Here is a 72,089-nt window from a genome sequence, read left to right on the forward strand (position 1 = left end):
TTATTAAATTCGACCTAATAATTCTATACAACCTAACTAGGAAGATGGTTGTTTAAAAAGATTAAGTCTGCTATAAATTGGGTGTGAAAACCGTCCAGCAATGCGGAGAATGACCCAAATTCGGAAAAGGCATTTGAGCATCCTAAAATAAGCTTTTGGAAGATTTATTTAGAGGTCATTGTAGTTGGGAAAGAATAAGAAATCAACTCCCAATTAATACCCAAGAAACTATTCAACCCCTTGTATGATTCATGCATGAAATCAAGCAACCATCAACTTTCTTTTTCACATTTCAAGGCCGATCAAGCAAAAGAGAGAACCAAGGGATCTTTCAAGCTATTTTTAGCAAACTTCTATAATATCAACCCTCACTTTTCATTTCAATGATCCCTCATCCCTCATCACTAACTAATTCATCAATCTACATTCCTCTCATTTTTCGTCCATCCCTTCCACGCATAAGCCTTCCAATTTCTCCTGTTCCCTTTAGCTACCATTTTCCTTTGAGGAAAACCTCTCTAAGCCAGCCATCTTAAGGAGCATTTTGTAATCACAAGAATTGGATGAAGCCACCATGATCGGTCTTCGGAGAGCTGCAAAAACCATTAAGAGTTTCTTATTCTTTAACCTTATTTTGTTTATTCAATATGTTTGCAATTTGTTTTGATGTTTTCCTATTGACAATGATGACTTAATTTTGTTCAGCTACAATGATTACATTAATTTCATAAAATTCATTTTGCTTCATGCTTATGATGTCTTGTGCCTCAATCGTTCAGGCTTCCAATTAATATCATATATGTATTTCATGCATTAAAATATGTTTGAATGTATTAAAATTAGTTGATTGATCCTGATCAAATGACAATTAATGAATGCAATAATTGGAAGGAGAGCTCTATTGCCTTGCATAATTTTTGTGTGATTAAATTGTTTCAAACTTGATCCGTCCCTATTACTTCACATAAATTCTAAGGAATCTTTAGTTAAATTATGACATTGGTTTATGCATATATTTTCTAAGTATAAGATTTGGTTGAACTTATATGAGATTCCCAATTAATGAAAGATCAAGTTGCCATAGAATATTTTTTGAACATTGTTAAGCATGATGAAAAATGAATTAAGTCGAATGTTGTAATTATTCTAGCTTATCCATGTTATTGTTATTAAACATGTGAAAATCACTGCTAAATCATCACCTTACATATTTCATCTCATTTGCATTTAGTTAATTAATTTAATTTTAACATCTATCCCCCCAAATTAATGTGTTTTTCGTAACCAATTTGTGATTCATAATTTTTACAAGTATCAAATTAAATACAGTCCCTGTAGAGATAATAACTCTTATACTTACTTATTACTTGATAACGACTGTATATAATTGCACAAACCTACGCGTTACAAACTTTTTGGTAATAGCACAAACCTACTTGTTACAACTTTTTGGTGTCATTGCCAAGGATTTTTAATCTAATCATTATTTGATAAATTATTTCTTACGATTTGGTTCATTTATTTTTATTTTATTTAATTAATTTTTTTAATTCTTTATTTTTTGTGATTTATTTTCAAGTGTTTATGAGCATAGAACGAATAATCGATTTACTCCCTATAAACCCTAATATCTAATAGACATTTAGACAAAGAAGACTAGAAATATTACCCAGAGACAAGCGGTAGAGATGGACCTTGAAAATCAAAATGATGTTCAAGGGAATGGAGCCGCAAATGTTCATAATCCAATCCTTATTGCTGGTGATAAGGATCGAGCTATAAGGCAATATGTCATTCCTCTTTTTAATGAGTTAAATCCAAGAATTAGGAGACCGCAGATCGGGGCACTACAATTTCAACTGAAACTTGTGATATTTTAGATGCTTCAAGTAATGGGCCAGTTTAGTGGAATACCCACAGAAGATCCACACATTCACCTTCGACTATTCATGGAGGTGAGAGATTTCTTTAAGGTAGTCAGTGTAACTGAAGACACATTGAGGTTGAAGTTGTTTCCATACTCGTTGTGAGATCGAGCACGACTTAATTCATTGCCACCCCATTCAATATCTACTTGGTAAGAATTTACTGAAAGCTTTCTGTTAAAGTATTTACCACCTAGCAAAAATGCTAAGTTGCGAAATGAGATCACCACTTTTCAACACATGGGTGATGAATCCTTATACGAAGCATGGGAAAGATTCAATGAGTTACTTTGTATATGTCCTCACCACAAGATTCCATATTGCATCTAGTTGGAGACATTTTATAATGGTCTCAACAAATATATTAGATTGGTGGTAGATACAACTGTGCATGGTGCTCTCTCATCGAAGTCTTATAATGAGGCTTATAAGATTATCGAGAGAATAGCCAGTAACAATTACTAGTGGCCGACAAATCGAGCAGCTTTAGGAAGATGAGTATCTAGAGTGCACGAAGAAGACGCCCTCAATTTACTATTAGCTTAGGCATCTTTTATTGTTTCAATGTTGAAACAGTTTACTACTAACGGTTTAAATCATGTTGCGGCTCAGTCATCAAGTCACTTTGATGTTATTTCTTGTGTATACTGTGGGGATAGTCATTCTTTCAAGAATTTTCCATCAAATCTCGAGTCGGTTTATTATGTAGGGAATAAACACCAAAATAAAATTAGATAAGGACCACACTCTAACTTTTATAATCCTTCATGGCGAAACCATCCAAACTTCTTTTGGAGCAACCAAGGAGTTCCACCAAACAACATCTGCATACATCATAAAGCAAATCAACCTCAAGGGTTCAATCAACAAATTCATAAGCTATTGCAAGCTGAATCATCTAATAGTTTGAAGAATTTGTTGAAGGCATACATGGCGAAGAATGATGCCACAATCCAAAGTCATTCAGCAACACTACAAAATTTGAAGAACAAAATAGGTCAGTTAGCTACTAAACTTCGTAATAGACCACAAGCAACCTTACTGAGTGGCATGAAAAATCTAAGAAATTTGGGTAAGGAACACTGGAAGGTAGTTGCTTTACGAAGTGGTAAGACTTTGGATCCCAAGGTAGTTGAGATTGAAGAAAAATATATCAAGGAAAAAGAAAATCGACCGACAGTTGAGATTTTAGCACTAGAAGAGCCAGATGCTAAAAAGTCTAAAAGAGGTAAAATTTAAACTAGTGAATTATGATAAACGTTCCTTCTTTAGTTACAAATACAATACCTTAGAAGAGTTTTCCAATTCAAGCTAAGGATCTAGCACCTCTGTATCCACAAAAAATCAAGCAATAGAAACAAGAGGTGCAATTTAAGAAGTTTTTGGATGTTCTAAAGCAGTTTCATATCAATATACCATTGGTAGAAGCTTTAGAAAAAATGTCCAATTATGTCAAGTTCATGATGGATATTTTGTCTAAGAAGAAGAGGCTAGTGAGTTCGAGACTATAGCATTAACAAAGGAGTGCAGTGCATTCCTATAGAACAAACTACCTTTGAAAATGAAGGACCTTGGAAGCTTTACTATACCCTGTAATATTGGAGAATCTTACTATGGTCAAGCTTTATGTGATCTTTGAACGAGCACCAATTCGATGCCAAAATCTATTTTCAAAATGTTGGGAAGAGGTGAAGTAAGACCTATAACTATGACACTCCAATTAGGGATCGATCTTTAACATACCCAAGAGGAAAGATCTCTGGTACATGTAGATAAGTTCATTTTTCCTATTGATATTGTCGAAACCCTTTTTTATTTTGAAAAAAATAGAGATCGACTTTTTAAAACAAAAATGTGGAGTCGCCACCAATCTCTTGATTTAGGTGTGATTGGACCACCTACTAAAACATTTTATTCCATTAAAAATAAATTTGATTCACGTAAAATAAAAAAAATGGGTTCGGGAGTCGGTTACGCATGAGGAAGGGTTAGCACCCTCATTACGCCCAAAAATTGGTACCAAATTGATTTGATGTTATTCTTATACCAAAAGGTTTTTTAAAGAAAAGATTTTTCAAAGTATGATTCTTTTTAAAATGTTTGAATAATTAAAATTAGCGGTCAAAATTCTCTCGTTTCAAAGATATGCAGTATCATACCCAGCACGATTGGATATGATCCTTTATACCTTTAAAAATACGATTGATTTTTGACTTTTGAAAACTTGTACACTAAAATTATAAAAGGTTATCCAAATATTTAGTTCACCGAAAAACTCATACCCAGTACGATTGAGCACGATTTTTCGAATTCCCAAATATTGGATATTGCCTTATTTCAGATTTTTTGAATAATAAAGAAAATTGGAAATTCGCTCAAAGCACGTTTATTTGTTTTAAAAATAGATGGAATACTTAATGCATTGTAACAAAACATTTGTATAAAAAAGGGTTAATGAGCATGAAATAATATACAAGCATATAGTACAATAAACCTCAATTAATAAATCCAACAATTATGTACCACTATTCTAAGTACAATGTGACCAAAAATTCTTTAAGCATGGATGGTGAATAATTAATACAAAATAATATACCCAATAATTAACATGGCACAATATAAAATGATTCACAAAAATATGTACAAAATAAAATGAATTAGAAATCAATATAGTATAAGACATTTCCAAAATAATGATGAATTAATGAATACATAATATAAGTTGACGAGCTTGTACAAAAACTAAGGATATATAATTATTTGAAATAGATATTGTAGAATAACATTTGAATCGAATAATATGCAAAATATTTAAAACACAACTTTATTTAAAAATTGACAATGTGCATGATAGCTAAAATAATACATAAAATATAAAAGAATAGTAAAACACATGATAAAATATAATGTACATAATGGATTCATAAAAATAAATTTAGGAATAATTATTTGTAAAAAAATAGCATGAAATTAATAATGTATGAAAAAATTAAGTAAATATATAAATTATACATGTAACAAATTTTAGAAAATATAATCATATACACAAAAGGTAAAAACTATATTTACAAAATACATAAATTTAGTGATGTATATTTAAAAACTATATTTATAAAGGAATTTTAAAACAAATAATATATAACATAATTTTACAAGTAATAAATTGAGTTTGGATTGATGGCACATATAAATAATTCATATATAAGGATAATAAAATATGAGAGTGTATACAATGAATAAATGGTATGATTTAAAATATAGTTCTTGAAAGAAACGCATTATACATATGAATAATTTTAAAGGAGAAAAATATATACATACAAGAAATATTAATATGAAATCAATACTATAGACTATAGTAAAATAATTTAATATGGAATACGATAATAGTAATTAAGAAAAAAACACAAAATTTATAGGATTTTTCTTTAAACAACATAGATATATAATAAGATATAGGAATAAATTTAAAAGAAATTATGTGTATAAAATAATATAAGATTAATAATATACATGGAATAATTATATATATATATATATAATAATGCACAAAACATTCATATAAAATATTATCACAGTGTAAAAATGATATGATAAAATAAATTTACAAGATCGACTTTAAAACAAAACACAATCATCAAAGGAGCTCCAAATATAATAAAAAAACCTAAAAGGAAAAATGAATGTGAAACTAATTTTAAAAATAACAAAAAACCAATTGAAATAAAATTATAAAATAAATGGATAATTTATAAATAAAACAAACTACTACTATTAAAATAAGGACCCCCCATGCAATGCGTTCAAACGTATATGGGTTAAAGCTAGAAATATTCCAAATCTCCAAAAACATTCTGTTGAAGCATGGATCCAATTACAAATGCACAAATTATCAAGCCAAATTAAAAAAGAAATAATCAAATAGCTTGTAATTGAATAGTAGCGCGAAAGAAGAAGGATCAATTGCGCAATTATCCCTCTCCACGAAAATACGCGGATCCCAGGGGTAAAGAAATCGGATCGGGTTGGACAAGCTTAAACGGCACCGTTTCAAGGCTACAAATCCATGCCTTAAACCTCGTCATCTCACGGTGCCAATTAAAAGAAAAAAAATAGCTTCTACGAGCTTATTTTGGCAGAGCAGATTGAAAAAGGGGGAAAAAAAACCTAAGGGTTTGCTCACATTCGGCTGCCGCTTTCAACATCACAATTGATGGATGGCACCGTTTGATTCCCCATTTAACACCAACGCTGATCTTCCCTTAAAAACAGCAACCGACAAATGTGGCCTTTTGATGATAATTTTCGGCCTTAAGACATCTTTTTCCACTTCAAGTCTGACGAAGCAAAGAGATCAATGGCCGATCCATAAGGTGAGATTTCTTCTCTCTTTCTTTCTATCATTTTTTTAATGCAATAATGAAAGATAAAAATGAAGTCATTCAGCCGAAATTTAAAAGCAACTATTAAACAGAAAATCACCTCTAAAAAAATGCTTGTGAAATGCTCTTTTTTTTTTTTATATCTGGTGTGCATAATATATTCGTCATCCCTTTTGCAGGTACAATCATCGACTTTTATAGCCAAATTTACAGAGTAAAATAAATAAAAAAATAAAAAAATATTTTTATTGCTGTCATTTGTTGTATTCTGTTAGTTGGCCTCTTCTCGTTTAGTCTAATGCAGGGATGGTCGTACGGAGGAGTAAGGAGATGCGCGAAGGAGGCCATACGGGGAGCCTCTCATGGGAGCCCAACTCTCTGACATTCCAGAAGCTTCTGGTTCTCTCAACTGTTGTGTTTCCTTTTAGGTGTATTGGGCCTCGGGTTTGGGCTATTCGAACTAAGGATTGGGTTAAGTCTATATTAAAGGATTTTGGGTTTAAGTTATTTTTGGCCCAAATATTTGTAACCGGACATTGGACTTCTGAATTTGGATTCTTTATTTGTGTGTGTTCAATTTACCAGGACTTATTTGTTTGGCCTATTTTAAAACTTTAAAAGGGCCCGGGCAAAATTGGTTGACTATAGATTTTATTGTCTTAAATTTTGAAGTAGATAAGGAAGTGTCGATCATTCTAAGGAGACCTTTCCTAGACACGGAAAGAACATTAATAGACGTAAAAAAAGGCAAACTTACGATGAGAGTTTAAAACGATTAGGTAACATTTAATGTTCTTAAAGCGATGAAATTTTATGATCCGACAGAGGAATGTTTAGTGATGGAGGAGCTAGAAACCATAGTTTCTATGGAATGGGAGAATAATTTTGTAGAGAACCTATTGGAAAACACTTTAGGGTCTAAGTCATTAGAAGATGAAAAAGGTAATGAAAGTATGGCTTTGATGAAAGCTAATCCAAGGGACTATGTTCAACCAGCATAGTTTGAACCTTTAGAGTTAGAAGCTCAGGAATATGCGCAGCTGAACTTGTCAATCGAGGAACCACCCAAACTTGAACTTAAGATACTTCCTTCCCATTTGAAATACGTTTATTTGGGTAACGGTTCTACTTTGGTTGTGATTGTGTCAGCATAACTAATAGAATGCCAAGAGGAGCAGCTAATTAAATTTTGAAAGAAATTTAAAAAGGCGATCAGTTTGACCATAGTTGATAATTGAGGAATAAGCCAGTCCTTTTGTATGCACAAGATTATCTTAGAGGAGGGAGAAAGAGCTAGAATAGTTGGGCAAAGAAGGTTTAATCCAATAATGAAAGAGTTAGTTCGAAAGGAAGTTATCAAATGGTTAGATGCAGAAATTATCTTCCCCAACACAAATAATTCGTGGGTAAGTTCGATACAATGTGTACCAAAGAAAAGTGGAATCATGATTGTAAAAAATGAACAAAATGAGTTAATCCCGATAAGAACGGTCACATGTAGAAGAATCTGTATAGGCTACCGAAAATTAAACAAAGCCACTAGTAAGGATCATTTTCCACTACCTTTTATGGATAAAAATTTGGACCGAATAGCAGGTGACGAATATTACTGTTTCTTATATAGACATTTGGGATATAACCAAATAGCATAAGACCAACATAAAATGACTTTTACTTGTCCGTACGGTATATTTGGTTTTAGGCGAATGCCTTTCAGTTTATGTAATGCACCTGCCACATTTCAAGGGTGCATGATGGCAATATTTATTGATACGGTTAAAAATTTTGTTAAGGTATTCATGGATGATTTTTCTGTTTTTGGTAACACTTTTGATGTTTGTTTGAGTAATTTAACTAAGATACTAAAGAGATGTGAGGAGACAAATCTTGTCATTAACTGAGAGAAATGTCATTTTATGGTTAATGAGGGAATTGTCTTAGGCCACAAAATATCCAGAAACAGGATCGAAGTCAAAAAAGTAAAGGTGGATGTGATTGAAAAATTGCCGCCACCAATCACTATTAAAGGAGTTTGACGTTTCTTAAGCCATGCCTGTTTTTACCGAAGATTTATTGAAGATTTTTCAAAAAAATTTAAGCATTTATGAATGCTAATAGAAAAAGGCATAACTTTTGAGTTTAACAAAGCATGCTTGAAAGCTTTTGAAGAGTTGAAAAATCGGTTAATCTTAGCCTAATAATCATTACACCTTATTGGAGCTCTCCTTTTGAGTTGATATGTGATGCAAGTGATTTTGCTGTGGGAGCTATGATGGAGTAAATAAGAAACAAAGTGTTTCATCCTATCTACTATGCAAACAAAACTTTGACAAGAGCCCAACTTAACTACACGGTAATTGAAAAAGAACTTTTTGCTATAGTTTTTACTTTTGATAAGTTTTGTTCTTATCTTATAGGTACAAAAGTCATAGTGTTTACTGGTCAAGCGACTATTAAATAATTACTCTAAAAGAAAGATGCTAAACAGAGGTTAAATCGATGGATACTTTTACTTCAAGAATTTGACCCTGAGATCCAAGACAAAAAAGGATTTGAAAATCAAGTAGTTGATCATCTGTCAAGGTTGGAACAAAATGAGGTAACTCATTCACTTGTTCTCATCAATGAAAATTTTTCAGATGAGCATATGTTCGAGGTAAATCAATTCCTGAAACTCCTTAGTTTGTCGATTTTGCAAATTACTTAGCATGTGGAATAATGCCTCTTGGAATGACATACCAAAAAAGGAAGAAATTTCTTCATGATACTCAATATTATATTTTAGAGGAGCTATTTTTATTTAAACAATGTGCAGATAGTATAATCAGGATGTGTGTAGCTAGAAGTGAGATTGACTAGATTCTATACCACTGCCATTTATCTCTAAGTGAGGGACATTTTGGTAGTTCCCGCACTACAGCAAAGATCTTATAAGCTGGATTGTTCTGGCCTATGGTGTTTAAGAATGCATACGCATATGTGAAAATTGAGATAGATGCCAGAGGACTGGAAACATATTAAGAAGGTATGAGATCCCCTCGACAAACATCTTAGAGGTAGAATTATTTTACGTATGGGGCATTGATTTTTTAGGTTTGTTTCCTTCTTATTATGGTAACAGGTACATCTTAGTGGTTGTTGACTATGTATCCAAGAGGGTAGAAGTAGAGGCATACCCAATGAATGATGATAAGGTTGTCATAAGATTCTTATATAAGCATGTATTTACAAGGTTTGGGACTCCGATAGCTATAATTAGCGATGAAGGATCTTACTTTGTAAACAAAAAGCTTAAATGATTTCTTAACAAGTATGATGTAAAACACAAAATTTTTACTGCCTATCATCCATAGTCAAATGAGCAAGTTAAACGAGTAAACTGTGATCCGAAGGCTCGATGATGCTCTATAGGCTTATTGAATAGCTTTCAAGTCACCGTTAGGAATGACTCCTTATAAGTTAGTCTTTGGAAAGGCATGTGATTTGCCACTTGAGTTGGAAAATAAAGCTCATGGGCCTTGAAACAATTAAATCTGGATTTAAAGCAAGTCTGTGAGAGAAGAATGTTACTTCTTGATGAACTTGAGGTATTAAGGTTGTTTTCATACGAAAATGTCCAGATGTATAAAGAAAAGACTAAGATTATTTCCTAGAAAGTCAAATCCAGATGGAAAGGACCGTACACCTTCATAAAGTCTATCCGTATGGAGTGGTGAAATTACAAGATAAAAAGGGAGGTGCATTTAAAGTTAACGGTTATCATCTCAAACACTTTTAGAATAATAATGTTGAGCAAGTTGAGACCGCGTTCGACTTAATGGACCCTTAATTTTTATTTTTATTTTTAATAAATGCCATGACTAGAAATTTTTTTCTTGAATTAATACATTAAATTGATTCTGTCTAAGTAGATTGGAACTTAAACGAGACTATTATTGACCCTTTCAACCTTTCCTGATAATTTAATTTGATGTAATTTTTTTAGAAGAAATTTTCTAAGTAGCCCAAAAGGAAAATTTAAATTTTAAATTAATTTTTTAAGTTCAATAAGAGGGTCAAATTGGCCCAAGTACTGATCAGATTATTTTCTAGTTCAGTTTATTTTCAGTACAGGAAATAACTATAGTTTGGGCCGAGGCCTAAAACAATGAAGAGGACAAAAGGCCACCTAATTGTCGTCTATAACACCCTCAAAACCTTAAATTTGCCACCACTCTTACTTCCCTCCATACATTGCCGCCCAAGTATCCCTTGTAACAAAATTTTAGCTAAAAGTTTTCCCTAGTTTATCATTATATAAACCCTTCTCACCATCATATTTCTACACCACTCAAGCAATTAACCTCAACCCTAACCACCATCTTCTTTCTCCTTCCCGTCGGCCTCAAGTCCCAAAAGTTTCTCCATAATTTTCCCTTATTATTGCAAAACCTATATTGTTTCGCAACTTTTTTGCCGTAGCAACCCTTCTTGCCGAGCAATTATCATTACCTACTTTGTTTGCCACGACAATCCTATCACCCCCGCAAATCCTTCACCATTGTAATCTATTTACTGTAGCAACCTTTTGCCTTAAAAAGCTGAAATTTTTCTTTTCTTTCAGGGAAAGTTATCATGTCTCAAAAGAGAACTATATCTTTAAACACTTCTGCAAAAAATCCAATAGTGATTTAAGATGAGGAAGCAAGGGAAAGATTTGATTCTATATTCAAAAATCAACCCATGATGCTGGAAAAAGGTTTCAATTTGGAGAATAATGACAAGATGATTATGCCTTTGCCAATTCAAAAGACAACTGATGCCTTAAATTGGAATCAATTTTGTGATGCACGATCAATGCATAAAGAGGAATTAGTAAAAGAGTTCTATGCCAATTTGACAGCGCCAAATGCTATTGAGGTTCTTGTTCGTAAAAAGAAGGTACCCTTACTTTTAAGTCTATTAATGATTTGTTTAACTTACCCAATGTTAAAGAAAATGAGTACTTTGTCATGATGATAAATATCAATTGGGATTTTCTTCAACAAGTACTTAACGTCGTTACAAATCTGAGATCCCAAAGGATTAAAGTATGACAGTCATTCCTGCCAAAAGGAATATCTAAAACCAATGGCTAAGGTATGGTTCTACTTTGTTCGACACAGCTTCATGCTTATCTCACATAGTTTCATCATCTCAATGGAACGAATGCTTTTGTTGTATGCAATTATGTCGGAAATGTCTATCAATGTTGGGGAAATTATTCTCAAAGAAATTGAAGATTGTGCTAGGAAAAAGGTAAGAAGTTTCAACTTTTCATTATTGATTACTTCAGTTTGCTTGAGGACCCAAGTTAAATCAAAAGTGAACCTGAAAGGCTGTTATGTTCAAGGTTGCATCACAAGACATGATCTTGAGAGGTAAGTGGAGAATGTTGAATAGTTGAATCGAATTGAGCCAAATGAATCAAACTAACTAGAATTCGATGAGTCATCAACCAAATCTGAACCAGAAGCTAACTCAGTAAATGAAACAGAAGAAGCAAAATCTGAAAGTGAACCAAACAGCCTTGAACCGAGGGGAGAACCAATTGTTGTTGAAACAATGAAGCTTAATGTTAATCCTGAGTCGATCGTTCCAATGCCCACTTCTTCAAACACTATAAGGAAATCATAATTTTTAACTATGATATATGTGTGGAAATTTATGTATAATCAACAACAGGCTTATTGGAAATATGAAAAAATTAGAGATGATTCCATAAGGAATAATTCTAAAAATATCTTTAACAATTTCATTCATGAGTTCTCATATCATATCTTCGAGTCATGGAAAGAAGATGATGTGAATTCAAACGAGAATAAAGCAGCAAAAGAGCAAGACAACGAGATGATTCAAACGAATAAAATGGGGAGAATTTCTTCTTCTTTAGAATTATTTTTAAGACTTTTTTTAGGAATATTTTATTTTATGCATAATAAAGTTGAATAATTTGCAAATTAGGAATAAACTAAGCCAATGTTCTTCCATTAATTTTTTTCTCTAGTAAAAAAAACATAGTAGTGTGGAAATGTGAATTTACATGTCTAAGGATTGAATTTTTCGAAAAAGACTTGGTACTTAAGCAGTCTCCATGACTTACTCTCTTTTTTGAGTCCTACCTATTGTATAGTTTTCATTCACTATTTTGTTATTTTGCAATGATGTCATTGTTTCTTTTTAAAGAGTGGGTGAGTTCAATCTTGTATGATTTTTTTTTCAATTATCACATAGGTATGTTGTAATAAAAATGATGCTTAGAAACAATTTTTGATAATAAGTAAGCCTATATGCAAGTATAATTTCTGATTTTATTTAAGTTTTTGTATTATGTTAGCTTGGTTATAATATGTTTGTATTTTCATTAGTTTTATATAGTATTTGCCATGAAAACTTACTTTCCTTAAAAATATATATGCATGAAGGTTTAAGTCTTTAGAATTGTCTTAGTAGTGTTCTTGAGGCGAAATCCTAAAAGGCATAAGAATCTAAATATGATTTAGGCACACTTTCTTAGGATCGTTTGAGCCTTTTAGGCTTACCATATGAATTTATCCCTTAAAACCTTAGTTTGAACCATTAAGCCTATTTTATTTCTATTCACCTGCATCATAAGCCATATTATCATCTTTTTAATTCTACTCTATATTGCACCAATCTTAACTATACTTGTCTTGATGGTACAAAATTCGGGGGGGAATTTAGAAAGATGTACATATGATTCATGATTTTTTTAAAAAAGAGAAAAATCTCTATTCAAATATCAAGATATATTGTTGAGCAAAAAGAGTAAAATAAATACTCAAGTATGAGATGTATTGTTGGGCATAAGCTTCAAATTAAGTTTGTGAGTGTTAAAACCCATCAATAGGAAGGTTATACCCCCAAAACAAAATCCAAGACAAAGTTAGGGTTAAGAAGATTCAGCCTAAAAGTCACTTATCTTTATCCCTACCTTAAGCCTAGCCATGTTACAACTTATAAAAAACCTATTAATTTTGATAATTATGCTGACTACATTAGTGGAGAGAAACTATTAAGTGCAACATATGAATACCAATAATTAAACCTTAGGATTGTTTTATCTAATTAGATAAGGAAAATTTTTGAGTGGTGAATTTTATATATGACTTTGGAATACATGAAAAGTATGAATTATGATAGCATCTTCTTGTACTTAACATAAAATTCTGAAGTAATATATGTATGTGATCAATTTATTAGCTAAAAGATATTGTGAGCATAAATTTATTATTGCATGATTATGTGAAAAGTTGATTCTACGAATATCTTGTACAAGATTACCCTAATTTCATTTTGCTTTGCATGAAACATTACTCGGGACGAGCAATGATTTAAGTTTGGGGGTGTGTAAACTCTAAATTATATAGCTTTTTTATAGTTGTGTATATCACCTTTTACTTAGAACTTCTGTTAATTTAGATTATTTGATATCTAATTGGGTGATTTTCATTCATACTAAGACATTAGACATAAATTAAGTGAAGTTTTCAATTTTATACAAATAAGTGTTAATTTTGCATAATTTTATTATTTTATGTTGGATGTTAATTGATACTCAAAATGTTGCATATGGATCGCTGAATTAATAAATAATGGGAGCTGAATAATATCATACATGAGCACAAGTTAAATTGTACATCATGTGGATGACAAGCTCATTAAATTGGACCTAAGAATTCCATGCAACCCAACTTGGAAGATAGTTGTTTAAAAGGATTAAGTCTACTATGAATTGGGAGTCAGAATGGCCCAAATTCAGCAAAAGCATATGATCAGGCCAAAATTTGCTTTTGGAAGATTTATTTAGAGGTCCTTGCACTTGGACAAGAATCAGAAACTAGCTCCCAATTAATACCCAAGAAACCATCCAACCCTTTGCGGGACTCATGCATAAAATCAAGCATGAATCAAGCAACAATCAACTTTCTTTTTCACACTTCAAGGCTAACCAAGCAAAGAAGAGAACCAAGGGATCCTTCAAGCTATTTTGGGAAACTCCTATATCAACCCTCTACTATACCTTCACTTCCTATTTCAATGATTCCTCATCCCTCATTACTCACTAATCTATCAACACACATTCCTCTCATCTTTTGTCCATCCCGTCCACGTATAAGCCTTCCAATTTTCCCTCTTCCCTTTAGCTAGCATTTTCTCTTGAGGAAAACCTCTCTAGGTTAGCCACCTTAAGGAGCATTTTGCAATCACAAAAATTAGAGGAAACCACCACGATCGGTCTTCGGAGAACTACAGAAATCATCAAGAGTTTCTTCTTCCTTAACATTATTTTGTTTATTCAATATGTTTGCAATTTGTTTTTATGTTTTCCCATTTAAAATGATGACTTAATTTTATTTAGTTAGAATGATTACATTAATTTGATAAAATTCATTTTGATTCATGCTTGTGATGTCTTGTGCCTCAATCGTTCATGCTTCCAATTAAAAATTATATATGTATTTCATGCATTAAAATATGTTTGAATGCAGTAGAATTAATTGATCAATCTTGACCAAATGAACAAGTAATGAACGCAATAATTGGAAGGTGCATGTTTAATTTAGATCCTAATTTGATTAAATTTAAGGTTCGTAATAACTCGAGGGAGCTCTATTACCTTGCATAAATCTAGGTTGTGTGATTAAATTGTTCCCAACCTAATCTGTCCCTATTACGTAACATAAATTCTAAGGAACCCTTAGTTAAATTATGACATTGGTTTATGCATATTTTTTCTAAGTATAAGATTCAGTTGGACTTATATGAGATTCCCAGCTAATAAAAGATCGAGTTGCCATGAAATATTTTCTGAACATTGTTAAACATGATGGAAAATGAATTAAGTCAAATGTTGTCATTATTCTAGCTTATACATGTTATTGTTGTTAAACTTGTGAAAATCGCTGTTAAACCATCACATTGCATATTTCATCTCATTTGCATTTAAATTAATTTGCATTTAGTTAATTAATTTAATCTTAACATCTATCACCCCAAATTATTGTTTTTTTTATTAACCAATTTGTAATTCATAATTTTTACGAGTATCGATTTAAATACAGTCCCTGTGGAGACAATAACTATTATACTTACTTATTACTTGTTAGCGACTGTGTATACTTATACAAACCTACGCGTTAGAAAAACCCGAGGGATAAATAAATGAGGATCCTGTAAAAATATTGTAATAGGCCCATTTCGCCCGGGCCCGTTAACAGAGAATAAACCAAAAATAAATTAAAATAAAAATAAAAGTCCAAACTTTAACAGTCCATTTACAGCCCAAATTTCAAAAACTCATTAACCCCAAATTATAATAGCCTAGTACAAAACCTAACACCCAATAAAAGACCAAAAATAAACCTTTGGCCCAAACAAAATTAACCTAAAAAGGCCCAATGTCTAAATTCTTTCAGAAACCCTAAGGGTTTCTGCAGTCTCCATGAGCCGCAAGCACCATAGCAGCCCCAAACAGTGAAACTTCTGGAAGCCTTCGCGTCACACCTCACAAGCAGCCTCGCCATGTCAGCAGCACCGCGCCATACACACCTGCAACAGATTAACAACTACAACAATTGATAGCAAGGATAACAGAAAATCCAAGGCCATTGTATTTTCTTTTATTTTTATTTATTCCTCTTTATTCGGCTATAAAAAGCCAGAGGAATGATGTAAAAGGGATCTTCTTCTTTTTCCATAAATACACATGCATACCAAAATAAAAAAAGGGTTACCGAAATTAAAAGGTGATTGAAAGTTCTTGAGATTCTTGATTTTCTTTTTGATTTATTCTTTTTTTTTTAGTTTATTTTTCGCATTCAAAACCGAAAGAAAGAAATGGAAGAAGAAAAGACTTACCATGTGAAGAGGCCATGGCTTTCCTCTCTTTGTTTTGTTGAAATCAAATCAAAGGAGATGCCAAGGCTGAAAGGCTCTTCCAAAATGGAGAGCATTATGTGAAGATGAAACGGCAGATAGAAGAGGGAATAAGTCTTTGAGGTTTTTCTTTTTTTTTATATTTTAATTGGCATTTAAATGGCTGCATATTGGATTTTAGTTTTTTAGAATTGATTGTATGCAGAATTCAAAACGGTGCGATGAGCTAGATCCACACTTTGGCGCTTCAGATGGTTAATTTGCGCATATAGTCCTTTTCTTTCGCACTGACTTTTTGATTAGTCCTTATTCACATTTTATTTGTTTTAAATTTCTCCTTAGAATTTGCGCGGCATTTCAGTTTAGCCCGGATTTAAACATTGTGCTTTGAGACTCGGTATATTTCCAGTTTCGATCCCTGCACATTCTCGCACATTGTGTTTTAGTTTTTTTTTTATTTCAATAGTTTAATTTATTAATTATCCTTTTCATTTTAACTTTATTTTAATTGAGTTTCTTTATTTCTGTGTAATTCATCATTATTTTTTTAAAAAAAAACCCGCTTAGTATTCATTTTTTAATTCTTATTTATTTATTTTTGAGCTACTTTGATAAAAAATTTTAAATCATTATTGTAAAGTTTTATATCAAATTATTTTAACATTTGTACAATATTTCTTTATGTATTTGTACATGTATTATTTTTATTGAGATTTTAATTTATAATGCTTATTATTTAAAATTCATTTATTTTTTATTTTGATCTATGTTAATTTTTTTTTACTTTTTCGTGTTTTATTTGTAATTCTACTTGTAGTTTTTATATCATAGATTTTAATACTTTGCATAGCATTTAACTTAAATCTTTTTCTATACTTGTACCTATATTATTTTAAATTGAATCTTCTATTCATTATGAATTTTGAAAATCCATTTAGTTATTTTTTATGTGTGTCAAATTATTTTAATACCTTATTTTATAAAATCATTATCTTGAGATTTGTATTTATATCATATTATTTTAACTATTATGTAATGTCTCATTTAAATATTTTTACATATATTATTTTAATGGTTAAATCATTATTTTAAAAATCATTTTTTTGTTCATAAAATTATTGTTTGGAAATTCTTTATATTATATTATTTTAATATATTAGTTAGTATTTCATTTTAATGTTTCTTTATATATATATGTACATATATAGCAAAATCAATTTAATCTTGTAGGCATCTCCATGTTATTTTTATAAATAATTATTTCTAAATTTGTATATAATTTATAAGATAATCTAATTTTATATGTATTATTAATTTTATATTTTGTTTATATAAATAATTATTCCTATATCATATGTGCATGTCTCAAAAAATCTATTATGTAAACTATCGTCATCATGTATTTTCCTTCTTTTGTATTTAATACATTATTTAAAGTTATCATGTGAATTATCAAGTTTTGAATGAATTTGTGTTTTAAATATTTCATGTATAATTTGATTTGAACTTTGTATTTTTATCATAATTATTTTCAATAAACATGTTTAAGCAAATTTCTAAATTTCTATTATTCAAAAATTCTGGAATAAGGCGATATCTAATATTTAGGGAATTCGGAAAATCATGCTCAATCGTACTGGGTATGACTTTTCCGGAGAACCAAATATTTGGATAACCTTTTATAATTTTAATGTATGTTTTTTTTCAAAAGTCGAAAATCAATCGTGTTTTAAAGGTATAAGGGATCGCATCCAATCGTACTGGGTATAAAACTGCAAATCTTTGAAACGAAGGATTTTTTACCACTAATTTAAACTATTCGAACATGTTAAAAAGAATCACACTTTGAGAAAATCTTTTCTTTTAAAACTTTTGATATAAGGACAGCATCAAATCAATTTGGCACCAATTTTTGGGCGTAATGAGGGTGCTAACCCTTCCTCATGCGTAACCGACTCCCAAACCCACTTTTTGATTTTTCATGAATAGAGCATTTTAGTAGGTGGCCCAATCACACCTAAATCAAGAGATTGGTGGCGACTCCACATTCGGTTTTAAAAAAAAGTCGATTCCTATTGCTTTCAAAATAAAAAGGGTTTCGACAAATATTACTTAACCAGACAATTCAATTGGCTCCTAACCAGATCACATTACAAAACCCAACTAGCAAAATGCTCAGGCAACTGGGCGTTATATACATATGGTGGAAACTATTACCAAATTTATTCTTTGCTTGTCATAATCTTTCTTAAATAGATTACTACTACTGTAACGCCCTGATTTATTTAACTTTGTTTTTGTGAAATTTGTCATAAATTATTGTTTGCTTCAGTGGTTAAGTGATTTGAGAGTGTGATTGAGGTTTTGGGTTCAAATCCCACTTTTGGAAAATATGCTATTTTTTATCCTAGCCTTATCCTTGGCAGTTTGGCTTATATTTTATTTCTAGTCAAATTATATTAGAATGAGCCTGCTGGTTTGAGTGGTAAGGTGTTAGCTTTCTCTAAGGTTTCATGTTCAAATTCCTGTGTAAGTGTGGATGATCATTTTTGCTTCGGTTGTCTGATAGAGGTTCGGTGGAGTTGAAATTCTGAGGTAGTTGGATGTGGATTGAGGCGTTGGATTTGGTGGGATTGTGTGGTTAGTGGGGGTGTTAGTAGGGATTTTAGTTTTTCTTTTAGATTTTAATTAATTAATTTTGTTTTATCATGATTTTGTTTCCAAAAAGTCCCTTTTTGATTTTACACTAGTTTCTGTTCTTATTTCCTTTTTCTACACAATTTTTTTTTCTTTCTCTCTTTTTCCTCTTCTCTTGTGTTTCAAACCAAAAATCGGGGGATACCCTTTTGTCATTCGGCATCATCTTTTGTGCAAATCTCTATTTCGTTCGTTTCGGTAAGTTGGGTAGGTGTGGTTTTAACTTTTTTTTTAGTTATTGTGTAATGGGGATTGTAGCACCCCAAACCCGGCCCAGACGTTAAAAGATAATTTCATTATAGGTTAAAGTGAATGGAAGCTGTGCACCAGGTAGGAAACCGGAAAAGAGGTGGTGAGTCCATCTGATCGCTTAAGTACCAAGCTCCCTTCGTATCCAATCCTAGACATGCATACCGCCATTGCCACACCTTAACGTCATGGATATTTCTAGGAAACCGATTTGATTAAGTCATTTTTAGGAAAAGTGATTAATTTTGGAAAATACTTTTATTGCGGAAGCTTTGCTTGTTGTCGTGTTATTTTGAAATCAACTGTTGTTTTTTAAAACGCGCCCTAAAGCTATCCAATTTCAACAGTTAAAATAAGTAATACCTATCTTAGTAATACATATTAAAACCATCAAAAATAATTAAGCGGCCTTATTACATTTAAAAACCCAAAACTTCAAATGTAAATAAAAGGATGTCCAGTTCACCAGAAGAAAATCAAACTTTCAGAACGTGTGGCCCCTCCGAATTCCCTCACAGCTCCAAGCCCACTATGGTTGGGGATTTCTGCGTGGATGAAAATAAAAGGGTGAGTTTGGGAAACTCAGTGTGTAAGGAAAACCCATTCAAAGCCCAAGTTAGCTCAAGCCTATTGGGCCTAAGCCCATTTAGGTAACAGTGGTACGGGGCGAGCCCTTTTCAGACATATAAACGGGCCTTAGCCCTTATTCAGATAATGATGATGGCCCATAGGCCCATTTCAAAATACATGCAACATCAAGAAACATATGCAAGCCCATTTGGGAGACTACTCAACCCACCAACCACTACACTCCACCGTATCAGCCATACACTCCATGTGGAGAATAGCTCAACCCACCCAAATTTCAACACTCCACAGCTTGCTTGCCTTTGTCGCTCATTATCAAAGAATTGAGGCAAAGCCTCCAAGACGTGAGACAAGCTACTTTCAGTACTTCCTCCGTCAATATCCCAATCCCATGCATCGATAATAGCAACATGGCATGCAAGAAATAACAACATCAAACATGCATTTAAGTCAATTTAACCTAGGGGTATTTTGGTAATTTATCTCCTAGGGGTAAACTGTAAATTTTCCACTTTTAAAGGTATTTCAGTAATTTATCTATTTTAGGGTTTTTCATGCATATTCCTACCTTTCACGTACCAATGAATCACTACCGAGGGTTCTTACCGAATTGGGCAGATTGGCCCATCATTCTAATTTTGGCCCATTAAGCCCAAAAATATCGAGGGCACGTAAATCATGCACTTTGCAGTCCAAACATTGCAGCTTCGAAAACATTAATCGATTTACCTCACGAGCATTCGCACACTCGCAAATCTACAAAATACCGCTTTTCGGCATTTGCTTTTCGGCTTTTGCCGATCTAGACTAAGAAAGAGGGTGTTAGTTACACACACGAACCGCCTACAATTGGATTACTAACACGTTAATCTAACCATTCAAATACAAAATACGTATTAACCCCTTACAATATTCGCCAACCACCCTACAGATCATAGTAAGCTTATAAGAAATCAATAAGCAACTCATTAACAAATTTTGTCAATGTTTACCACATAATCATAATTTCACCGCAAGATGTCTTCCCGAGCAACAAATCACTAAATTATTTATAACTGGAGCTACAAAACTCCAAATCAAGTTCCGTTAATTTTCCCTGAAAATAGACTCATATATTTTTATCCATAAAATTTTCAAAATTTTTGGTTTAGCCAATCAATACCAGATTTTTCTCAAACTTTCCCATGTTTCACTGTTTGACTAATCTGACCACTCTTCATTACGAATCAAATTTCTCATTGTACAGAATTCAAAATATGTTCTCGTTTATTCCATTTGAAACTAGACTCATTAAGCTTTAATTACATAATTTATGCAGCTTCTAACTCATCTCCCACAATTTATGGTGATTTTCCAAAGTCACGTTACTGCTGCTGTCCCAAGCAGATTTATTACCAAATCACTCTTTCACACATAACTTGCATGCATGTTATTTAAACATGTATATCACCAATCAATCATCACATATCTATGAGTTACTTAAGTACAGTCTCCATTTCATAATTTTAAAGTACAACATGTTAGCCGATTTTTCCCCTTAGCATCTAAGGCACATGCATGCTCATTTGTTTGGCTCAACTTCACCTATCTTCCATTTTTCATCAAAAGAACATGAAACAACAACCATTCCCTTCATTTTAATTCATGACCAAATGCACACAACACAACCAAAAACCAAAATATGCTTCAAGAGTTAAGGTAGAATCAAGAAGAACTCATGAACCTCAAAATAGAAACAAGGTACCAAGAAATTACCTTTAATTTTCCTCCTCCTAATGACCGAATACTCAAGAGCTTTCTCCTCTCCTTTCTCTTCTCTAACTTTTAGCTATGATGAGCAAAGATGGACAAAACTTTGTTCTTTTCACCCCTTTTTCTTTTAATAAAACTTCATATTTCATCCATTTAATTCTTTAATACAAAAGACATAAAATTTTTATCATGAAACATTTACCTAACCCATTATCATGAAACATTTACCTGACCCATTATCATGGAATATTTACCTAACCTATTATCATGGAACATTTACCTAACCTATTATCAATTTGTATCAATTTGTACCATAAATTATGGATATCAAGTGCACATTTTGTCTACAACAACATGATGGCTGGCCACTTCATGTAAAATGGGAGGTTTGTCATGCAAATCCTCCTATTTTGCACTCCTATTTATTTGGTCACTTCAATTTAGCCTATAGCATTTTCAAACATTTTCACATAGGTCCTATTTCATAATTTCACTCCCTTTTTCTTATGGAACAAAAATTAACTAAAATTACCGGGTTCACATAATTAAACCTATGCCAACATTCACAGGATTCCCGAAAATTGGGCGTTACAACTCCACCCTCCTTAAAGAAATTTCGTCCTCGAAATTTACCTAATCCAAACAGATGAGGGTATTGTTTGTTGCATCGCCTCTTCCGCTCCCAAACTCTAAAGTTTCCTTCCTTAACTTGTTGAAAACGAGCGACCAAAGACTCATCGTTCAACTGTTTTTCCTTAATCTGATCCACCTGTGTTGGCCTCACTTGCAACTCACCAATGACTTCCATCATCATCTGACTCTCAGACGAGCAAACATTGCTCTCGGATCGACATCTGACTCTACGACTTAGAGCATCGGCTACCATATTAGCCTTGCTTGGGTGATACTCGATCGAACAGTCATAATCCTTAAGCAACTCAATCCATCTCCTTTGCCTAAGGTTCAGCTCCTTCTGAGTCAACAAATACTTAAGACTCTTATGGTCAGTGTATATAATACACCTTTGTCCGTACAAGCAATGTCTCCAAATCTTAAGTGCAAATATCACTGCTGCCAACTCTAAATCATAAGTCAAATAGTTTCCCTCATGAGGCTTAAGTTTTCGTGATGCATATGCAACCACCTTACCTTCTTGTATTAACACGCAGCCCAAACCCACGTGTGATGCGTCACTGTATACACTAAAATCCTTCCCAGACTCCGGCTGAATCAACACAGGTGCTTCAGTCAGAACTTTTTTCAACTTCTTAAAAGTTTCCTGCTCCTTCTCAGTCCATACAAACGGTACTTCTTTCCTTATGAGTTTTGTCAGAGGTGCTGCCATCATAGAAAAACCTTCTACAAACCTTCTGTAGTATCCTGCCAGTCCTAGGAAACTCCATATTTCCGACACTGACCTAGACGGCTTCCATTCCAAAATCGCTTCAATTTTTCGAGGGTCCACTTTAATCCCCTCAGCAGAGACCACATGTCCTAAGAAAGTTACCTCCCTCAACCAAAATTCACACTTGCTGAACTTCACAAAGAGTTCCTTCTCCCTTAATACTTACAGCACTATACGGAGATGCTCATCATGTTTCATTTTAGTTTCAGAATATACCAGGATATCGTCAATAAAGACGACTATGAATTGATCTAAAAATGGTTGGAACACATGATTCATCAGATCCATAAATGCTGCAAGAGCGTTCATTAGTCCAAATGGTATAACCAGAAACTCGTAATGACCATACCGAGTCCTGAATGTCGTCTTTTGGATATCTACCTCCTTGACCCTTAACTGATGATATCCAGATCGAAGGTCGATCTTGGAAAATACAGAAGCTCCTCTAAGCTGGTCGAATAGATCGTCAATCCTTGGCAGTGGATACTTATTCTTAATCGTCAGTTTGTTCAACTGGCGATAATCAATGCACATCCGCATCGTACCATCTTTCTTTTTCACGAATAGCACCGGTGCTCCCCATGAAGACACGTTTGGCCTAATGAAGTCCCTATCCAACAACTCTTGAATTTGAGCCTTTAACTCCACTAACTCCTTCGGTGCCATCCTATACGGTGCGATGGACACGGGCGCCGTTCCAGGCAACAAGTCTATTCCAAACTCAACTTCTAGATTCGGAGGCAATCTTGGAAGCTCCTCCGGAAAAACATCTTAGAACTCCTTTACGGTCCTAACCTTATCCACTGTCAGTCCCTCCTTTTCTGACTGACTTACAAATGCCAAATAGGCCTCACAACCTTTCCGAATCCACTTTTTGGCTCTTAAAGCCGACACCACATTGGACAAATAATCCCTTCACTCACCTATCACTATAATCTCCTCATTCTTTGTGGTCCTTAACACCATTCATTTAGCAGCACAATCCAGGGTCGCCTTATGCTTAATAAGCCAGTCCATTCCCAAAATGAGATCAAACTCTCTGAACGGTAACTCCATCAAATCTCCAGGGAAAATCCTACTTTGAGTTTCTAAGGGTACATCCCTATACAGTTTGTCTACCCTAACCGAGTGACCCAAAGGACTTAGTACAGATACCACACTCACAATCTCCTCAGAGCAGTCCAAGTTGTCCATAATTCGTTCTGTGGCCTCCAACCAACATTCCGCCACATTCGGGGCTATACCAGACACGCCCCTAAAGATCTCCGCTCCGTTAGCCCGAAGTCGTTCAGAAATAGATCCCCGAACTCCATTTCCTGTACTTGCCTCGGTAACCCTTTCCAGAACACGAAGCATTGCCTGTGACAGGGCATCATCCCCGGCACCGCGGTCATGAGACTCTACCTCTGTTGCCGGTGGTACCGGTGCATCCACCATGGGCATATGTCTCGAAGACGAAGATCTCGCTCGAACACTTCCTCGGCTCCGTCCACGGCCTCTTGTACTCATATCGTATTATGTTGATTACGAATTTTTATGCATCAATTAATATTCCAGTGTTTATTACAGATGTTTTATGAATCAGACAATAGTTCAGAGTTTGTTTTCGCAGAATCGAAGTCTAGCTATAATTTCAGTCTCTTATCAGATTTCCCTATGGTTTCAGTATCATCCTATCTAGAGTATCCTAGCAGGATTTCAGTACAGACAGATAAGTCAGAAAAATATTCAGAAGAGTTTAGAGTAATACTTACAGACTTGAGCCGGAGATTCGGAATGCCACCTTCAAAAGATCTAAATTTTGAAAATCGAGTTTTTCGCATTCTTTATAAAATTTTCATTTTCAAAAATCTTTGTTTTTGTAAACCCATTCCACAGCCGAGTTGTTGCAACCTAGGCTCTGGTACCACTAAATTTAGCTCCTCAAACCCGGCCCAGACGTTATGACCGGATCCGACATGCTACATCAAAGCGTTCAAAATATTTTCTATTGTTGATCCAGAAAAACTTACTTAGTGTTTTAAAAGATAATTTCATTATAGGTTAAAGTGATTGGAAGCTGTGCACCAGGTAGGAAACCGAAAAAGAGGTGGTGAGTCTATCGGACTGCTTAAGTACCAAGCTCCCTTCGGATCCAATCCTAGACATGCATACCGCCATTGCCACACCTTAACGTCATGGATATTTCTAGGAAACTGATTTGATTAAGTCATTTTTAGGAAAAGTGATTAATTTTGGAAAATACTTTCATTGCGGAAGCTTTGCTTGTTGTCGTGTTATTTTGAAATCAACTGTTGTTTTTGAAAACGCGCCCTAAAGCTATCCAATTTCAACAGTTAAAATAAGTAATACCTATCTTAGTAATACATATTAAAACCATCAAAAATAATTAAGCGGCCTTATTACATTTAAAAACCCAAAACTTCAAATATAAATAAAAGGATGTCCAGTTCACCAGAAGAAAGTCAAACTTTCAGAACGTGTGGCCCCTCCGAATTCCCTCACAGCTCCAAGCCCACTATGGTTGGGGATTTCCTACGTGGATGAAAATAAAAGGGGTGAGTTTGGGGAAACTCAGTGTGTAAGGAAAACCCATTCAAAGCCCAAGTCAGCTCAAGCCTATTGGGCCTAAACCCATTCAGTATACAGTGGTCTTGGGCCGAGCCCTTTTCAGATTACAATAAAGCGGGCCTTAGCCCTTATTCAGATAATGTATGGCCCATAGGCCCATTTCAAAATACATGCAACATCAAGAAACATATGCAAGCCCATTTGGGAGATTACTCAACCCACGAACCACTACACTCCATCCGTACCACCATACACTCCATGTGGGAATAGCTCAACCCACCCAAATTTCAACACTTTCGACAATTGCGGCCTTGCTTTGCGCCGTTAATAGTAAATTGAGGCAACGCCTCCAGATCGTGGACAAGCCACTTTCAGTACTTCTTCCGTCAATATCCCAATCCCATGCATCGATAATAACAACAATCAAACATGCATTTAAGTCAATTTAACCCTAGGGGTATTTGGTAATTTATCTCCTGTGGTAAAAGCGTAAATTTTTCACTTTTAAAGGTATGTCAAGAATTTATCTATTTTAGGGTTTTTCATGCATATTCCTACCTTTCACGTACTAATGTAATCACTACCGAGGGTTCTTACGAATTGGGCCTGTTGGCCCATCATTCCAATTTTGGCCCATTAAGCCCAAAAATATCGAGGGCACGTAAATCATGCACTTTGCAGTCCAAACATTGCAGCTTACCAAAAACATTGATCGATTTACCTCACGAGCATTCGCACACTTGCAAATCTACAAAATACCGGTTTTCGGCATTTCGGCTTTTCGGCTTTTGCCGATCTAGACTAAGAAAGAGGGTGTTAGTTACACACACGAATCGCCTACAATTGGATTACTAACACGTTAATCTAACTATTCAAATACAAACTACGTATTAACCCCTTACAATATTCGACCAACCACCCCTACAGATCATAGTAAGCTTATAAGAAATCAATAAGCAACTCATTAACAAATTTTTGTCAATGTTTACCACATAATCATAATTTCACTGCAAGTTGTCTTCCTAAGCAACATTCACTAAATTATTTATAACTGGAGCTACGAAACTCCAAATTAAGTTCCATTAATTTTCCCTGAAAATAGACTCATATATCCTCTATCCATAAAATTTTCAGAATTTTTGCTTTAGCCAATCAATACCAGATTTTTCTCAAACTTTCCCATGTTTTATTGTTTGACTAATCTGACCACTCTTCATTACGAATCAAATTTCTCATTGTACAGAATTCAAAATATGTTCTTGTTTATTCCATTTGAAACTAGACTCATTAAGATTTAATTACATAATTTATGCAGCTTCTAACTCATCTTCCACAATTTATGGTGATTTTCCAAAGTCACGTTACTGCTGCTGTCCCAAGCAGATTTATTACCAAATCACTCTTTCACACATAACTTGCATGCATGTTATTTAAACATGTATATCACCAATCAATCATCACATATCTATGAGTTTACTTAAGTACAGTCTCCATTTCATCATTTTAAAGCACAACATGTTAGCCGATTTTTCCCCTTAGCATCTAAGGCACATGCATGCTCATTTGTTTGGCTCAACTTCACCTATCTTCCATTTTTCATCAAAAGAACATGAAACAACAACCATTCCCTTCATTTTAATTCATGACCAAATGCTCACAACACAACCAAAAACCAAAATATGCTTCAAGAGTTAAGGTAGAATCAAGAAGAACTCATGAACCTCAAAATAGAAACAAGGTACCAAGAAATTACCTTCAATTTTCCTCCTCCTAATGACCGAATACTCAAGAGCTTTCTCCTCTCCTTTCTCTTCTCTAACTTTCAGCTATGATGAACAAAGATGGACAAAACTTTGTTCTTTTCACCCCTTTTTCTTTTAATAAAACTTCATATTTCATCCATTTAATTCTTTAATACAAAAGACATAAAATTTTTATCATGAAACATTTACCTAACCCATTATCATGAAACATTTACCTAACCCATTATCATGGAACATTTACCTAACCTATTATCAATTTGTATCAATTTGTACCATAAATTATGGATATCAAGTGCACATTTTGTCTATAACAACATGATGGCTGGCCACTTCATGTAAAATGGGAGGTTTGTCATGCAAATCCTCCTATTTTGCACTCCTATTTATTTGGTCACTTCAATTTAGCCTATAGCATGTTCAAACATTTTCACATAGGTCCTATTTAATAATTTCACTCCCTTTTTCTTATGGAACAAAAATTAACTAAAATTACCGGGTTCTATCTTAAGCTTGGGCCTTCTAGAGGCCCACTAACATAATTAAACCTATGCCAACATTCACAGGATTCCTGAAAATTAGAGCGTTACAGGGATTCTCGTTAATTCTCGTCAATTTTTGTTTAAGGGAAAGGCAAGGCGCAATTGGTGCTTCTCTAGTGAATTGAGTGCGAGGTGTTTCTGGTTCATTGTCGGTAAGTGTGCAAATGCATTTGGCGGTTTTGTAAGACTATGTTTTGGGATGGATTTGTGTAAGTTCCATGAATTTTTACTAAAATTGGGACGTTGAGCTATTTTTAGGTTTTGAATGTGTCGGGATTGCTTTCACATAAAAAACGAACCAAGTGTGTAACGAAAACGCTAGAAAACAACGTTAGGTGAAAGCTAAAAAACTGGCCTACAATGCCACACGGCCATGTGATGGGGACATATGGGCCACACAAGCGTGTGGGACCACACAGGTGTGTGGGCTATGGGCCAGGCCATGTGGGCTACACAGGTAGGGCCAATTTGGGCATGTGAGCTACACGGGCATGTAGACCCAAAATTTAGAATTTTTCTTTAAGGTGGCACACATCGTTTCGATCGACTGTGGGTCTTCCTTAGGGTTGGTAAGGGTAAAACAAACCTTAAAACATGAAATCTACTACTTTATTAGATCGTTTTGAGTATTATGAAAAACAATATGTATGATCTGATTGTTATGTATACATGTGTAATATCTGCATGCGAGCCATGTTAACTTTGATATATCTATTATTCTGTTATCTATATCTGTGTATGGGGTGGGATATGTTTATATGGAGCCAGTATTCTGTTAGGCGATATTTCACCATTTTTCTGGCAACATGACTGGGAATATTTTGATAAGTGTCGTACGGACACTATGTAGTATGTAGGGTTGGGTGGGTGTTTTATACCCCACATAGTGTTTTGGGATGGTCGGAGTTGGTGTGTAGAATATGGGGGTAGGACTTTGTATATCTGTATGATTTTGTTGTTATCTAATTCTGTTAAGGATTTATGTTCGTTCCTGTTCTGTTATGCGAAAAATCTGATTATTTATACATTTCCATTGAGTTACACACTGATTTTTTTTAAAAACTCACTTTCTGTTTGTCTATTTTGTTTAGGTAATCCTCAGGCTTAGGGGGTCGGTGCGACAGAGGCTTAGAGGTGTTCACACATCCGTAAATTTCGTATATTTAAAAATTTTATTTAAATTTCTGGTTTAATTTGAGAGTTTTATAAATATGAGACTTTCTGGACTTTTTGGTTTTGTTTTTGGTTTTGGATTTGATTTAAGTTTCTTACAACACTCAACAAAACAATTTACAAAAACAACGGTTTTACATAAGCAAACGTTTTTGCGAACACAAATTCGGTTTTCAAAATGCAAAAACTTTTAAACCTCCACTGCAAATTATCGTTTTACTTGAAAGAGCAAACAATTGATGGATTCATTAATGAGCATAATAATATGTTTTTCTAAAATGTGGAATCTTTTAGTAATAATACGTCTAGGTCGGGTTTGAAGTGTTACAACTACGGCGGATCAATCACCTAAGTGCGCCAAATCAGATAACCTTCACCAATATCTGCCTTTCTCTCATATCTGCCAGATTTTGGATGTGACAAAACCTACGTGCGGACCCTATATTTGAACCTGTTATGTATGTGTTAGCCAAACTAGCATGTTAACACCTTAATGTTAATATATTTATGCATGTCTTTTGTTTGCATGAAGAAAGTGTATATGTGAAATTGATATGAATAAATGCATAAATACATGCCATTTGATGATAGTATGAAATAATAAATGTGCTTGACAAGTATAACATCAAATGTTGATAAATAACATGATATGTTGAGTTTATAAGCATGATTACATGAAATTGGGTACGAAGGACGAAGGAGTTCTGTAGGAGAAAGTGGCAATTTAACTCCACATCAAAAGCCAGTACTACACGAAGTAGGTGACGAAGTCATCGAAACCGGGTAAACTAGGATGATAGTGTAAAAAAGCCATCAAAACCAGGCATCTCGAGATGGTGAGTTATTGTAGTAAAAGTTATCATCACGGATGAAAAGTGAACGACCATAGTCACCTGTGATGGGCGTCGAAACCACCAAATATAATTCCTACAAAATGACTCTAATTAGTAGTAAGAGTGGTAGTAGGGTCGAGTCCATAGGGATTGGTACTCTAATTAACTTTCGCATTTACCTTATGAACAGAATGTCGTGTCAAGGGTCGTGGCTAGAGTCGTGCCTACGACTCAGAACGTACCAGTTGAAAAATAAGCAAATAAATAAGTAAGTGGGGATTTTGAAATTGATTAGAAACTAAATAATTAAAACTGGTAAGATAAATATTTAAATAAATCTGAAATTAAATTGGGATTTCCAATCAAATGTAGTAAGCCTTAGCCTTAGACTCGGTAAATTCCATGTTGAGAATCGATCCTCGATAATTAATCTTCTCCTCCAATCGATAAGCTAGTTATAGCAGTTAAGAAAGTCCTAACCACCAATTCTTCCTCTAGTAGCTGGTTCCGGTACGACCTACAAACCAACCCTTGCCGATTATCTAACCGAGATACACGTGTTCCAGATTCAAGATTTCGGCAGCTTTGAGTTCTGAAGAACCAAACTCGAATTAACAGCCTCAACTACGTGGGTCGTTTAAACCCGATCACCTCTTCCTCGATTTGTTCTCAAAAATCTGAATACAGCACAGCCGACTCGAATCTCCAACTGTAAGCAAACATGACTCCAACCCAACGTGCACTTTGACTTGAAATCGAATTCAACTTAGAGGGATGATTGGGCTATCCCGATACTTAGGAAAAAGGGTGAATACCGATTGGAAGGATTTTAGGTGCGAGTGCGAATCTCACAATTCTCGACCGGAAAGAACACTGGCCTAAAGCTAAGATAGAATTTAGTGGAGCATGAATTTATTCATGCTTGAAAGTTGTGGAAAATGATGGATTTATATAAAAGGTGATGGAAATTGGAAAGGAAGAGTACTTGGAAGGCAATTAGCCCGATTTGACAAAAGAAACAAAACCAAATGAAATAGTGGCAGAATGCTAAACTCCAATTTCAAAAGGGAAAAGGAGAGTATTTCTATTCCAAATAGAAGTAGGAATACAAAGACAAGAGATGATTTTTCTAAGAACTAAAAGCCCCTATTTATATACATGGGGTTTACCAAAAATAGCTTAATCCTAAATTAATAAAATAAAATAAAAATAAATAATAAAACTAAATAAAACAAAATAATATCTTCTATTTTTAGCTTTTTATAAAGTCAAAATTGATGTTAAATCCTTGGCATTCCCATCTTTATGATTTGGCCCCAACTCAACGATTTGTCTTTTAATTTGGCCCCTTTTTGCTCGGTATTGACCAATTGCATCCCTGACAAGATTAAATCATAAAAACACCAATTAAGCAGGGATTAATTCAGAAATAAGCCAAATTAAACACAAGAATCATGTAAATTAATATGTTTATCAACCTGGAAATCTGGGATAGTCAATTATTAACATGTGATTTGGAGTGTCAAGTGATGCTCGAGGGTAGATACGATGGATGTAACACCTCAAACTTAGCCTAGGCGTTATGGCTGAATCTAGAGGAATTAAATTAGTTTGTTTTAAAAAATTTTATTTAATCAAACTTGGTTGTGTGTTTCAAAAGCATAAAACTTGGTGGAACTTTCGCAAACGTTCAGAAAAAAAACTTAAGTCCGAAAATGGTTATTTCAAATCTAGAAATTTAATTCAATTTCGTTGGTTCTGAAAGTACCAATTTTGGATAAATCTTTTTCGGTTAATGCTAACATTTGTTAAAAACTATTTAGTTGTTTATAGAAAAACACTTAAGAGTTACTTACTTTACAACAAAAAATTTTCAGAGTTTTAATTTTGAAAATCAAAATCCAATTTGTTAACTCGTGTGATTTTGTAGTTTAACGATAAAAAATAGCTAAACTAATGAACAAAACGAAAACGAAAACACAACTCAAAAACATATTACAATCCCAAAAGTCCAAAATAATTAATTACGAAAACCATCTTATTTTAATTAATCTGAGAAAATGTCCGAGCTCTCGTACGTCATTTAGTCCTAAGTCTGAAGACCACCTGAAACATATTAAACAAACGAGTGAGCTAGAAACTCAGTGTGTGACTCGGCCCACAACAAAATTTCCTTATGGGTTTTGCATATATAGTAATCAAATCGTAATTCTGTATTATATTACATAGCATATCATATCATATAACATATCAATGTATCATAATTTCCAAAGCATATATCAGAACAATATCTCATAATTTCATAATCATAATCTCAGACACATTGTGTTATACAAAATCAGATGTGTGTTCATAATCAGATGCAAATACAGACATAGACCCTACCCCCATCCACACACCAACTCCATCCAACCAATCACACCAATTAGGACTTGAAGAATCCATCCATCCAATCACACTAGGTCATGGTGGTATGCCATTCATAATGGTACAACTGAGCTGCCAAACATATATTGCGGTTTAACTGCCAAAATTGCAATATTACTGCCATAAAACAATTCCTCCATCAAATCAGAATCCACTCTAATGCATATGTAAAATCACGTTAACATACATACATATCACATAGGTCATGTGGCATGCATACATAAATAAATATTATATGAAGCATAACACAACACATAACTTATACAGATCGTAGCATATCATGTTGCTTATACTAACAGTTATTTTTACATACAGGTGTCATTCACGTTTTTACACATAATAATAATTTCAAAGTTATCGGAACACAGATCATACATAAGTTTTTCACCAACCTTAACCATAGCACATACTAACACACCTTGACAGATGTCATGTTTCGAGTTCTATTTAAGTCAAATAGACCCCACGAAAAGTCTAATTACGCATTTCTAGGTCAAATGGGCTTAAGTGGAATTTTTTGAAAAAACTGGGCCATATGGCCATGTGGCTCACATGGCCTACCTGACAAGCCCATGTGTCTCACACGACCTACCTGAATTGTACGTGTAATCACACACACCCATATGCTTCACACGACTGATGCACGATTAACCACATGCCGTATGATGTACACGGCCTGGCACACGGCCATGTGACGTAGAGCAGTTTCAAAACAATAATTATTTTTCTAGTTTTTTTTAGATCTAATTACATTTTCGGGTTAGAATCACACACGTGAATGCTTCGTATATGATGTCTCAACAATAGCAAACACAGAATGTACATACGCAATTCAAACTGAACCAATTAATTAGTGTACATACAAAAACGACATAAGTAAATAGTCCTTATAACTAAGCGAAACCAACCTTAATTTCAACATCTGGACACTTGCCCTCGAAGGAAAACAATTTAAGGTTGCACTTAGCTCGCCGAAGAATAGTTATGTGCCTCACAATAGTCTTCTATCAGCACAAGAATATTCAAACTTAGCATTAAAACCTATAAATTTGTTTAACTCACCAAAACTTACCAACCTTGAAGAAGAATAGCAAAACGTTTAAACAAAACACCGAATGAAATACAATCATACACTAAATGAAATACAAATGTTTAAAGTGGAGAAGTGGACGACACAAAAGATCAATACTTTTTTATTATTATTAAAAACCAACCACTTCCCCCACTAACCCCATTAACTCCTACCACTATCCACATTAGATTTTTCTTCCGAATTTAAAACAAAAATAATTTTTCACTTTACATACACAAGGATTCGTACACAGGACCAAATGATAAGTTACCATCTTACCACTAAATTAACAAGTTCATTCTTGACATCAATTGAGCGTAAATAATATTTAAACCAAATATTCAAAGATAGGGGTTTAGGAAAAAATTAGCAAAAAGAAAAAATGGAAGACAGAGGATTCAAACTCAGAACCTCTCACACACAAGCACAACACTTAACCACTAAACTAGATCACTTCACTTATCATAATTCCCACAACATTTACTCAAAAATATGACATGACCACTCTTAATGTCACTAACCCAATTTTTGGGATGTGACAATGGATGGGTGGGAACTTAAAAATTAAATTTGCATTGCATCATGAACATAATTTGTACTTGCATTGTTTTATTGAATATTCCTTACATTATGCTTAAACGAATTGAGTTATTTGAGTCAACTAGAATTTATTTTTTGCATTTCGAGTTTAAATCGATGTTAATTTTCAAATTCAAATAACTCGAAAAATTCGAATAAACCAAATACCAAACTATAATATTTTACATTTTTACCCCAAATTCTCAAACTTTTTTACTTTTCCCCAATACTTTTACTCCTTCCCACTCCCTCCCCCACCCCCCCCAAAAAAAACTCTTACTCCTCCTATCTCACCCCATCTACCCCAAATTCATTTTTCCCCATTTACTTTCCTGAAAATTTTACTCTCCCAACCCTCAAAACTTTTGCTTTTCACCCTTTACTCCCAAACAAAAAATCCTTAAACCTAAATAGTAATAATTTTATTTATATCTACTATTTATATTATTAAATTAAATTTCACATTTTGTACTATTTATATTATTGAATTGTTTAATCATATTAAATCTTTATAAATTTATGTTAAAATTGAATTATTGATAATGCATAAAATATTTGTGTTAAAATTTTATGTTGGTATCAATTTCACTTTTATTTTTAAGATAAATTTTATTAAAAAAATCAAATTAGAAGCTAATAACTAAAATCGAAGATAATTTAAGCAACTAAGCAAGCAAAAAAACTAACTCATATATAAAATATTAATAAATAAATTATGAGGAGATGGAAGTTAATAACAAATTTTATTACGATGGGAAAATTTGATTATGGTGAGTGACAGTGGTTACAAAGATTCAAAGTCATTTTTTTTAATTTAACTCGAACAAATATATTCAATTCAAATTTCATGTCACTCGATTGAATTTGAGAAAATTTCAAATCGAGTTAGGATGATAAAATAGGATTCGTCAACTCGATTAACTCGAAATTTTTTTATTCGATTTGATTGAACACTCACCCCTAATAAGAACCTCAGACTAACATCTCATTTTTTAATTATTATTTAAAAGTTTTCATTAAAACTTTCCTTGCTCATTTTATTGGTTTTTTATCGGTTGTAAATTATTAATTATTTATTGCTTTTATAACTATGGTTTGAGGTTATTTAGCTTATAAATTTTAAGCATGATACTTAGTTAATACTATGATAATTGCATGCTAATTAGTTTAGAAAAACTATTCTTCTTAATAATGATTTTCGCTAGTTTGCAAAATATTTAAATTTTTGAAAACTCTTTTTAAACCTTAACTATTTTTCTCAAAACATCACATTAATAATGTTGTAATTGGATTACTAAGTAAAGTCGGTTTGATTAATGAATGTTTTTCTTAAAAATAAAAGAGCGATTTTCATACAATTCAACTCAAGCAAAAGAATAACTTTACTGGATCATTACGGTAATCAATGTAACGCCATTGACTTAGCCGAATTCTAGGTCGGGCCAAGAGTGTTACATCATTTATATTCGTTTATCAAGCTAACTAAACAAATATGAAAAATATTTTAATGCTGGTTTATTAAATGAACTGAACACGAATAATACTTGTTCAATTCATTTATATTCATGAACAAATTGATTAATTTTCATTTAAAGCTCGTTTAATAAATGATTAAAAGCTTGTTTAAAATTCATTTATTATTTTATTATGATGTATTAATAAAATTATTATTTTTACTTATTTTATTCATTCATAATATAATTTTTAAGACCTATATTTAATTATTTTATATATAAAAAGTAAGATACATGTTTGCATTTTCTTTTATTGAAGCGAACCCAAAAGGTAGCATTTTCTTTTTATGTTTTTATTTTTCGGTATTTTAATTTTTTCTTTTTACACTAGTTATTATTACATTTTTAGTGTATTTGATATATTATATTTTTAAAATAGTTTTATATAATAATTTTTTTAAAAATTAAAACTAGTTGGGTTGGGCCCGAGCTCGACATCTACAATTCGAATTGGGTTTAAGCAAAAATTTAGGTCAATTTTCAGGTCAGACAGAGTCCGAGCTTAACAATTAAACCTAAATTCTATTATAGCCCAGCCCAAACCTGATCCAACCTAACTCATAATCACCTCTAATTTGATCAATGTACTAATCATTATGTAAACCAACTACTTTAAATCCACGTATATTACAAGTCATGAAAATAAATCATTAATTAATAAGACAATTAAATTTTTTTTATGGGCTAGAAACTTCAATTGACTATTTTTTTAACAATAACTTCATTTCGACTCTTAAGTTTGCATGCATATCAATCTTTTAAATATGAATTAAAATTAAATTTCAAAATATTTTACGGAAAATGACTTTTTAAGAAAAATATTGATTTTTAAAAAATTAATATTTTTGGTGTTTCAATGATTTTATGTTAAATATTTTTCGTTATTTGATATATTTTTTGACAATATTTTTCAAATCTATTCTTAATTAAACAAACACAATATTAATTAAGAAAATGTTTTTCGTAATTGATCTAAAATGAATTATTATTAATTAATTAAATTACTAAACGTTGATTTAAAAATATAATTATTAGTTAATACATTATGAGTTTAATTAAACTATTCTATGTAATTAATGTTAGTTGTTACCTTCCGAAATTTTATATCCTCTAAGGCATGTAAGCATGTGTAACTTAAAATACGAGAATTATGCGTTGTCTTCCCAACCAGCTAATACATATGCAAAATTTGGATCAAATGTAATGATAGCTAATACATTTTGTGTCGTCCCCTTTTTACAGTTATGAAAGTGAAAAGAAAATGAATTTTGAATGTGTTTGGTTGTAAAGAAAAATGGGAGGAAAGAAAATAGGAGAGATCATCAATTTTCATCCTAATGCATAAAAAACAAATCCTTCAAAATTGGAAAGATGAGAGGAGAGAAAATGGGAGAGAGATGTGTGTTAGTTCAAAATTATGTATTTTTCAAATGTTATATTTTCTTTTCTTTCATTTTTCAACATTACCAAGCAATGGATGAAAAGAAAACTAATTCTTTTTCCATCTTTCCTACTAAGCACACTTATGGGAAGAAAAATTTCTTCTTACCCTACCATGCAAGCCTAAGTGTAGCCCAATACACTTTCATTTCATCCCCATTCAGAATAATAAAAAAAAGTTAATATATTATTTGGTACCTAAGTTTGGCTTAAATGTTTAATTCGGTACCTAAGTCTTTTTTTTGTCTTAATTTGATACTTGAATTTAGTTTAAATGTTTAATTTAGTATTTGAATTTTTCTTTCGTTATCCCAATTAAGTACCTATATTTTTTTCCAAATAAACATTGCTGGAAAGTGATATTTTCCATACACGATTGATGCATTGAATAATACCATCACATTAAAAATAATATTATTTGTTTTTCACGAAAATAATATTATTTGTATGGATATATAAACTATAAATATATTTTTATTGCAAGTCGTAAATTTGGGAAGAAATAACATTTTCAAAAGAAACAATATTTTTAATTTATGATGGAGTGTATTACAAGTAATTAATTAACCATGCAAATAAGAGGTTAGCAAACGGAGGGTAAGCAGTGTCAAACTGGAGGCCAGACGATTGTTCATAGGTTTGCATGTGTTGAAACGAGACTTCGATGATGAAAATCTCGAACACACGAATGAGACACAAACCACAACTAGAATAGAAAAACGAAGCAATGGGACAAAGCTCTAAAGTATTTATCAAGTCACTATCTTTAAGGTTCTATTCGCTCCAACCTATACTCGATGTGCAAATGAGTTTCAAGCAAATAAACCTCGAGGAAACAAGGAAGCCTAGTGACTATTTGTGTTTTGCTCTAATGAAAATAATTCACTAAGTACTGAACATAGTATAACAAGAAAATCAATTGTTATAAAGAATTTTTGCAATAATTCTTTATAGAATAATCTAATAATAGTAGAAGATGGGAGATAAAAAGAACTTTTGAGAATTTTTTGTATGTATTCCAAATGAAATCTCACTCCTATTTATAGGAATTCTCATGTCTCTTTATAGAGACATAACTTTCAATAGGCCTCTTTTCTTAAATAATCATATCTTTAAAAGAGACATAATTATTCAACTAATATCTCATAACTATTCAAGTAATATTGCTTGTATAGTTATAATTCTTATAAAAAAATCAAGTGATATGACTTTTAATCAATAACCAAAAGATATAAATTTAATTAATTACATTCTTTCATTTATAATTATTGGAACACTAATTGTGGAGTGTGCATTGCATTTTGGATGAAACACGGTTGGCGTCGAGACGAGGACGAGCTGACGTCCCGGCAACACAACACCGGCATCAAGATGAGAATATTCACCACGTCCTGACGGCACGATGAAGGGCGTCTCAATGAGGCAGCATGGCATATCACAACAAGGCTACGTGTTCCCTCCTTAACCAAGTTTCTTCTCCTAATTATACTTTGTTATATTTTCCCAGTCAAACTCTTATTATTCTATAGATGTTTTAGTCATATTTGCACATGAAATTAAGCATATAAATAGGCTTCTTAGCAACCCTAGATAGTTCAAAATAACAACAACAAAATTAAGAGAGAGTTTGTGGGAATTTCAGGGAATCTTTCTATTTTGAGTTTAGGATTTGTTTGTTTCTCCATTTTGTACTCCCCTTTTCAGTTTTTGTCATTTTTAGTGAAGTTTTCTTTACTCGTGTTTTTTTATTCTCTTTAGAGGGGTTTGTCCACGTAAATATTTGTGTTCAATTTTCTCTGTTTTCATTCCTATTCATTGTATAATTCAGATTCGACCCAAAAAAATAGGTATTAGAGCTTGGTCTGGTTTTCACATTCAACCTATTCAAAGATGGAAATGAGGTACGATATCGAGAAGTTTGATAGGATTACAAATTTTAGCTTGTGGCAAGTTTGGATGACAACAATTCTGGTTCAGAACGATTCGAAAAAAGTTGTTATTGGAAAAATGCCTGTAAATATGAATCAGACAGGATGGGAGGAGCTTAATGAGAAGGCACTGTCAACAATTCAGTTGTGCCTCACTAACAATGTTTTGCAGGAGGTACTTAAGGAGAAGACAACATCGGCCTTAAGGAGGAAATTAGAAGCTATTTATACGACAAAGTCCCTCACAAATCACTTGGTATTGAAACAACAATTATATATGTTTCGTATGGCAGAAGGTGAGTCTATTAGGGCTCACATCAATGAATTTTTCACTCTTCTTCGTGACTTAAAGAATGTTGAAGCCAACATAGATAATGAAGATCAAGCTATATTTTTACTTTGTTTTTTTTCCCCATTTATAAAAAACTTTCACGAAAACCCTAGTATATGGTAGAGAGAAACTCTCGTTTGAGGATGTGAAGTGAAATATTTTAAGTACAGATAAATTCAAAAATGATTTAGGCCCGAAAATAAATCATATGGGTGAGCCTCAGTTCTGGTTACTAGAGGAAGGCAACAATCTAAGGATTTAGGTCAGAGAAGATCGAGGGCGAGATCAAAATCCAGAAACCGCGATAAGTAATATGGCTATTGCGAAAAGATGGGCCACATGAAATTAGAATGTTACAAATTTCAGAACATAAATAAAAGGGCCATTGAAAACGACGAGAGAGGGAAGCAGAAGGCCGATATAGTCTACGCTAATGTAGCCAAGGACAAAAGTGATAATTTTTTGCTAGTATCAACAGTTGAAAGGTCTAAGTTCACATCTAAGTGGATCTTAGGTTCAAGGTGTTTCTACCATATATGTCCCCATAGGGATTAATTCTCCACATATAGTTCAGTTGAAGGTAGAGTTGTGCTTATTGGAAATAACTCACCCTGCAAAATAACTGACATTGGTACCATTCAGATCAGGATGCATGACGAGATAGTCAGAACATTGTCAGTTGTTAGGTACGTGCCTAAGTTAAAGAAGAATCTCATCTTTTTGGGTATTCTGGACTTGAATAGGTACAAGATCGTCAGTAAGTCAAATGACTTAAAGGCATCTTGTGGAGCCCTTATTTTGATGAAAGGGTAGAAAGTTGATAGCCTATACATTCTCCAAGGTGCAACGGTGTCTAATTTGGTAGTAATTACAGAATAAGGGACGAAATTGTCACCACGTCCCAACGAGGATCCTTTTGACATTGCGACGACATCTGAAAACTTGTTTTTTTCATATTCTAAATCAACCCACTTGTGTCACATGTGACTTAGTCATATGAGTGAAAAAGGTATGACCTTTTAAGCAAAAGGGGTCTTCTCACAAGCACCAGAGTTAGAAAGTTAGATTTCTGTGAGCATTGTATTTATGGGAAGCAGAATCGAGTCAGCTTCAATTCAACAGTGCACAGGACTAAAGGGACACTCGACTATATTCATTCTGATTTATGAGGTTCGACTCCAATTGTCTCCAAAAGAGGTAGCTGATATATTTTAACTCTTATCGATGACTACTCTAAAAAAATTTGAATATATTTCCTGAAGCACAAAAACAAAGTCTTCAGGATCTTTAAGTAATGGAAGACCCTACTAGAGAAACAGACTAGGAAGTTTGTAAAGCGTTTCAGAACGAATAATGAACTTGAGTTCTGTTCAACTGAATTTAATGATTTCTACAAACGGAAAGGAATTGAAAGACACAGCACAGTTGTTGGTACCCTGCAATAGAATATTGTCATCGAACGAATTAACAAAACATTACTTGAGAAATCCCAATTTATGCTTTCCAATGCAGTCCTAGAAAAGGAGTTTTGGGCCGAAGTAGTTACTCTCGTAAGCTATTTGGTGAACTGGTCTTCATATTGAGCTTTACATGGAAAGGTTCCTGAAGAGATTCGGTCAGGTAAACCTCCTAGCTACTCTAACCTTAGAGTATTTGGTTGTCTTGCTTATACAGAGTTAGTTAGGGAAAGCTTGAATCAAGGGTAGTGAAGTGTATTTTTCTAGGTCTTGCGATCGAGATAAAAAGTTACAAGTTATGGTGCCCAGAAAAGAATAAGATCATCATTAGTAGAGATGTTGTATTTGATGAAACATTGATGATTCTATCACAAACAGAGTCACCAAGTCAAAACAACATCGAAAAATCGAGTGTTTCAAGCAAAGTGGATCCGAAAATAAAGATAGATAGTGACGTCGTGATGTCACGCAACATGATGTCATAACGACACGATGAATAGGGGCGATGCCCCGACAAGGAGAATCACCACATCACGACATCATATAGAAATTTTGAAATCGTCATTTTTGCAATACGAAAAAAGGTTTTTGAAGCTTGCCCATCATAACCAAAGACCCTTCAAAATCATAAGTTAGCCCGGGATAGAAAAAGGCGAGAATCAAACCACCACAAAAGTACTGTGAAGGAAATCTAATGGCATATGCTCTAAGTGTTGCAGAAAGCATTGGTTCAGCCGACCCTTAAAACTATTCAAAGGCAGTTTGGGCTTTTGATTTCAATAAGTGGCTTGTTGCTATGAAAGAAGAGATAAAGTCTCTTTAAAAGAACGAGACATGACAGATTGTTAAACCACCCACCATGGTTGCAAGTGGGTGTTCAAAAAGAAGGATGGTTCAGATCAATGTGACACGAGATATAAGGCAATGTTGGTCGCAAAGGGCTACAATCAAGTGGAGGGAGTTGATTTTCATGATGCTTCCTCTCCAGTTGTGAAGCACACTTCCATTCGGGAACTATTAGCTCTTATTGCATCAAACAATCTCGAGTTAGAGCAATTAGATGTGAAAACTGTATTCCTTCACGGGGATCTTGATAAGGACATTTACATGCAACAACCTAAAGACTTCAGAATCGAAAGCAAGAAAGACCATGTTTTCCTTCTACACAAATAGTTATACTTTCTAAAGCAGTCTCCTTAGCAATGGTACAAAAAGTTCAATTCCTTCATGTTAGGTTTTGGTTTCGTTCAAAGTAAGTACGATAGTAGTGTTTATTTACAACATTTAGATGATGAATCATTCATTTATTTGCTGCTTTATGTTGATGATATGTTAATTTGCGATTAAGGATCCATTCAAAATTGAACGACTTAAAACCATACTTAACTCTAAGTTTGAGATGAAAGATCTTGGTGCAACCAAACAAATTTTAAGGATTGAAATTTCGAGATATCGACACTCGAGAAAGCTATTTCTGTCACAACAGAGATACATCGAAAGGATTCTCGAGCGGTTTGAATTGCAAGATTCTAAACCAGTTAGTACTTCCTTAGCTGCTCACTTCAGATTTTCGACTTTAGATTCACCACAAACCATATAAAAAGAAAGGTACATGTCCTCGATTCCTTATTCTAGTGTAGTTGGAAGCCTAATGTATGCAACGGTTTGTACTCGTCCTGATATTTCACATGTTGTAAGTGTAGTAAGTAGATATATGGCCAAACTCGACAAATTACACTAACAAGCTATTAAATGGATTCTAAGATATTTAAGAGGGACTTTCAATACTTGTTTAGAATTCAAAAGATGTTAAGAACGTCTAGTCAGCTATGTAGATTCAAATTATGTCGGAGACTTAGACAAAAGAAGATCTCTTATAGGTTATATGTTCACCTTCGAAAAGCGCACTATTAGTTGAAAAGCCACCCTTCAAGCCACTGTGGCTCTATCAACTACCGAAGTTAAGTACATGAAAATCACAGAAGCTATGAAAAAAGTTATTTGGTTGAGAGGTTTATTCGGGAATCTGGTTGATAAAATATAAAAACTATTGTATATTGTGAAAGTTGAAGTGTCATACATCTTACGAAAGATCAGATGCATCACGAAAGAACAAAGCATATAGATATTAGGTACCACTTTGTTTGAGAAGTGATCGCTTAAGGAGATGTTCAAATTCACAAAATTGGCACAGAGAACCATCCAAAAAACATGATGAGAAAAAGTCTTCCAATTTCCAAATTTGAGCATTGTTTAGGCTTGGTAAGCATTCGACAGTGACCAAATTAGGCCCTTAACAGGGCTCAACAAAGAAGGCGTTTCGAAAATACGAGTCAAGGTGGAAATTTATGGAGTTTTCCTTGCATTTCAGATGAAACATAGTTGACGTCGGGACAAGGAAGAGCCGACATCTTAATGACACGACATCGACATCACGAGGAGAAGAATTTGCCATGTCCTGGTGACGTGATGAAAGAAGTCTTGACGAGGCAACATGCCACATCAAAATGAGGCGATATGTTCCTTACTTAACCGGGTTTCTTTTCCTAAATAATATCTGTTATATTTTCCCAGTCAAACTCTGATTATTTTAAGGATGTTTAAGTAATATTTGCACACGAAATTCAGCCTATAAATAGGTCTCTTTGCAACCCTAGATAGTTAAGAATAACAACAACAAAATTAAGAGAGAGTTTGTGGGGATTTCGATGAATCTTTGAATTTTGAGTTTAGGGTTTATTTGTTTCTCAATCTTTTACTCCTTTTTTTGGTTTTTTCCGTTTTTAGTGAAATTTTTTTTGCTCATGATTTTTTTATCCTTTTTGGAGGGTTTTCCCCGTAAATATTTGTATTCAATTTTTTCGGTTTTCATTCATGTTCGTTGTATATTTCGAGTTCGACCCAACACCTATAAATATTTGAAACTTATGATCTATTTTCGTGGTTGATTAAGAGATAAATAGAGAAAAACTCTAGTTTAGAGAAATAAAATCTGATAATAAGTATTAATTTTTTACTAACAACTATATATGATAAAATAAGGCCAAGAGTTTTATTCAATTGGAAAATTATAGAGAAATCCTTACAATTCGACTAGAAGTATGGCCGCAATTTGAAGAGCCATACAAATAAACTTGTAACACAAACAACAAAACTTGGATGCAAATTCATTCCGATACAAGTTTTTATTCTGGTCAAACACTCGCATTAATAATTTAATTAAGATGCCACAAAAATAAACAATAATTATCAATTAAAAAAAGTGAGTTTTCAGTTTTCAATTAGTTCACCAAAGCACAGTGCTTCCTGATTTCACCTTGATTGCCAGTGAGGACTCCAACCTGACCCATCTTCACCATAGACTCGGCAAAATCTTTGGCAAAGGTAGATCCATGGGTGGAAGCTTGAAGTATGACATAAGCTTTGGTCTCTGGATCATCGAGAAGGGCTGAATCAGATTGGAAAAGCCCTCTTCTTTTAGCTACCAGAGTGTAGTAAGCTTCGTCGAAGGTTTTAAAGCTTCCAGGGTCCATCTCCACCAGTGCTGTGGTGTCCCTAGGCTTGCATTTTTGCTTCAGTTTAACTATGTAGTTTGGATCCATTGATGGGTCTGTGTCACCTTTGCCAGTGAAGTTGTAGAGACGGTTGGTGAATCCTAGGCAATGAGATGTTCCAATAGTGTGTCCTCCTGTATAATCATGGACCAATTTCTCCACCATTAATGGCTCATTATTGATGAAAAATAGTGACTAACTTTTTAGGTCAAATTATGGTTTTTGTCTATGTACTTTATCCAACTCCACACCAAATTATATCAAATTTAAGTATATGAATGTAGGGACTAAAACCATAATTTGACATGACGTGTTTTTGGAAATGAAAAATATCAGACTACCTGATAGAACTGCTAGATCTTTGGTGTTTAGACCTTTAGCAGCAAACATTTGTTTTAGTTGTGTAATGTTGGCAAAAGGAGCAGGCAACTCTGCGAAGACCTCATTCAAGATGGAAACTCTTCCATCTCTTCGTCCAAGTGGAACTTTCCAATAGGGTCCATGGATCTTAAAAACAGGAATTTTAACTATTATTTTTTGTTTTTCATACAATTTAGAGAGATAGGAGAAACTGTGAGAAGTATATAGTATATGTACCATTGAAACCGAATCTCGAGCTACTAAGGCAAGGATATCAGCGCAGGAAACCACACCAGGGCATGCTTCTTCCACTGCAGACTTGACAGCGTCGATCACATGATATCCTCGTAAACTTTGGTTGGGGATTGCATCTTTCTCAGATATGCTAGTCTTTGTGGAATTTAGAAGCACTGAACCATCACACCCCTGAAAATTATCATCATCTTATTAAATGGTTGAAAAAAGTGCTTTCATTTGATTATAATATACCATGCTTCAAGTCATCAATCATATGAAAATGTTAGATTTGATGGAATCTCCTTTCATTGTATATTATATATAAGAAAAGTAGAAGCTTTTTAACAACGCTTACTCTAACGAAGCAATCATGGAAATGCATCCTGAGCAAAGGAGCGGCAAGAGTTGGTGCTCGAGAAATGAATCGATAAGTTGTTTTACTGATAATCGACTCTGCATTAGGGCAGGTCTTGTGATAATACCCGAGTTTCAACCCCATTGCATTGTTATGGTTTGAGACCATAAGAACAAGAATCAGCTGAGAAAAGAGAAACGAGAGAAGCTTTTGGCGGATACCCATTTTGTCTCAAGGATATTACTAACTTGGTTTTGCTTGCAAAAGCAAAACAATGGGTTATATTTATATGTAAGCTTTAAGATCCCTTCCTTCTGAACGTGTTAGGTTGCTACACTGTCACTAGCATTAGATTATTACTGTTTTGATAAGGTCAATCAACCAAAGAGCTGACTTCCAAATATAGCACATATTGGAATATCTAAAAGCTCTTCCCAACTTGTACATCAATTTTTTCTTTTTTTTTTTTTTTGGGGGTGGAGGTTACAAGAAATTTACAAATAATATTGTATAAATGTCAATATATATTAGTTGGTGAGTACATGTTAAAGAAAACAAAGAACAAGAAAAGTTGGCTATTTATAGGTTTATAGGTAAAAAAGCTGTTTAGAGAAAAAACAATTTTAATTGAGCTTTTGCATTAAATTCACGTCCATTTTATCTTTTACCATTAATTAAAAAATTCAATCAAGCCCTTTAATTAATATTTCTGTCATTGAGACCGATGAAATTAATTGACAAACTAATATGATGATGAGACATGATAACTTTTGTTTTATAGAAAAATATTAAACATAAAAAGTTTTAAAAATATTAAAATTAATATAACCTTAAAGAATATAAAAATAAAAAATATGATTAAATTTTATAAAACTTATAAATAATATAAAAATTATAAAATCTAAATAAATTATAAAATTATAAAACTAAAAAAATAGAAATTATAAAAATCATTTAAATATCTAAAATCATAATGAACTCATGAAATTAGACCAACTGTTGAATAATGAGAATAGTCGTCACTTAAGGTCATTTTCATATTAAATAAAATATTCTTAATCTTCTACAAATAAAACCATAATTGTAGGACCCTTTCTTTTTGTTGATAATTTTTTTGAAATTTTTATCTCCAATTTTTAAGTATAATACAATAATGTGGACCTTAAAAAGTTGAAAATTGCTTGCTAATTATTGTATGATATAAGCCATTTTTGTTATGATTAGATACTATAAAACCAAAATTTTATAATTCAACGATTGCAAATATTAACATATGTCATTATGAAATATTCTCACGACTATTCTTTTTATCCAACAGTTGGTCTAATGTCATGTGCTCATTTTAATTTTAGGGTTTTAATATCCAAAATGAGGAACCAATAAATTTTGTAACTATAATATTTTATATTTTTTAAAAATGTATTAAAACTTGTTTTGATTTTTTACAAGTTTTAGGAAACTTTATAAGTTTTTATAATTTATTATATTTTTTAGAAATTTCTTTTAGTATTTATAAGTTTTATGATTTTTTAAGTTTATAAAAGGTTTTAAATATTTTATATATGTTTTATTTTTGTTATTTTTATAATTAATTAGAATTTTTATAAGTATTTTTATAATTTTTAATATTTATAAGTTTTATAATTTTTAATAATTTTATATTTCTTTATATTTTTACTTTTAATAATTTTTAAAGTTATTTTGTAATTCTTATCGAATTTTTTGTAAATTTTATGAGAAAAATATAAGATTATACTACGCTATTGAATTGGTGTGTTAATTGTTTTAAAAAACCAATGTGATAAAAACGAAGAGCATTAATAGAGAAATTTAATTAACAGAAAGTGATTTAGGTGCAAATTTAATAGAGGGGTGAAATAAGTTTTTGGTTTTATGTTAAAAGCCATTACATGTTAATCATAATTCTATGGATCCTCAAGATTGCATAGGGAAATGTGTGAAATGCACTGATTAATTTATTTTTATTTTTGTAAATTTTGACAAAATGTATCTTTATTTTAATGGCTAAATATTTTGGGTGTGAATTAGAGGTTTTGGGTTTAAGTTCTACTTTTTCGAAATTTTGTTATTTTTTATCCAAGTTTTATTGCTCTTATGTAATATTATTTATAAACTTATATCAAAATGAGCTTGCTAGTTTGAGTGGTAAGGAATTAGCTTGCTGAAGGTCTTGTGTTTGAATCCTTGCTTGCGCGCGAGTGTGGATGTTAATTTTTGTTTCGAATATCTGTTAGAGGTTCGGTGGATTTGAGAGTTTGAAGTAGTTGGATGTGGTTGTTAGTGGGGAGTGGAGATGTTAATTAAAATCAAATTGATTGATTATCTTTTTATTTTATTTTATTTTTTTCAAAATTTTTCTCTCTTTCCAAAAATCTGAAATCTGAGATTAGTTTTCTCTTTTCTTTGTCATATTCTTTTTCCTCTTCTTTTTCCTGCAATTCTATCTATAATCTGCTGCCGTATCATTGTATTTCGAAATTTCGGTGTTCATCGTGCGATTCTGGTAAGTAGGGTTTGTTTGACTGTTGGTTTCGGTTCTATAAACTAATTGGGATTTTTCTTTTGGTTGGATTGCAATAATGCAGTAAAGTAGGAGGAAAGTAATTCTTTGAGAACATTTTGCGCAACGGCCTAAACCATGAGAGTAGTGATTTTTATCACGGTAAGTTTGTTCGTGCAATTCAATTTTTTTTTATTGTGGATTTCGCAAATTATCTGTTAATTAGTTGTTGGAATGCTGTTTTTAGGTTCTGGTGATCTCGGGAGTGGTTTTGTATCAAATCCAGACTAGGTGTGTACCCTCAACGCTAGAAAATGAGGTTCGACAAAAGCCAAAATTTGGGTATGTCAACGCCATACGGCCGTGTGATTGACAAAGGTGTCGTACGCTTAACACGGTCGTGTGGCGATATAAGCGTGGCTATATGAGCCACATGAGCATGTGGGTCCAGAATTCTGAAATTTTTCCTAGGGTCGCACGGGTCATTCCAATCGACTGTGGACCTACAATAGGGTCGGTAAGGGCTAACCAAACCTTATTTCATGTGATCTAATACTCTAATAGCCTTATCTGAGTAGGAAACTGATATGTATACCTGACTATATTGTTAAGTATGTATTTATCTGTATACGAGCATGTTAAGCATGTTTACTATGTTATTTTTGCATATGTATTCTATATCTGTGTTTGGAGTGGGATTTGTATATATAGAGGAAGTGATCTGTTCAGAGATCTTTCGTCTATATTCTGGCAGCTTAACTGCATATTATCTATTATGTATCGCATCGACAGTATATAGTGTATAGGGATGTGTAACACCCCACACCCGTATTCAACGCCAAAATAGGGTTATGGAGCATTACCAGACTTATTATACAATTAAACATACATTTTACATACATTTTCAAATTTCATGTAATCATCATTCAACAACATTCACATTGTCCCTAATACGAGCCTACGAGGCCTAAAACATGCATTAAAAATGGTTCGAGACTAAACCGATAACTCAAAAAAATTTTAGAACACTTAGAAAATTTTGCAAAATACAGGAGACACACGCCATGTGGCCCTGTCGTGTGTCTCACACGGTCAAAGACATGCCCGTGTCACAGGCTGTGTGGACATTCAAAATGGGATCACATGGCCGTATCTCAGCCCGTGTTCGACCCCGTGTAACTCTCTGACTTGGGTCACACGGCCAACCACACGCCTATGTGACTAGCCCATGTGCCTTTCGGAATTGCCTCACATGCCCATGTGCCAGGTCGTGTGCTAGGTCGTGCTAAACCTGTAGGGTATAACCAAGACATACGCCCGTGTGCTGGGTCGTGTGGAGCATACTGACTTGGTTTCTAATTAAACACTAGGGGACACACGGCTGTGTAACCTGACCATGTGTCACACACGATTGAGACACACGTCCATGTCTCTGCCCGTATGGACAAAAATAGGCTATTCACCAAGCTATCTTGCCACCCGAATTTGCATACACCTACACCAAACCAAATGGCACCAAACATGGCATAAATAGGTATTCAAACCAATCTTAAATAAGATTAATTTATGCTATATCAATACCAACAACACAAGGTACACAAATACCACAATGTGCCATTCAATTTCATACCAAAACTCATAATCTCAAATCATCAATGTGGACACTTCCAATTATGCATCATTTTTGCCTAAACTCATAAGCATACAATTCTCAAATATCAACCATTTACCACAATCATTTGCATAGCAATTATCAACACAAGACAAAGGCCATTTGCATATATATACATAACCAAATAAACCAAAATAAGCCAACTCTCATGGCTATATACAAAACCAAACATTAAACATTTACAAGCCAATCCAAATGGCTAAATTCATTACTAACATATACCAAAATGACCAAAGCTCCTATACATGCCATATATCCCAAAAATATAGATTCAAAAGTACCAAAGTGATAGCTTGATAGTGTGATGAGGTCTCCGACGATTCCCGAATCCGAGCTAGCTTTTATTTCACTATAAAACATGGAAAAATAAACAATGTAAGCTATAAAGGTTAGTAAGCTCGTATGAAATAATAAGCAAAGCTCACCATTCATTTACCAATTAAGAATATGAACATATCATACTACTAAACATTTAATCACAATGTTAACATATATTCAATTACATATTTAACCATGAACTCATATCTTTCATAGATTCAATGCTTATATAGTTTCCGTTTATACATATACTAAAACGTATCTATTTCTCACCATTTCATATCTTCGATATACCCGTTGAACCATTCGGAATACTATCGAATACTTGGGAATCATGCACCCTAAGTGCCACATACATAGTCGAAGCTATCTCGATATCATATCACATATAATGCTCACTCTCGAGCTATCAGCGGGTCTGCTCACACAAGCTGACGGTCATAACGAAACTACACAGTACTACTCACACAAGCTAACGAGTATCTGTAACACATGTCGGATAACTCAGCCACTGGTAGGACGTACGGACCAGCACCCAAGTCACATAATCCCTAATGACATGTCATTCGTATCCTAATCTATTCCTAATGTCCAATTGGGATTTCTTGTTGCCGGATCATCGTCGAACATATCCGCAATGTCGTATACACAATATATTCAATATTAACGTGTTTAAAACACAATTATAATAATGCTTATTAACATACGAACTTATCTCGAATGCAAAAATGAAGAAACAAGCCGGTTAGTCTAAAACATTGTTTTTCCCCCGATTTAAATTCGAATTTTGATTTTATTGATCTAAATGTAATCGAAATTAACTTATTTAATTATCATTCTATTCAATTTAGTCCAAAATACACATTACGGCAACTTTACATTTTTACCCCTAGTATTTCAACATTTTTACAATTTAATCCTTGTCTTATAAAAATAAAAATTCATGCAATTCAACCTATACCATGCTAGCAAAATTTCAATTAAGTCCCAAACAGCCATATTTTTCATTTATTTCATAATTTAACCACAAAATTTTAACATTTCTCAATTAAATCCTTAAATGACAATTTTGTCAAAAATCACTTTGCAAATGTTTATCTAACAACAAGTATACATTCTCTATCATCAAACATCAAAATGCACTTATATTCATCAATGGAAAAATCCTAAACTTTTAACAGTTTTGTAAATTAGTCCCTGGGCTAGCTAGATTAAGCTGCAACGATCTCAAAAACATAGAAATCATTAAAAACATGATAAAAATTACTCACCAATTGCACAAACAAGCTTGGCCGAATGAAAAGGATGAAAATGGCTTCTTTTTTCCCTAAAAATTGGTTGAAGAATATGATAATGAAACAAATTTTTGTTTTGTTTTATTTAATTAACATTAAATTATCAAATACCAAAATTAACCTTAAAATTTATTACAAATTTCAAAATTACCAATCCATTATCATCTACTATCATATTAATAGGCTATTTACCATATAAAGACCCCTAATTTAGGATTCCATAACTATTAGACACCTTTAGCTAATAGAATTCCACTTTTACACTTTACGTGATTTAGTCATTTTTATCAAATTAAGCACTCAAACAATAAAATTTCCTAATGAAATTTTTACAAAATCATACAATCATGTTGTAACCATTAAAAGAATGATAAAATAATTATTTTAACCTCAGATTTTTGGTTCTGAAACCACTATTTCAATTTGCCTAAAAACGGGCTGTTACAGGATGGGTGGGTGTTTTTAACCCCAGATGGTGTAATGGGATGGAAAGAGATAATGTGTAGAGGATGGGGGTAGGATTCTAGACATCTGATCTGTTATCTGATTCTAATATTTGTTACTGTTATGGACTTAGGTCCGAATCTGTATTTGACTATATATGAAATGATGTGTATATTGCATGACTACTTCTATTAGGTTACACACTGAGTTTACGAAAACACATATTTGTTTGTATGTTTTGTTCAAGTAATTTACAAATATAGGCGGGTTGGTGCAACGGAGGCTTAACGGTGACCACTTGACAGAAATTGTTTTCATTGTTATTGTTATTTTACAGTACTGAAATTTTTGGTTTTCATGAGAGTTTTGTAATTTTTGGACTCTCTGTGTAGCACCCCAAACCCAGCCCAGACGTTATGGCCGGATCCGACATGCCACATCGAAGCGTTCAAAACATTTTATATTGTTGATCCAGAAAAACCTACTTAGTGTTTTAAAAGATAATTTCATTATAGGTTAAAGTGAATGGAAGTTGTACACCAGGTAGGAAACCGGAAAAGAAGAGATGAGTCTATCGGACTACTTAAGTACCAAGCTCCCTTCGGATCCAATCCTAGACATGCACACCACCATTGCCACACCTTAACGTCATGTATATTTCTAGGAAACCGATTTGATTAAGTCATTTTTAGGAAAAGTGATTCATTTTGGAAAATACTTTCATTGCGGAAGCTTTGCTTGTTGTCGTGTTATTTTGAAATCAATTTTTTTTTTTTGAAAACGCACCCTAAAGCTATCCAATTTCAACAGTTAAAATAAGTAATACCTATCTTAGTAATATATATTAAAACCATCAAAAATAATTAAGCGGCCTTATTACATTTAAAAACCCAAACCTTAACGTAAATAATAGGATGTCCAGTTCACCAGAAGAAAACCAAACTTTCAGAACGGGTGGCCACTCCGAATTCCCCCACATCTCCAAGCCCACTATGGTTGGGGATTTCTTGCGTGGATGAAAATAAAAGGGGTGAGTTTGGGGAAACTCAATGTGTAAGGAAAACCTATTCAAAGCCCAAGTCAGCTCAAGCCTATTGGGCCTAAGCCCATTCAAGTAACAGTGGTACTGGACCAGAGCCCTTTTCAGATTACAATAAACTGGGCCTTAGCCCCTTATTCAGATAACAGTATGGCCCATAGGCCCATTCAAAATACATGCAACATCAATAACATATGCAAGCCCATTTGGGGAGACTACTCAACCCACTAACCCCTACACTCCACCCGCACCAGCCCTACACTCCATGTGGGAATAGCTCAACCCACCCATTTCAACACTCCACGATTCTGACCTTCTTTGCTTTCGATTAACGATAGAATTGGGGCAAAGCCTCCAAGACGTGGATAAGCCACTTTCAGTACTTCCTCCGTCAATATCCCAATCCCATGCATCGATAATAACAACATGACATGCAAGAAATAACAACATCAAACATGCATTTAGGTCAATTTAACCCTAGGGTATTTCGGTAATTTATCTACTAGGGTAAAAGCGTAAATTTTGCACTTTTAAAGGTATTTCAGAATTTATCTATTTTAGGGTTTTTCATGCATATTCCTACTTTTCACGTACTAATGAATCACGTCATCGAGGGTTCTTATCGAATTGGGCCGTTGGCCTATCATTCCAATTTTGGCCCATTAAGCCCAAAAATATCGAGGGCACGTAAATCATGCACTTTGCGGTCAAATTTTGTAGCTTACCAAAACATTAATCGATTTACCTCACGAGCATTCGCACACTCGCAAATCTACAAAATACCGTTTTCGCATTTCGACTTTTCGACTTTTGCCGATCCGGACTAAGAAAGAGGGTGTTAGTTACACACATTTTGCGACGATATCTTGACGAGATCCACACACTAACGCCTACAATTGGATTACTAACACATTAATCTAACTATTCAAATACGAACTACGATTAACTCTTTACAATATTCGCCAACCACACCTACGGATCATAGTAAGCTTATAAGAAAACAATAAGCAACTCATTAACAAATTTTTGTCAATGTTTACCACATAATCATAATTTCACTGCAAGCTGTCTTCCTGAGCAACAGTCACTAAATTATTTATAACTGGAGCTACGAAACTCAAAATCAAGTGCTGTTAATTTTCCCTGAAAATAGACTCATATATCTTCTATCCATAAAATTTTAAGAATTTTTGGTATGGCCAATCAATACCAGATTTTTCTTAAAGTTTCCCATGTTTCACTGTTTGACTAATCTAACCACTCTTCATTACGAATCAAATTTCTCATGGTAAAGAATTCAAAATATTTTCTCGTTTATTCCATTTGAAACTAGACTCATTAAGCTTTAATTACATAATTTATGCAGCTTCTAACTCATCTCCCACAATTTATGGTGATTTTCCAAAGTCACGTTACTGCTGCTGTCCCAAGCAGATTTATTACCAAATCACTCTTTCACACCTAACTTGCATGCTTGTTATTTAAACATGTATATCACCACATGTTAGCCGATTTTTCCCCTTAGCATCTAAGGCACATGCATGCTCATTTGTTTGGCTCAACTTCACCTATCTTCCATTTTTCATCAAAAGAACATGAAACAACAATCATTTCCTTCATTTTAATTCATGACTAAATGCTCACAACACAACTAAAAACCAAAATATGCTTCAAGAGTTAAGGTAGAATCAAGAAGAACTCATGAACATCAAGATAGAAGCAAACTACCATGAACTTACCTTCAATTTTCTTCCCCAAGTGACCGAACATTCAAGAGCTTTCTCCTCTCCTTTCTCTTCTCTAACTTTAGGCTATGATGAACAACGATGGACAAAACTTTGTTCTTTTCACCCCTTTTTTCTTTTAATAAAATTTCATATTTCATCCATTTAATTCTTTAATACAAAAGACATGAAGTTCCCATCATGGAACATTTACCTAAACCATTATCATGGAACATTTACCTAACCCATTATCATGGAATATTTACCTAATCCATTATCATGGAACATTTACCTAACCCATTATCAATTTGTATCAATTTGTACCATAAATTATGGATCTCAAGTACTCATATTGTCTACAACAACATGATGGGTGGCCACTTCATGTAGAATGGGAGGTTTGTCATGCAAATCCTCCTATTTTGCACTCCTATTTATTTGGCCACTTCAATTTAGCCTATAGCATTTTCAAACATTTTCACATAGGTTCTATTTCATAATTTCACCCCCTTTTTCTTATGGAACAAAAGTTAACTAAAATTGTCGGGTTCTATCTTAAGCTTGGGCCTTCTAGAGGCCCACTAACATAATTAAACCTATGCTAACACTCACAGAATTCTCGAAAATTGGGGCGTTACACTCTGGAATGTTTGATTTGAATTTTTAGGTTTGATTGTATTTAGTCGCATCTGGATTAGTTCATCATAGTCTTCATAGGTGATATTCTACTGTACTCTAAGACTGATGATGAGTATGATGAGCATCTTAGAGTAGTACTTCAGACAATCTAAGAGATCTAGTTTTATGCTGAGTTGAGCAAGTATGAATTCTGGTTACGGGAAGTAACATTTCTAGGGCACATAGTTTCTGCTGAAGGGATCTGAGTTGATCCTAAAAAGATTGAGGTTGTGCTTGATTGGAAATAGCCTAAGAACGTATCTGAGGTCCACAGTTTTCTGGGTCTTACGGGTTATTATCGGAGGTTTGTTGAGGGGTTCTCACTAATTGCAGCTCCGCTGACTAAGCTTCTACGTAAGAATGTTCTTTTTGTCTAGACTGATGCACAAAAATCGAGCTTCGAGAACCTCAAGTCTGTTCTGACTCAGGCTCCTTTTGTGATACAGTCTGAATCTGGTAAAAAGTTTGTACTGTATAGTGATGCGTCACACGTCGATTTGGGATGTGTATTGATGCAAGATGGGAAGGTTGTGGCTTATGCGTCCTGACAGCTTAAGTCGCATGAGGGGAATTATCTGACAGATGATCTCGAGTTAGCTGCCATGCTGTTTACATTAAAGATTTGGAATCACTATTTGTATGGTGAGAGGTGTATATCTATACTGATCACAAGAGCTTCAAGTACCTCTTTACTTAAAAGGAGTTGAATCTTATGGGTTGAGCTGCTCAAAGATCATGACTGCATGATATGAAATCATCCCGGTAAGGCCAATATGGTGGTTGATGCTCTCAGTCGTAGAGCAATGACTGATTTGAGGGGGATGTTCACTTGTCTCAATTTGTTTGATGATGGGGTCTGTTAGCCGAGTTGCAAGTTAAGCTGACTTGGATTAGGCAGATTGGGAAAAGCAGTTGAGGGATGAGTCTTTGGGTCTACGATTTTGTCAGATTGAGAGTGGCAATACTTCTGATTTTTGATTGAATAAGGATGGAGTTCTTTGTTTCCGAGGACGGGTTTGTGTACCTAATGATTATGAGCTGAGACAGTCGATTTTGAGAGAAGCGCATAGCAGCCCTTATGCTATGCATCCCAATGGTAATAAGATGTATCGAGATCTCTGTGAGTTGTACTAGTGGCCGGGTTTGAAACGTAAGGTAACCGATTTCGTTTCTCGTTGTCTAACCTGCCAGTAAGTTAAGGCTAAGCACCAATTACCTTTGGGTTTGCTCCAACCTGTTAAAATTCCTTTATGGAAATGAGAGCGTGTGACGATGGAATTCGTTAGTGGGTTACCTTTAACACCCACTAAAAAATATTCTGTATGGGTCATCATGGATTGATTGACCAAGTCAGTCCATTTTATTCTGGTTCGGACGGACTACTCTCTACAAAAGTTAGCGAAGCTCTACATTTATGAGACTGTAAGACTGCATAGGGTTCTAATTTCAATAATCTATGATAAGGATCCTCACTTCACTTTTCGGTTTTAGAAGAAAATGCATAAAGCTCTGGGTTTGAGATTGGACTTCAATACTGTGTTCTATCCTCAGACCAATGGTTAGTCTGAGAGGGTGGTTTAGATACTGGAGGATATGCTTCAGAGCTGTGTGATTGATTTTTGAGGTAGTCGAGAAGATTTTCTACCATTAGCTGAGTTTACCTACAACAATAATTTCCAGTCTAGCATTCAGATGGCACCTTACGAGGCTTTATTTGGTCGTAAGTGTCGTACTCCTCTATGTTGGATTGAGTTGGGTGAGCGATGGATTTTGGGTCTTGAGTTAGTTTCCGAGACTAAAGATAAGGTTAGATTGATTCGGGATCATCTAAAGATGACTTTTGATAGATAGAAGTCCTATGCGGATTTGAAAATAAGGGATATTGAGTACACTGTGGGTGACTTCGTATTCCTTAAGGTATCTCCATGGAAGAAAGTTTTACAGTTCAGTTGTAAGGGCAAGTTAAGCCCTAGGTTCATTGGGCCATATCAAATTTTGAAGCGTGTGAGACTGGTTGCTTATCAGTTAGAGTTACCTCCAAAGTTGGACCATATACATGATGTGTTTCACGTCTCGATGTTGAAGCGCTATCAGCTCGCGTTGTCTTTGTTAAGGAGATCAAGATTAGACCGAACTTGACATTTGAGAAGGAGCCGATTTAGACTTTGGATCAATATATTAAGGTTCTGAAGAGGAAATACATACCATTGGTAAAGTTTTTCTGTGGTGGAATCATGGCACTGAGGAAGCCGCATGGGAACCTGAGGACTTGATGTGTCAATAGTATCCTCATTTGTTTGGATCAGGTAAATTTCGAGGCTGAAATTTCTATTAGAGGGGTAGAGTTATAATGCCCTACTTAATTTATTTTTGTTTCTGTAAATTCTAACAAAATGTGTATCTATTTCAGTGGTTAAATATTCTGGGTGTGAGTTGAAGGTTTTGGGTTCAAGTTCTACTCTCTGAAAATTTTGTTATTTTTTATCCAAGCCTTATACTTGTTGAGTGGGCTTATGTAATATTGTTTGTAAACTTAATTAGAATGAGCCTACTGGTTCAAATGGTAAGGAGTTAGCTTGCTGGAGGTCTTGTGTTTGAATCCCTGTGCGAGTGTAGGTGTTAATTTTTGTTCCGGATATCTGTTAGAGGTTCGGTGGAGTTGGGAGTCTAAAGTAGTTGGATGTGGTTAGTGGGGATGATATTATGGGATGTGGTTGTTATTGGGGAGTGGAGATGTTAATCAAAATCAAATTGATTATTTTTTTATTTTACTTTATTTTTTTCAAATTTTTTCTCTCTCTTCCCAAATGTCTAATGTTAGTTTTCTCTTTTCTCTGCCACATTCTGCTTCATCTTCTTTTTCCTGCAATTCTGTCTATAATCTGTTGTCGTATCATTGTATTTTGAAATTTTGGTGTTCATCGTGCGATTTTGGTAAGTGTGGTTTGTTTGATTGTAGGTTTCAGTTTTTGTAAATTGATTGAGATTTTTCTTTTCGTTGGAATTGCAATAATGGGGTAACGTAGGAGGAAAATAATTCTTTAAGAACGTTTTGAGCAAGAGTTGACGGGGAACCTGTAGTTAGCGCTTCAACGGCCTAATCTGTGAGAGTAGTGGTTCTTATAAGTTGTAAGTTTGTTTGTACGATTCGATTTTTTTTGTTGTGGATTTCGCAAATTGTCTGTTAATCAGTTGTTGGAATGTTGATTTTAGGTTCTGGTGGTCTCGAGAGTGGTTTCGCATTAAATTTGAACCAGGTGTGTACCTTTAACGCGAGAAAATGAGGTTCAGAAAAAGCTAAAAATTGGGTCTATCTACGCCACACGGGCGTGTGACTGGCCGTGTAGGCCACATGGGCATGTGGGCCCAAAATTATGAAATCTTCCCTAGGGTCGGATAGGTCATTTCGATCGACTATGGATCTACAGTAGGGTCGGTAAGGGCTAACTAAACCTTATTTCATGTGATTTAATATTCTGATAGTCTGATCTGAGTAGAAAACTGATATGTATGTCTGATTGTATTGTTAAGTATGTATCTATCTGTATACGAGCATGTTAAGCATGTTTACTCTGTTATTTTTGCATCTGTATTATGTATCTGTGTTTGATGTGGGATTTGTATATGTAGAGGAAGTGATCTGTACAATGACCTTCGCCTATATTCTGAAAGTTTGATTGCATATTATCTGTTATGTGTTGCATCGACACTATATAGTGTGTAGGGATGTGTGGGTGTTTTTCACCCCACATGGTGTAATGGGATTGACGGAGATGGTGTGTAGAGGATGAGAGTAGGATTCTGTATGTCTGATCTGTTATCTGATTTTGATATCTGTTACTGTTATGGATTTAGGTCGAATCTATATCTGACTATATATGAAATTCTGTGTTTGGTGCATGACTACTTATGTTGGGTTACACACTGAGTTTATGAAAATTCACATCTGTTTGTCTATTTTGTTGAGGTAATCCACAAACATAGGCAGGTCGGTGTGACGGAGGCTCAACGGTGACCACTTGATGGAAACTGTTTTCATTGTTACTATTATTTTACAGTACTGAAATTTCTGGTTTTCGTGAGAGTTTTGTAATTTTTGGACTCTCTGGACTTTTTGGACTATTTGGTTTGAATTTTTAGGTTTGATTGCGTTCTGATTTCTAAACTGCGATGATTCGACAAAATACCGATTTTACGCGAACAAATGTCATTTTTTAAAACACTAGCGTGGTTTTATTTTAAACGATTTTCAAACTTCCGCTGCGAAATAAATAGTTAACTTTAAAGAACAACATATAACGGTTTCAGTAACATATATATATATATATATATATATATATATATATATTTTTACAAAACTTGGACATTTTATCAAATAACTAAACATGATTTTATCGAAGTATCGTCAGTTTCAAAACCCTTCTTCGTAACACTCCTGAATTCGATCATAACGTTTATGCCGTGTTTGGGGTGTTAGAATGTGAGGAATATTTGTATCATTGGCATTGGGAAATTTAATTTCTTTTATATTTTGGTCCTATAGAAAACTAATTAAATTACATTTAAAAAGGCTTTTAAACTATAAGCTGTAAAAGCAAGGATTGGTTGACATTTGATAAATAATATGCCCTCAACCTAAAGCACAAATGTCAGCAGCGAGAAGAAGGAATCCTATAATTATAAAATATGTTCCAACTTGCACTTAAATACTCCTATCTTATTGTTAGTAGTCCTTAGTCAATGACACCTTAACAAACTGGAAATGGTTTTTTCCAATAGATTTTATCTTCAAATATATGACATGAAAATATTAATTATTGCTTTTGCCTTTTATATGTTTCGTCTGTGAGCTGAAATTGTATTGTGGAAATCTTCGTTATTTGTCTTGTCAATCATTCCTTCCACGAATGGATCTCTCTTGTTAGTTATTCAGTCCTCGTCTCCCTGAATCATTCATCAAATTACAAAGTTTAGCAACTTAATTTACATTTTTAATTTCAAAAACCAAACCCAAAAGGCGTTGCTTGCTGCCAAAGAACTAAGCATAAAATTCTTCTCAACTATTGACCATTCCAGCGTTCATTGCTCACATGTTGCACAGATTCCATCCCAAATGCCACACACCATTGAATTTCTGGTTGGTGATATGGATTAAACAGCTGTTAAGTGCTTGAGGCCATTTTGTACTAGTATTATTTTATTTGTTGGTTAATGCAAGTTCCATGCGTTTCTATGGAAGCAAACGCTATGCACATTGCCTAACACATACAAGCCAAGTACAAGAAAAGCTTCCTGGCTAATTTATTTGTCTGCAAATTCATTAGAAGAGATCAGCTGTTATAGAACCAATTTTGTGTAGAAATGTTGTTTGAACTAATTTCCCAGGAGCAAGATGGAGTGATAATTTATTTTTAACAACATTGCACCAATCATTTTCAACTATCATAATATTAAGATATTATACGAAATTTACGGGCAAAAGCATAATCAACGCAACATCGATACAAGATTAATCATACTTAAAAAACAACATTTAGTATGGTTCAATACTTTTGGCCTAAATTCACAATCCCAAAGGAACCAAAACTAATTCCACTAACCTAAATCTTACAATTTGCAATTTTTGCAAAGATAAAGTTACAAACCTTCTTCATAAAAAAGATGGATTATTTCTCTACTCTTTCTTAATTTTAAAATAGAGGTGATGACTTACTTGTCACTTAGATTTTTCAACTCAAAATCAATTTAATTACTCTATTTTATTATTTAAAAATTGTAATTAAAATTTTATAATTAGATTTAAATAAAATAATTTTATTTTTATTTTTAAATAATAAAATCAACCATTTAAGTAAGTTAAGTTGGATTTAGCTAACGTTATAACTTAAAAAATTTTGAGATCTAGTTTAAGCTTAACCTAACCTATAAACACCTCTATTTTAAAAGCTAAATTCAATATATATTTATATATTTTGTTACTTGATCAGCGATAAGGCTTATTCATTGAGATTTCTTGAGATTTCTTAAGATTTCATTCACTAATAAACTTAACATTTTAGTAACCTCCAAACCAGTAGAATCACACCAATAAAATTTTCAATATTTCAACAATTATATATATATATGGCCGTGTAGTATCGATAATAATTTTTTTTATGTCTAAAATTCGTAAAAATTAGAGTTTTTGATACGCATCTAAAGTAGTTTTGATGTAGAAGCAATGTAGAAAACTCCCAAAGCCTAACACAACCATCCAATTACACAATTAAGCCATTTAATTTACAATAGTTCCTAATTACGCGCAGAAAAATATGTCAAAAGTTTCGATGCAAAACCTTCAACAATTTCAGATTTACCAACAAAATCAACTGTGATTACTCGAATTATTACACTAAGGACCATGGCTTGCGATATTCTCGCCTAAAAAGAAACCAAACAATCGCTTAAAAGAAAGTTTAAATTAATCGAGTTGGAAACAACTCTGACAGAACTAAAGAACTACAGTCTAATGGAAGTTCTATGATTAACGCGATTTACACAATCTATATAACTGGCAGTAAGGACACATGCACTTACCTGAAAACGTAGCAGACAAACCGTGTGAACCAAGTAACAATTGGACAATAAAGAAGGAAAAGAGTAAAAAGAAAGAAATGAAAAAGAAAAAAGAAAGAAAAACAGAAAAACATAACCTAAAGATATACCGAGACTCGAACACAAAACCAGAGAATAGACAGATGCTTAACTAATGAACCAACAAGCTCATTCTTGACACAAATTTACACATAATTAAATTTAAGTTAGTGGCCCAAGAGCAGAGATTGATTAAAATTAAACTAGCAAAACTTCTAAAAATGTGGTTCAAACTTCTAACCTCGAACATATAAGCAGAGCATATAACTACAGATACAGAGACTTAATTACTATAGAATTTCACAAATAAAAATTCAAAATTTTGGGGCGTTAAAAGGTGGTTTACAATTGTAAGGAAACGTGTATGATAATCCATACTTACATGTATAAATAAATATTTTTGGGTCAAATCCATCGTTCGCTCCTATAGATCTCATTAGAATATAACCAACACCTTAACTAGCCAAACTTAGCATACAACGGATTTCAGCAATATCCCCATTACTCGAAATTCCTTAAAATTTTACCAAGTTCCACTCATAGAGATGTCTCACTCTCTAAGGCATTTCCACTCAATATCCCAATGTTAACAGTTTGCCAAATCTATTCGCCAAAGTAATATTATATATTTAACTTGATGTATTTATTTATAAATAAATCATTGCAATATATGCAAAACAATGTAAAATATAAATTTATACATATAAAATAAACTCAATTAAACAATGAAAAGATAATAAAATCTCAAATGTATGTTTGTTTCATTGAAAATAACTTTTATGAAATATTTTCAAGAAATCGCCAAATAACGAAAATATTTTACATTAATTCATCCAAACAATAGAAAAGATTAGTTTTTCAAGAAAAGTAGGTAATTTTCTAGAAATCATTTTCCAAAAGTTATTTTCAATTGAAACAAACGTAACCTAAAATAAATTTAAGAAAGATATTTTAATGTTTTTAATTATTATAATTTTAGAAATTATTAAAATATTATTTACTTTTTAAACATAAAATCATATTTAGAGGGTAAATTTCTCATTATATATATTTGTGTCTTCTTTAATAAAATTGTCATTTTATAAGATATTAAAATAATATAAATAAATTATTATTTTTAACTTAAGGGTAAAATTGTTATTTTAATCAAGCTCCTTATCTATTTTACAATATTATTTCACTCAAATAAACAAGGTAACGTTATTACATGTTAATTCTATTCTATTTAACTAAACTAATGTTATAGTTATTACATGCTATTACAACTCTATTTTATTGTAATGAATTAAATATGTCGTAATTGTGTAATTAATTTTATGATAAATTATAATATATACAATTAATATTATATAATTAAGTTAGATTATTAATTATGTGTATCCCTATGTTAATATAATGTACATTTTCATATTAATGATATGAAAGCTTAAACCCTAAACATGTAATTAACTTTATAGTAGATTATAATACATACAGTTAGCCGTATGTGATTAGGGTTAAGAAATTAAGTTATTTTGGATTGTTATGGAATGTTCTAATTTGTTAAGAATTCTTAAACATTAATATTAGGTATATTTAAATTGTTGTGAAATTGTTATGTTGATTTATTTGAATTGTTATTTTACTATTTTTGTTAATTTGTATTCATTAATTGTTAATTAGTTAATTATGAATAACTTTTTATTTAAAATTATTATTTTATTTTATATTATTTCTCATATTAAAATTTGTATTTTTATGGGTTCAAATATTTGGCAGAAAGTGATAATTAATTCGAATTTAGATAGTAATATTTAGATAATTTGTGGACTTGAATTTCTAGATAGATTTGTGGATTTGGATAATCCGAAATTGCATATATCCAATCCGCTACCATTCCTTTATGGTAGGTATAATGTCTTTATAATTTGATCCACATGTTTCAAATAGACTTAAGAATTTGATTAATTGATACCATATTATCTGAGTATAACACGAGTATTTCAATATATAAAAATGATCATGGAAAACCATCTCATTTTTATGCTCATACAATCATTTTACCTCCATTTCTTGTTCTTTCAAACTACAATTTTTACATTACCATTCCCACATGTTTTTTCAATATCACATCTTCATAAATTTAACCTTTACCATTTATAATTTTGTATCAATTTGATTTTTATTTTTTAATTAAGTTTGGCCGAGAGTCATATCGTTTTTTTCACAAAAATACTAACTAAAATATTATTTTTTAACGATGTTGGTGTGACGACCCGCGTGATAGTCTACGTGTACTTCATGTTAACATGACACTATTTATCTTATATACCATTGTCAACAAATAATTTAAAAATTAAAAATATTAAAAAATCAAAGTTCAAAATAAAATAAAATAAAAATTTAGAAAAATAGTATAAAGTGCATGTGGATTGTCATTAAACCTGTTCGTGAGTCGAGTTAAACCAAGTTCAAGCCAGGCCTATGCTTGATATTTATTTGATTTCCATTGCCCAAGCTCGACTTAGCTCAAAAAATGGACCTAATTTTCAACCCAAACCTGGCTCAAAGAGAAATATAAATTCGAGCCTAATCCAGTCCACCCATATTATTTTTTTATATTTTTTTATAAAAATAAAATAAAAATAATTGAATACACTAAAATTCAGTAAAATAAGAATTTCCCAACCCATTGAAAATAGATTAAAATAAAATAGCGAGAATTTAAAAAACACAAGTAACATTAACAAAATTGATATGCAATGTGTTAACACGTTTGTTCTTGATTCTGATTTGGATAACACGTGAGACTCAACTATATTTAATGTTCAATAAACAAACATAAGAAAATACCATGAAAATATAATAAAGAAGCAAGCAGTTCGTCTTGTCTCATAAACATATATATATATATATATATATAGAGAGAGAGAGAGAGAGGAAATTTACCTAAGCTAGTAAGTTTCGGCAATGAAGAATCATATGATTTTACCCTATAAACTTCAGCTAAAATGTTATCATCTAACTCTTTTTGTTTGATATCTGATACAAGAAAATGAAGAATCCGGACTGGGTTCGTCTATGGGGGTGGAGAACGACAAAAGAAACGAGAATTGGAATTGAGTTGTTTGTGGGAGTGAAAAATCGTGCGTTGCTTTTGAGTTGTTTGTGGTTTGGGACCGATGGATTTAAAATAAATTTATTAATATATTTTAACATATAAACTATATATTTAATATATTATAAATATAATATATTCGGGTTGGATCTAGTCAAAAAATTCTATCCAATGCCCGACCCAAATAGAAAACGGGTCTTAAATCTTACTCGAGCCCATTTTACAGGCCTCGTTTTTTATCCAAACCCTCTCATATATTTGGGTGAATAGCTTAACCCACGAACAAGTCTAGGTGCCATGTGTGTTATCATGTTTAAAAATTTAATGTTTTAATCAAAAAAGGAAAGGGCCAAATTGACAAAAGATGTAAACGTTGAGCACTAAATTTATCATTATGCCTATGTATATAAATACTTACACCGATGTAGCCCTTTCATTTATTTTTGTACAAGATTTTAATAATCTAATTGTCATATTTTATATTCTATCCATATTAATCATGCATGTCAAATTTGATATAACTTAAAATTTTCTAATTAATTGTTTTATGAAAAAAACTTTCAACTGTTCAATAGATAAATATATACAATATTTTATATTGATATGATAGATATATCTAATCGACTTAAAATTTTACATGAATAACAATTACAATTACATTGATAAATTCAACAGTTAGACCATTAAAATATTAATCGTACAAAAATATATGAAATGGTGTATATAAGTGGATTTATCCTCTCTCTCTCTTTCTCTCTCTCTATATATATATATATATATATATATATATATATATATATATATATATATATAGGGTTTAGAGTTAATCATCTAACTATTAGCATGTTTTTGTTTTGGTCACTTAGGTTTCAAATTTTCTATTTTAGTCACTAAAGTTATAATATTTTGTTCACTCCTCTGTTAAATCATAATGAAATGTTGGCATGACAATTTTTATTAGCGTCATAACAAATTCAGCCATCCAAGATTTGTAAATTCTATCAATTTGGCCTTAATTCTTAACAATTTAAAAAATTTAAAATTAAAAATATATTTAGAAGTTCATTTTAAATGAAAATACAAACAAAATTATAAAAATATTTATAAATAAATGAATATATAATTCTCATTTTCTAATATGACATTTATTTGTTAAAATAGTAATTTTATAAATAAAACAAATTAAAGGGAAAAAAATTATGAAGAAGACTACATTAACGACCATCATGTTCATGTTGGGTCGAAAACTACAACTTAAGGTCAAAGAGATAAGAATAGGTATTTTTAGGTTGTTGCCTAGAACAAGTTTATCGTGTTTGAGGTTGTGCTTGAAGGCGGACACGATTGGAGATATATAAGTGAGTATGAGGTCTTAGAGACCTAGTAGGTGGAAGGCCATGCTGGGAGCACCACAACCAATTCCTAGTTCGATGGCTCGACGATAGAGGATTTGGAAATCGAGGAGTTTGAAGTAAAGGTTATTGGTGCTAGTGGTCGTGGGCGAAAATAGTGTCTAATGCTCAACAAATTTGGAAAGGGAACAAGGCCAAACATATAATAAATAAATTATTATTTAATAAAAAACTAACAAAAGGAAAAGTTTGAATCATAATTAAGTCTTATTTGTGGGTTTTAAAATAATATTTTAATTATAAAATTTTATTTTAATAAATAAATTTCATGTTAGAAAAGAGAAAAGAAATAGTATTCATTTATTTATAATTTTATATGTATTTTTATAATTTTGTATGTATATTTATTGAAAAATATTTTTTTTTATTTTTCAATTTTTTTAGTGGTGCACTTATGAACCAATTAAAAATTTGACTAAGGCAAGTGCACTGTAACACCCCGAATTTTAGGGTTAGAAGTTTTGAGTTTTGTGGTTAGGATCAGTGAGTAGGTTATGCTATTGTGTTTAGTTGTGCGTTTAAGTGATAGAATGGGCTTACTAGTTTGGTCGTTAGTTGTGTGTTAGTGCATCTTTGGAACACGTGTTCGAAAGTTCAAATCTTTTTGTGTGTGTTTTGGAGAAATATTTTTATTTTGTTAAATAGTAAATTTGTTTGAAGTTCAAAAATATGTATTTAGTTTTATTTTTATTATTTTTGTTACTGTTTTCTTTCTTTTCACGCTCTCCCTCTCCCTCTCCTTTGTTGCTTTTATTTTTCTTTTTTCCTTTTTTAGGAAACGGTTTTGCTTTAGGATTTTGGACAGCTTCGCTCCTCTGTTGTCAAGTCGGTGTCTGGATGTCATTGATCACAAATCAGGTGTAGGTTCTGTATCTTTTCTATTTATTTGCAAATTCTTGATTCGATTTTGTGAAAGTCAACATTTTATGTGTGTGTTCGCAAATCGGTTATTTACGATTCTGTACTGCTGTTTTAATGCTTAGAACTTGTTTGATTTGGTATAATTTTGAGTTATTGATGGCTGAGAAGTGCTTCGAGAGTGAAAGCACATTTTTCTAGGCTATTTTAAGGTAGTTTTGTGACCACACGGGCGTGTGCTCGCACACGGGTGGTTCACATAAGTGACCACACGGGCATGTGCCCGCACACGGATGGTTCACACAGGTGACCACAAGGGCGTGTGCCCACACATGGGCGGTTCAAACAGCCGTGTACAATTAGGAATTAGAGTTTCCAGGCAAGATTTAGTGCCACACGGCCTGGTCACACGGCCGTTGGCTGATTTGGGGAAATTAGTCAATTTCCACACGGTCGTGTCTCTTGGGCACACGGGCGTGTACGATTAGGAATTAGGGTTATGTGATTTGGTGCCGCACGATCGTGCGGCTAATTTGGGGATTTAGGGATCTCAAACGGGCATGTGTTTTGGACACATGACCGTGTTTGGTGGGCACATGGACGTGTGAGACCTTCACACAACCATGTCTACCCTGAACTCTAATCTAGTGTAATTAGACAGAGAGTTACACGACCTGCTCATACAGCAATGTCCCTAGCTCACACGGGTGTATGCTTCAGTCACACAGCCATGTGCCTCCTCTCACAGGGACATGTGTTTCCTCACACTAGCGTGTCTCCCCCTCACATGGGTGTGTGTTTCCTCACATGGGCATGTCTCCCCCTCACATGGGTGTATGTTTTTTATCTGAAAAGGTATCTGTGTGTTCCAACCTTTGGCTAAGCTTTAGTGAAGGTAGTTAAGACTCTGATCTGGGTTTCACTTGTGTGTTATTTGCGACTGTTGTGCTAGATATCTGATTCTGAACCCGGTTAGTTAGGTGTGTGCATGTCTGTTTTTGTCTAGCTATCTGTCGATGTGTTTATTTTTTCTGTGAGGTTGTAAGCATATATGAACAAGTATAAAGAAAATTTGGGGTTGCTTATGAAGTCAAGAAAGATTTATTTTGATCTGATCTAGCAATTTAACTACAATTTATTGGTACAATGATTTACCGTACTGTATCGCATGTACGTCAGCTTTGCTATGTACTATTATTTAATATGATAGTTTAAACTACAACATGTCAGACTGTAGCCTTGCAATACATCATCTTGCATATACGCCACCTTTACTTTAGCATTATTATCTGAGTGGCTTAGTCCACATACATGGTGTGTAGGGTTGGATGGACCTTTCGAGGTCTTATGTGGTGTGTTTGGTTGGATAAGCTTAAACAGCTCTTTTGGGGTGTGATTGAGGGACGGAGAGGTGTTTTGGCTGGATGGGTGGGTTTTTAATACTTAACTGCATTTATATACATTTGGATGTGAGCTACTTGTCTGTAATCTGTTTGTTCGTCATAACATTTATGACTAATTTTGTGCGCATTGAGGTGTTAGCGTAGTGACATTTTGGATTGTGGTGATTAGTATTATTGTATCAACCCATTGACGGGTTTATTTATTGAGTATTCTGTGTCTAATTTGGTTTGCTTTAACTATTGCGTATTTTTGGGATGTTGGTTCCAAGTTTGCTTTCTAATTCTTCATATCTCTGTAAGTACTTTTTATTATCGAAACTATTGTTTGATTTTTGATCTATAATTCTGTTGTTAGATATGTTTTGAACTCACACTGAGCTCGTGTAGCTCACCCCTTAGCGTTTCTTTTTCAGGTACATTATCGCTTTTTGAACTTTGGAGCGGTATGTCGAAGGTCTCGAATAGACATGATAATAAGACATGTTTAAGAGTATTCTTTGTGATTGATATTTTGGTAAATGGTTTTAATGTAAACAGTTATAAGAACTGTGGTACAATTTTAATTAAGGCTTTTCGTAAATGGTTTCCTTTGGACAGAAATTTTTGTAATAATGGGACTTTATATCTGAGCATTTTTTTCTCTCAGAACTTAAATACTGGAACGTGTTTTTCGGTTTGTTAAACTAAATTTTCCACAATCACTTCAGTGATCAATGTGACCTTCAGAATTCGGCCTAAACTTCTAGCCCTAGTTTTGAAGCAGTACATGCACCTATCAATTAATAATATAGCTACGATGAGCAAATATATTATTCTCAAAAGGACTAAAAGTACTATAGTTACCGTCTTTCTATTATTTAACTAAATAATTAGAGTGATTGATTAAAACTAAAATTAACTAAATTAATTAACTAAATAACATGACAAAGAAAAAATCAAGAAAATAAACGATTAACAACCAAGAAGTGAGACAATACCCAGGAAAGAATCCAACTAGACTTCATCTATCATTATCAATCTATATTATGCAATTTCTTCACTAAGTATCTTGATCCATAGAAATCCCTAAATTATGCTAATATCTCTCTTCAAGACTAAGAGCAACTGGCTCTAGGTTGATTAATTGAAATTTCTTTCTGATTAAAACCCTTATTATAGTATTAACTCGATCTATGGATCCCCTATTAGATTTGACTCTAATCTGGTAAATTTATGTCGTTCTATTTCTAGGATTGCTGTAACATCCCAAACCGGCCTAGACGTTATGGTCGAATAAGGAGGATTTTTACATTAGTTTGTTATAAATCTTTTGATTTAATCAAACTTGGTTGTATGCTTTAAAAGTATAAAACTTGGCGGAACTCTCACAAACATTCTGTAACACCCCAAACCAACCCTAGACGTTATGGCTGAATCTGGAGATGCCACATGAAATGGGTTGGAAAACTGTTCGATATTTTTAGGAAACATGTTTTTAGTTAAAAACCGTCATGGTGAAAAGTAAGTTAAATCCAAACCCAAAAACGAAACCAAATAGTTTTAAACAGTTCAGAAAGTCCCAGAAAAATACAACTCTCAAATCTCAATGCCAAACTTAATAAAAACTATAAACAAAATAAAATAAAGCAATTATGGCGAGTGGTCACCATCGAGTCCTCCGCTGCACTGATCCTCCTAACTCTATAGATTACCTGTATAGAATAGCAGAAAAGGGTGAGTTTACGTAAACTCAGTGTGTAACCTAATAGAATTAAGCATGTACGCATACAAAATATCACAAATCAGAAAGATTCATATTTGGGCCTGGGCTCATTTCAGATACAGATATGCAAATCAGATAATAGAATCATACCCCCATCCTCTACACACCATATCCGACCATCCATACACACCATGTGGGGTTTAAAACACCCACTTAGCCCTACATACCACACTATACCGATGCGGCACATATCAGATATAGTGCAACTGTGCTACCAGATATTAGGCATAATCTGCCTTTTAGAACACTTCCTCCAATAAATATATCATCTCACCCTAATCACAGTAACAGAACATGCATACAGAATTAACAGATAAATCATGCTTTACATGATTGCATTAACAAATAACAGATATACAAAAATAGGCATGCTCATAACCATATTTCAGCCTAACAGATCATTTGGCTTTTAGAGTTAGATAGCATTTACCGACGTTACGATAGGCCTACAGTCGATTAGGACGACCCGTGCGACCCTACAGAGAATTTCATTACAATGGGCCCACATGCCCGTATGGCCCATACGCCCAGATTGGCCTTGAACGTGTGGATCACACGACCTGGCCCAGATATCACACATTTGTGTGGTGTGCACGTGTGGGCCTACATGCTTGTGTGGCCCACACGCCCAATTCGGTCTAGCCCGTGTAGCCCACACGCCACACTCCAGCCATCACACGACTATGTCTTGCACATGACCTGGCCTTCGTTGATCACACGACCATGTCATCGCACACGGCCTACCATACGGCCTACCACACGGCCGTGTGATGTCGACAGTGGGGTTTTTCGGCTTTCGCTGAACCTTATTTTTCTGTGTTTCGGGTACACACTTAGTTCATTTTTGCATCTAACACAATCCTGAGTCCTCTAAAACCTAGAAATCGACATTCCAGAGCCCGAATTAATAACATTTATGAAATCACAACCGAACTTAATTCACAATCAAAGCCTTATACTATTAATCAAGGTGCGTGAAAACTTATTACTATTGAACTTAACCCCAAACACTTAAATCGTTGCAAGAACCCCAGCCAAATCTTACTTTTAGCCTAAATCGAAAGTAACAAAACAAACTCTTCATCAATTACTAAGTCGAATAACATTAAGACTTAAAAAAAACAAAACTTACCGAACAAACACAACCCAACGTTGTACAAAAGGAATGATATGGATTCAGAAAGGAAATTGAAAAGAAAAGAAGTGGAGAAGGGGGTGACAAAATTTTGGCAGTAAGGAGAAGAGAAAGAACATCAATTTTTTTTTTCTTGAAACAATTTTGAAAAAAGAATAAAACCGAATTATCCCTAAATCCCCTAGTTCACTCCACTACCCCACTATTGATAACTTCCTCAGAATTCTTGTTTGACTGAAACTCTCTCAGCCAAATGAGCAAAAATAAACTCCCACACTTGCACAGGGATTCGAACACATAACCTCCATACAACACACAAACTGCTTTACCACTCAAACCAGCAGTCTCATTCTGATATGGTTCTACAATAATTTAATATAAGCCCATTGAACAGAGATAGAGCCTTATTCCAAAAATAACAAAATTTGCTAAAGGTAGAGCTTGAACCCAAGACCTCACACACATACACACCTAGAATACTTAATCACTGAAGCAGATACACAGTTGTGTCAAAATTTTTTAGAAGGAGACAAAAGAAGTTTAAGGTGTTACAACTCTACCCCCTAAAAGAAATTTTGACCTCGAAATTTACTTGATTAGAACAACTGAGGATACTGCTGACGCATCGAGTCCTCAGGTTCCCACGTGGCCTCCTCAGTGCTATGATTCTGCTATAGCACCTTCACTAATGAATAGACTTTTTCCGCAGAACCTTAATAGCGTGATCCAGGATCTGAACTGGCTCCTCCTCAAAAGTCAAGTCGGGCTTAACCATAATCTCTTCTACCGAGACAACATGGGATGGATCAGAACAATATCTTCTCAACATCGAGACGTGAAATACATTATGAATACGGTCCAACTCAAGAGGTGACTCCAACTGATAAACAACTGATCCCACTTGCTTTAAAATCCGGTACGGCCCAACAAACCTAGGGCTCAGCTTGCTCTTACTATCGAACCTCAGAACCTTCTTCCACTAAAAGAACTTAAGGAAAATAAAGTCCCCCGTAGAATACTCAATCTCACGCTTCTTCAGATCTGCATAT

At 33.4% G+C, this 72,089-nt stretch overlaps 1 protein-coding gene, 1 long non-coding RNA gene and 1 other non-coding gene across 3 annotated transcripts; all 3 read right to left on the reverse strand.

The window, feature by feature from the left end:
• Positions 1-2,132: 2,132 nt before the first annotated feature.
• LOC128290936 (small nucleolar RNA R71) lies at positions 2,133-2,239 on the reverse strand. The gene has a single exon (XR_008280715.1). It is a non-coding gene; the product is annotated as a small nucleolar RNA R71 (small nucleolar RNA).
• Positions 2,240-25,128: 22,889 nt separating this feature from the next.
• LOC128290140 (uncharacterized) lies at positions 25,129-27,406 on the reverse strand. The gene is made up of 2 exons (XR_008279781.1): positions 27,241-27,406; positions 25,129-25,451 (listed from the first exon to the last, which is right to left on the reverse strand). It is a non-coding gene; the product is annotated as an uncharacterized LOC128290140 (long non-coding RNA).
• Positions 27,407-43,593: 16,187 nt separating this feature from the next.
• Positions 43,594-45,303, reverse strand: LOC108475691 (peroxidase 27-like). The gene is made up of 4 exons (XM_017777676.2): positions 45,050-45,303; positions 44,695-44,883; positions 44,439-44,604; positions 43,594-44,231 (listed from the first exon to the last, which is right to left on the reverse strand). The coding sequence occupies exons 1-4, from the start codon at positions 45,272-45,274 to the stop codon at positions 43,825-43,827; spliced, it is 987 nt and encodes a 328-aa protein (XP_017633165.1). The 5' UTR covers positions 45,275-45,303; the 3' UTR covers positions 43,594-43,824.
• Between the last annotated feature and the right edge of the window lie 26,786 nt (positions 45,304-72,089).

The sequence above is a fragment of the Gossypium arboreum genome, chromosome 3 (genome assembly GCF_025698485.1).
Source record: "Gossypium arboreum isolate Shixiya-1 chromosome 3, ASM2569848v2, whole genome shotgun sequence".
In the NCBI taxonomy this organism is placed as follows: domain Eukaryota; kingdom Viridiplantae; phylum Streptophyta; class Magnoliopsida; order Malvales; family Malvaceae; genus Gossypium; species Gossypium arboreum.

What these genes read in the sequence shown, in the direction of transcription:
- LOC108475691 (XM_017777676.2), bottom strand. Translation starts at nt 45,274, where the DNA reads ATGGGTATCCGCCAAAAGCTTCTCTCGTTTCTCTTTTCTCAGCTGATT. An exon ending in TCCATGATTGCTTCGTTAGA is followed by an intron (nt 44,884 to 45,049) that starts GTAAGCGTTGTT and finishes GATAATTTTCAG; the next exon opens with GGGTGTGATGGTTCAGTGCT. An exon ending in CTCGAGATTCGGTTTCAATG is followed by an intron (nt 44,605 to 44,694) that starts GTACATATACTA and finishes CCTGTTTTTAAG; the next exon opens with ATCCATGGACCCTATTGGAA.